This window comes from Pleurodeles waltl, unplaced genomic scaffold, assembly GCF_031143425.1.
Source record: "Pleurodeles waltl isolate 20211129_DDA unplaced genomic scaffold, aPleWal1.hap1.20221129 scaffold_67, whole genome shotgun sequence".
In the NCBI taxonomy this organism is placed as follows: Eukaryota; Metazoa; Chordata; class Amphibia; order Caudata; family Salamandridae; genus Pleurodeles; species Pleurodeles waltl.
The window spans coordinates 2,175,583-2,247,671 of record NW_027150384.1 but is presented as its reverse complement, the minus strand read 5'-3'; the positions used below and the strand labels follow the sequence as shown (position 1 = coordinate 2,247,671).

The following is a 72,089-nucleotide window of genomic DNA, read 5'->3' as shown; positions in this document are numbered from 1 at the left end:
AGCATGGTTATGTTGGCAAGAGGGAATCATGTATGCATTGAAAAGGATGGAGATGTGCAATGAACTTTAAGGCAACCCGTAGGAGAGTTCACAGGCTTCCGAGGAATAAAGTGCCAGGCTGACAGCTTGTGTTCTATCTGTTAAGAAGGAGCAGTGTCAGCAGATAACGGGTCTTGGATGCCATCTCATGCGGGTGCCTGATGAGGATGGGGTGTAAAATGCTGCAGAGAAGTCCAGGAGAATGAGGCCTGCCATCTACCCCCTTTCAAGGATCGTCTGGCTGTTGTCTGTGTAGATGATGAGTGTTGTTTCTGTACAGTGGTTGGGCCTTAATTTGGACTACGTGACATTGAGGAGACAGTAATTGCTGTAGTGGTCAGTGAGATTTTGTATAAGTCCTTTCCCTGGTATGGTATGAGGCAGAGGGGTCTATAGTTGGAAAGCATGGCTGGGTCAATGGGTGGTTTCTTGAGCAGGGGAATAATGGTGTTATTTTTCCAGGTGTCCGGAAATGTGACTGAATCCATGGAGAAGCTGAGGATGGGTGTTAGTGCTTCGCTGTTTGGTAGGAGTCCTTTGGTGAAGATGTGGTGAGGGCAATGGACAGATGGGGCCACAGAGTGGATGATCTTCACTGGAGCAGTGATTTTGACAGTGTTGATGACGAGCCATAAGGTCAGAATTTATTCTTTGTCCATGCTGGGAAATAAAGTTGCGATGGTGACGGTGTCCGGATGAGGGCTGCATTGCTGTATATGGAGATGAATTTGAAAAATTCTGAGAGTTGGTTCCATGGGTCTTGTTAGGGGGCGATGTTATTGGAGACGATGGAAAGAGCAGTGGAATCTTTGATGGTGGCAAAGATTTCTTTGCTGTTGTTAGGGCTGGCATCAATGCAATCTGCAAGAGCTGTGTGCTTGGTCTTTCATATCTGCTGGTGGTGGCATCTTAGATCCGATTTGTCTTTATCTGTGGTGTCTTGACTTGCTCTCCAATTGCACCTAAGTTGCTTGCGGTGGCGTTTCAACAGCCTGAGTTCCTGTGAGCACCAAGTGGCCTGTGAGTTGCACTTGAGAGGAGTTAGAGTGTGACACGTGCAGTGATCCAGCTGTTGAGGTTCTTGATAGCTTTCAGCACATTGCGGGTGTGCTCAGGCAGATGAGTGAGAGGACGGAAGCCCACTCCTCTTCTGTGATGCTTTTCCAGCTGTGGCTGGTAGTTCTGATGGTGGTAGGTCTGCCCTGGTCCGGGATGGGTATGCTGAAACTCACGAGGTTGTTTTTTTTGTCCAGATCATGGTTGCTGGCTTGATGACGGCGATGTTGCTGATCAAGGAGAACATTGGTTCCAATAGGTGTCTAGTGGTGTGGGTCGGTTTGGTAACATGCTGGGTGAGGCCAAGGTTTCTGAGGTTTCCTAGAAGAGTCAGAGGGCTTGGGAGGGTGCGATCTTTTACGTGAAAGTTAAGGTTTCCTGAGAGGATGACGATGCTGACATTGTTAATTAGGGGGTACCACATAGTTGTGATGTTGCTGGTGATATTGGTGGTCTTTATACAAGGATTAGGCCCAAGGAGATGTGGACTGTGATGCATATCTTGAGCATGAGGTGTTTCATGTAGCTGGTTGGGATGTCAGCAGAAGGTCCATACACAGTGGAAGGAAGATCACAAGATATGGCTTCCACCAGGCCCAGTGCTCTCCCCTCTACAGCTGGGCAATCCCTTCTCTGCACACAGCTTTAGGAGATGATCAACCCACAAGCTTTCCTACCATGATATCGCTTTCCCTTGAAAGCTAATTTGCTGATGGAGGTTCTGCAGTACTAAACCCTCTGGAGACCGATTTGCATGAGCTTCACCTGTCACCTGGCAAATGAGTTGGCCCCTTAATAAGTGAAAACTGATTCCAGAGCAAGACCAAAGCCTTGAGTGTGAGGAAGTATTTGTGTTCCTCTGGCAGGATGAACATATGGGCTTGTTGCACCTGGCCCTTTTAGCAGGGTAATCACCAATCTTTTTGCCACCTTCCTCCTAATTTTTCTGACCAGTTTTTGTTGGCTTTAGGACTCTGGGCACCTTACCACTGCTAATCAGTGCTAAAATGCATAGGCTCTCTGTGTAAATTGTATTGTTGATTGGTTTATTTCTTATTGGCATTTTTGATTTACTAGTAAGTCCCTAGTAAAGTGCACTAGAGGTGCCCAGGGCCTGTAAATCAAATGCTACTAGTGGGCCTGCAGCACTGGTTGTGCCACCCACATTAGTAGCCCTGTAAACATGACTCAGACCTGCCACTGTAGTGTCTGTGTGTGCAGTTTTAAACTGCTAATTTTTTTGGTACATGTAAGGCACCGCTAAGGTAGGCCCTAAATAGCCCCATGGGCAGGGTGCAGTGTATTTAAAAGGTAGGGCATGTACTGGTGTGTTTTGCATATCCTAACAGTGAAATACTGCCAAATTCGGGTTTCACTGTTGCAAGGTCTATCTCCCTCATAGGTTTTATATGGGGGCTGCCTTTAAATAACTTTACAGCTCAGATTCCCTTTGAGGGCAGATAGAAATATGGAGTTTGGGGTCTCTGAATTCACAATTAAAAATACATTGTTTAGTGAAGTTGGTTTTTAGATTGTGAGTTTGAAAATGCCACTTTTAGAAAGTAGGCATTTTTCTTGCTTAAACTGCACTGTGACTCTGCCTGTTTGTGGGTTCCTCGTCTGGGTCAGTTTGACAGTTGGGCTGTTCACACCTCTCCTGTAAACAGTGACACAAAGGGGTTGGGGTTGTAGCCTGCATATCTTGATGAGCCATCTGAGCTAGAGTGGAGGGAGGAGTGGTTGCTTGCACCTGAAAGGACTGTGCCTGCCCTCACACAATGCAGTCTCCGACCCCCTGGTGTGTGTCTGGGGCCAGGTCCGGACAAAGAAGGACCTTGCAAACACTTGAGACCTTGCTTTGAAGTTTGCTAACCTCAAAGGCAGAAAGGGCTATAAGAAGAAGACCCAAAATCCCAGACTTTTAGAATCTTTCTGGAAACAAGAGGGACCTCTGCCAAGGAGAAGATCTGAAGAGCTGGAGGAGGAGTACTGTCCCTTTGCTGTGTTGCTTTGCTGGACTGGCCTGCAGTGGCTGCTTCTGCCTGAAAAGAGTACAAAGGGTGAACTTTGCTGTGTGTCCTGCTTGAGAAAGTTCTCCAAGGGCATGGAATAGAGCTTGCCTCCTGTTGGAAGTCTCAGGGACACCAAAGACTTCAGTTTCCTCGACCTGCAGCACTGGGAACTGTGGGCCTGATTTTAACCTTGGCGGACGGCGGAGGCCGTCCGCCAAGGTTCTGCCGCCAAATGACCGCACCGCGGTCACAAGACCGCGGCGGCCATTCTAACATTTCCTCTGGGCCGGCGGACGCTCTCCAAAAGAGCGCCCGCCGGCCCAGAGGAAATGCCCCTGCAACGAGGACGCCGGCTCAGAATTGAGCCGGCGTAGTTGCAGGGGTGCGACGGGTGCAGTTTGCACCCGTCGCGTATTTCAGTGTCTGCATGGCAGACACTGAAATACTTTGCGGGGCCCTCTTACGGGGACCCCTGCAGTGCCCATGCCATGGGCATGGGCACTGCAGGGGCACCCAGGGGCCCCGCGGCACCCCCTACCGCCATCCTGTTCCTGGCGGGAGACCCGCCAGGAACAGGATGGCGGTAGGGGGTGTCAGAATCCCCATGGCTGCAGAGCGCGCTCCGCAGCCATGGAGGATTCCCCCGAGCAGCGGAAAGTCGGCGGGAGACCGCCGACTTTCCGCTTCTGACAGCGGCTGAACCGCCGCGGTCAGAATGCTCGTGGGAGCACCGCCAGCCTGTTGGCGGTGCTCCCGTGGTCGGTGGCCCTGGCGGCCACCGGCCGCCAGGGTCATAATGACCCCCTGTGTGTTTTGTGCTGTTCATGAAGAGAAATCCCTGCAAAGCCGGCAACGATTCCGCTTTCCTGCACAGTGACCTGCCCCGCAACGAACCGTGACCCTGGTCTCACCGATGCTGTCATCAGACGACTTCACTGAGCCTCTGCTTGCACCGCAACCTGTGGGCCCGCACTCCGGCATCATCTGCTCACACCGCAGCCTGGGCCTCCCCGATGATGACGCTCCTGCTGACACTGGCGCCGCTGCCTGCACTGTGCCCTGTGGACACTGTTCATGAAGAGCACAAAGCACTGTCCTGTCCCGCACCGCAGCCCCGGTCCACCAACGCCAGCACCATCAGCTCCAGTGTTGTCACTAGGCATCCCTGCCTGCACCGTGGCCTGTGGACACTGCTCGTGAAGGTCACGAAGCACCGTCCCGCACTGCTGTCTTGGGCCTACCGACGACAGCGCTTCAGCAACCACACCACCGCTGCCTGCACCGTGACCTGTGGGCACCGCACGTCGCATCGTCCCACTTCGCACCACAGCCTCGATGCCATCCACGCCAGCGCTCCAGACTTCATAAGCCCGGAGTTCAATCTGCAATTCGTGTGACTTCAAGGGCTGGACGATTCTGGAACCAACAGCACGACGTCTGCGACGCCACTCTCCGGAGCTCACCGTGAGGATCACGACGCCCTACAAATCCAAGGTACTGTTTGCTGGTCTTCCTGACACCATAGCTGGCCCGCGAAGCTGCGGCCGGCCTGAACTGTTGGTTTTATTGATTACGACACCGTGATAGCCCCAGGTGGAGCTATTAATTTCAAGGAACTGTATTTTGGAGTAAATCTCATATTTTTATTACTGTATGTTGGATTGTTATTGTATTTTGTCTCGTTTTAAATAGATAAATATTGGCTATTTTTCTAAAACTGGTGTGGTGTCCTTTTGTAGTGTTTTCACTGTGTTACTGTGTGTTATGTGCAAATGTTTTACTCATTGCTTCTGAGATAAGCCTGACTGCTCGTGCCAAGCTACCAAGGGGGTGAGCAGGGGTTATCTGAGCGGGTATCTCCCTTATCCTGACTAGAGTGAGGGTCCCTACTTGGGCAGGGTGCAGACCGACTGCCAACTAGAGACCCCATTTCTAACAGGGCTGTTTCCAGGAGCGTGATTAACTTCAAGGGGCCTCCCCTGTCACAGGCAGATCTTACCTGAGGGGCAGTGTGAAACTGTTTACTGTAAGGCAGACAGGAGCTGCTGCAGACGTGGGTAGGATTACTGTCCCGTGGAAGACAGGACAGAAGAAGGACTGCATCTGCTGTTGAGATACGTGAGGGGACCTGGAGGGCTAAATCCACTCTCACGTATACCCACGACTTGCACTAGGCACTTTCCTTTACCTGTGTCCTTCTTTTTTGTTCATTGGTTGGGACGGTTGTATCTTATGAGGACCTATAACAAGGCATCTGTTGGGAAAGAAAAGTTCCCTGCATAGTTAAAGATGTGTAACCCTGCCCTGAGTGCCCACTTCTATAATGCTGTAGAGGGTAAGATGGAACTGTGCCTATTGGGCCCTGGTGGACTCGCTGCTAATGGTGCTGCAGCACCACAGACACTTTTAACTAATAACTAGAGAGTCAAAGGGGACATCTTGAGTACAGGTTACTAGTACGTATTCCCTGGATGCAGCCACCAGTGAATTAGGAATAGACCTGAGCACGTTACAAGGTAGAGGGTGAGACAGAGATTTACCTGACAAGTACTGGAGCCCTGACCTCAAGGGGAGTGTGTTTTTTCGTATAAGTATGGTTATTATTTTGCATGTGTAGAATTAGACATACAATACTTCTTCTTATTATAATCATTAGTATTGGACTGGACATGGAGTTATTGTTCCAACAGTCTGCACTTTGAGTTATGACTCGTGTTCACTTACCTGTTTTTACACTGCTGCTCCTGAGGGAGCTTGTGACTGCTCGTCCACAGATACCACTGAGAGTCCAGTGCAAAAGAGACACTTGGCCCAGTTTCTCAGGACCCATAGTAGGTCGGACACCGGGACATCAGAAGTAAAAGGCCTCAGCCACCATTGTTGGACCCAGGAGCCCCTGTGTGCCTGTGACCTTCTGACAATATCTAAGAATGCACTCGTTTTCAACACCAAGAATACGACCCCATGTAATAACTTTAATATTTCTAATGAGTGTCCTCGGGTTATTTATTTATTATGAGAAGATCAATTGGCAGGAACTAGTATGTTGTTCCACTTTAATGTTTGAAGGGAGTGTGAGGGACATTAATTCTGATGTACTAGGACAGATACAAACGGGTTCTAACTAGTTATTGATAGTAGTTGCTACTGGTTTGAGTGGAGCCATCATTTGATATCACACACGAGTATAGAAGGGTTTAATAACTTTCATAGGAGAATGCTGTATGTGGACTCACCACTTGGGGTGTACAATATGGCTTTGGCAAATTTTACCCTTTCTTTCTCTTGTTTTGTGTTATTTGTTGAAAAAGAGGTTCTTGAGACGGCACACCCCTATATGTCCAAATTGGCGCCTATGTTGAATGCCAATAGTATTAACCCATGAGCGTGCACACTATATTTTGGATAGATTCCAATAATCCATTTAACATGAGTATCTATTATAACTAACTGGGCATGTTACCATATTCTACAATGGCCTCTATTTTACATTAGATACGAGGGCTGTAGGGTGGATTCCTTCCCTTTTGCTATTGTTATCAGTTGGAGGGGTTTTGTTTTTTTTAAACAGCGTTTCCTTATATATCCAGGATGGTGCTCACACTGAACGTTGAGAGTAGAAACCGAGCAATGTACACACTTTATTCTTCATATATCAATTTGATAGTTGTGGGGCCTGAACCCCAATAATCACCCGAATGCCCATATTTCAAACACCCCAATTTTCACCCAATTAATTTGGCTCCAGAATCTCCAATAGATCTAGCCGTTAGAGACTACGCTCCTCATGGAGAATATACATTTCAGCCGAATAAAACAAAATAAACAAGGAAGCATTATTAACGAGTTCTAAGTAAAAAATGAGGCAAAAATAGATTTATTACATAATTATTAGTAAATACAGTACAGGGAAAACTGCATGAATTGCCTTGAAGGCCCAATTGCACTAATACAGAGTCATACAACTTAACACCACTTAGACAAATCTAAGGAAAATCCCAAGTCAAACACATAAAGAGGGCTGAGACCAGCCCCATAAGAAAATCTAAGTCAAAATGACATCAAAAATGAAAAATCTCCCCAGCAGCAACAGTCCTAGAGACAACTACAAAAATGTCCACCCAGGATCCAAAAGCCCACGAGTTTCTCTGCACAAATCACACATTCATTACTAGATTCTGTACATTCAGCTTGGGATGGTCATGGTTTGGCCACTCTGTCAAATCAGGAGCAGCTGCGCTGTATTTTAACCCTTTAGGATTCACCCATTTCTTAAGGTAAGAGGAATCTTCCACCTGCTCTCTCAGCACCTGCACTCCGGGAATGTTCAGCACAGAATGAAACATTCCTTAAACAATGGGTCATACCATTAGCAGCCTTCACCGGACTTCCAGCCAAAGCCCTTGGATATGACACTTTGGGTACATGATGGAAACTTCATTCACAACACACACTTCCTAACACAACTGTTCGTCTTTGAGTCCGTGACGTCATTCTTCGGATGCTCTGCGGAAACGAGAGGAAAGATGGTTTGCAGCAGGACTCTGATCCGGAGGAGGGGTGAACAGGAGCAAGATGAGCTGACACCAGGAACGTCATCCATATTAACATAAATGGAAGAACGTCTCACGCGAAAATGTGGATAACTTCTTCACGCTATTAATTATACTTCAAAGTGACTCAGTAAATGTGTTTTAAGTGCATCATTAATTCATCAATTAGGACTCTATGCTCACTAAAACCATCAAATTTCAAATGCAATCTTTACCCAATTTTACACATTTGCACATTACAAAAAAGCTACTACAACCCCCTGATTATTTTTTTTATTAATCACTTAACCCCATTTGACCTATTTAAAACTGCTGCAAGTCTCTGTATGTACACATTGCTGCTATCGTTGTGAACCGGGGTCCACCCCATAATATTGATATTGAATTGGGGATAATCGCTAGGGTGGATCTCCTGCTGACAGTGTTTTGGCACTGCAGGAGGATGCTGGGAGGGAAAGTATTATTTTTCTCATGTGTACGTACTGCTAATGTCCTTTTAACATCATTGAGCCTTGTACTGCCAGTGATATTTCTAAATGTGATTTAGGCTCGGATTTACATGATGTTCATGTTGTGTTAACTAATGTGTGTGCTTAATACAAACTTTATTTGCATACACCTTGTGTGAAGTCTCTCTTGTGACACACAGCGTAATTGTTGTGTGGTAGTGCTGTGCCAATGCTTTACCCACTGCCCCTGTGATAAGCCTGGCTGCTGGGTGCCAAGGATCCCAAGTGTGAGCGCAGGTTATGCAGTGAGTGTAAACATCCAGCCCTGATGGGAGTGGAAGGTTCTGCCTGGCTGGTGCTCGTCTCAGCCACTCAGAATGTGCCCCCCTAACAGTCATCTTTGTCTGTTCCTATCAAAGTGTCAGATCCATGGGTTTTAAACAGCGTGCAAGGTTATGTTATAGAACTCTACTCTGTACCTTTTCAAACAGTGTTTCCTACTCTTCTAAAATTTTCTAAAGAAATGTCCAGTCTGATTTCCCTGGAAATAAAATTGCTACTTCTCAAACAAGCAATACAGGTTACATCTCACAACCCATCTTGGTTTTTCAGTTCTCTCTTCTTAGTTCAAAAGAAGAACAAGAAATGAGACCTGTGATCAACCTCAAATAATTCAACCAGTTTGAAATTTACCGTCATTTCAAGATGGAAATTGTTGTTCATCTCAGGGATTCTTTACTACAGCACAACTGGATGGTCCAACCGAACCTTCAGGACTTATCGTTCGGTGCCCATTCATCCAGATCACAGGAAATTTCTTCAATTCCAATGCAATCAATGAATCAATCAGAAATTTGTAGAGCGCTTACTCAGCTGTAAGGGTCTCAAGATGCTGTGGGGGGTCGGTCCTCCATGCGTCAGTCAAAGAGCCAGGTATTAAGGTCCTTCCTAAATTGGGGTAACGATCCTGACTGCCTGAGGTGAAGAGGTAAAGTGTTCCAGCTCTTTGCCGCAAGGTAGGTGAAGGATCTTCCTCCAGCCGAGGTCGTCCATATGTGCAGTACGGTGGCTAGTGCCTGTTGAATTGAGCGGAGCGGTCTGGCGGGGGAGTAGAAGGTGATGTGATGGTTGGGGTAGGTGGGTCCTAGGTCATGGAGAGTCTTGTATGCGTGGATGAGGAGTTTGAAGTTGATCCTTTTCTCGACGGGGAGCCAGTGGAGGACTCTCAGGTGTCTGGTGATGTGTTCGGGCACAGGACGTTCAGGATGAGTCTGGCGGAGGCGTTCTGGGTGTGCTGTAGTTTCTTCAAATTTTTCTAGGTGATGCCTGCGTAGAGGGCGTTGACACAGTCGAGCCTGCTGGTGACCAGGGCGTGGGTTACGGTCTAGCAGCAGTCATTTGTGATCCATTTGAAGATCTTACGGAGAAGTTTGAGTGAGTATAAACAGGAGGATGCGACAGAATTGACCTAGCGGGTCATGGTGAGAAATGAATCCAGGATGGAGCTGAGGTTGTGTGCGTGGTTTGTTGGGGTGGGAGGGGGTGCCAAGTGTTACAGGCCACCAGCAGTCATCCCAGGCCGATGGTCCCTGGATGAGGATCTCAGTCTTCTCTGAGTTGAGCTCGAGGCAGCTCTCCTTCATCCAGGTGGCGAAGTTCATACCATTGTGGAAGTTCTTGGCAGTTGTAGGGTTTTCGGTCAGAAAGAGGATCACCTGGGTTTCGTCAGCATAGTAGATGATGTTCAGTGCATGGTTGATGATGGACATGAGTGGGGCCCTTTAGATGTTGAAAAGTGTGGGTCTCAGGAAAGAGCCCTGGGACACTCTGCAGCTGATCTCTGTAGGTTCCAACAGGTATGACAGGAGGCTGACTCTCTGTGTTCTGCCAGTCAGGAAGGAGCGTATCCACTGTAGGGCCTTGCCGCGGATGCCAGCTGCGTGGAGTCTGGAGCAGAGGGTGAGATGGGAGACCATGTCGAAGGCAGCCGACACGTCCAGAAGGATGAGGGCTACTGTTTGGCCAAGGTCGAGGAGTGAGCGGATGTCATCTGTGGCGGCGAGGAGGGCGGTCTATGTGGTGTGGTTGCTCCTGAAGCCTGATTCGGAGACGTCCAGGATGTTGTTGTCCTCAATGTGTTTGTGGACCTGTGCATTGATGGGCTTTTCAATGACTTTGGCTAGGAAAGGCAGCAGAGAGATGGGGCGGTAGTTCTTGAGATCCAGGGGGTCAGCCTTGTGTTTCTTCAGGAGCGGGCGGATTTCGGCGTGCTTCCAGTCCTCAGGGTAGCTGTCTCCATGGAGCAGGTGAGAGTGTGGCAGAGCTGTGGTACGATGGAGGTGTTGGCTTTGTTGAAAATGTGGTGGGGACAGGGATCAGTAGGTGCTCCGGAGTAGATGCTGCTCATGATGGAGCGGGTCTCGTTCGTGGTGAGGGTGATCCAGCAGTGCAGGATCTGTAAAGGTTCGGATGAGCTGAGCTGGAGGGTTGTTAGTGGGCTCGGAGGTTCTTGGGGTTTCAAGCTATCGTAGATGTCCTTGATTTTTTGATGGAAGACGGTGTCTAGTCTGTTGCAGAGGTTCTGAGGTGGAGGAATGTTTTCAGCTTCTGAATGAGGTTTGGCGACCTCTTTAACCACGGTGAAGAGCTCTTTGCTATTGTGTTCAATGGTGGCAATACAGTCCTGCAGGGTGGCGTTCCTAGTGGATCTGATGAGGTGGTGGTGACATTTCATGGTGGATTTGAAGGCTGCGAGGTCCTCCGGGAACTTGCTGTTTCCTTTTTTCTAGCAGGTGCGCCTGGAGTCCTGGAGTGTGGGGGAGAACCATCTGGCCTTCTTGAGGTTGTGTTTACCTGAGGTCATTCGGAGCAGCACTAGGTTGTTGGCACATTCGGAGATCCATTGGTTGAAGTTCCGTGCAGAGATGTCTGTGGCGAGGGGAGGTGGTGACTTGCTGAGGGTTTTGGTGAGCTGCTCCTTGGTGATCTGGTTCCATTTCCTATGTGGGAAGCGGAGGGTGCAGAGGTGGACAGTAGGTGTGGTGATGTAGAAATGAATGCAGTCGTGATCGGTCCAGTGTAGCGTTGAGGTGCTGATGATGGTGATGTTGTGGCTGGCAGAGAAAATCTGGTCTGCTGTGTGTCCGGCAATGTGTTTTTGGCGAGGTGACCAGTTTCTTGAGGCTGATAGTGGCGAGGTTCTCCAGCAGGGAAATGGTGTTCACGTCATTACAGTTGTCGATGTGATAATTGGGGTCGCTGAGGAGAAAGTAGTTTGTGGAGGTGTGGGTGTGGGGAGCTATTATGTTGACGATGGAGTTGCTGAAGGCTGGGTGGGGGCCAGTTGGCCTGTAGATGAGGGTGCCGCGGAAGGTGGACTTAAGGGTGACATGGATCTGGAAATGGAGGTGCTCCATGAGGGGGGAGTTTTATTCTGCTTTGGTTGTCAGGTGGCACGTGAATTTGTGTACGATGGCCAGGCCACCACCTGGCCAAGAGGGCCAGTCTTTGCAGAGAAGTTTGTAGTCACTGGGGATGGGGATGTGTAGGAGGTTGGCCTGGTTTGTAGTGAGTACCAAGGGGTACTTACACCTTGCACCAGGTCCAGGTATCCCTTATTAGTGTAGAGGGGTGTCTAGCAGCTTAGGCTGATAGAAAATGGTAGCTTAGCAGAGCAGCTTAGGCTGAACTAGGAGACATGTGAAGCTCCTACTATACCACTGGTGTCATATGCACAATATCATAAGAAAACACAATACACAGATATACTAAAAATAAAGGTACTTTATTTTTATGACAAAATGCCAAAGTATCTCAGTGAGTACCCTCAGTATGAGGATAGCAAATATACACAAGATATATGTACACAATACCAAAATATGCAGTAATAGCAATAGAAAACAGTGCAAACAATGTATAGTCACAATAGAATGCAATGGGAGCACATAGGGATAGGGGCAACACAAACCATATACTCTAGAAGTGGAATGCGAACCACGAATGGACCCCAAACCTATGTGACCTTGTAGAGGGTCGCTGGGACTGTAAGAAAACAGTGAGGATTAGAAAAATAGCCCACCCCAAGACCCTGAAAAGTGGGTGCAAAGTGCACCTAAGTTCCCCAGAGAGCACAGAAGTAGTGATAGGGGAATTCTGCAAGAAAGACCAACACCAGCAATGCAACAACGATGGATTTCCAGACGAGAGTACCTGTGGAACAAGGGGACCAAGTCCAAGAGTCACGATCAAGTCGGGAGTGGGCAGATGCCCAGGAAATGCCAGCTGTGGGTGCAAAGAAGCTGCCACCGGATGGTAGAAGCTGAGGATTCTGCAAGAACGAAGAGGGATAGAAACTTCCCCTTTGGAGGATGGATGTCCCACGTCGTGACAAAGCTTGCAGAGGTGTTTTCGTGCAGAAAGACCACAAACAAGCCTTGCTAGCTGCAAGGGTCGCGGTAAGGGTTTTTGGATGCTGTTGTGGCCCAGGAGGGACCAGGATGTCGCCAATTGCATGAGGAGACAGAGGGGGCGTCCAGCAAGACAAAGAGCCCACTCAGAAGCAAGCAGCACCCGCAGAAGTGCTGGAACAGGCACTACGAAGTAGAGTGAACCGAAGCTCACCCGAAGTCACAAAGGAAGGTCCCACGACGCCGGAGGACAACTCAGGAGGTCGTGCACTGCAGGTTAGAGTGCCGGGGACCCAGGCTTGGCTGTGCACAAAGGAAATCCGGGAAGAGTGCACAGGAGCCGGAGCAGCTGCAAAACACGCGGTTCCCAGCAATGCAGTCTAGCGTAGGGAGGCAAGGACTTACCTTCACCAAACTTGGACTGAAGAGTCACTGGACTGTGGGAGTCACTTGGACAGAGTTGCTGAGTTCGGGGGACCTCACTCGTCGTGCTGAGAGGAGACCCAGAGGACCGGTGAAGCAGTTCTTTGGTGCCTGCGGTTGCAGGGGGAAGATTCCGTCGACCCACGGGAGATTTCTTCGGAGCTTCTAGTGCAGAGAGGAGGCAGACTACCCCCACAGCATGCACCACCAGGAAAACAGTTGAGAAGGCGGCAGGATCAGCGTTACAAGGTCGCAGTAGTCGTCTTTGCTACTTTGTTGCAGTTTTGCAGGCTTCCAGCGCGGTCAGCAGTCGATTCCTTGGCAGAAGGTGAAGAGAGAGATGCAGAGGAACTCTGATGAGCTCTTGCATTCGTTATCTAAAGAATTCCCCAAAGCAGAGACCCTAAATAGCCAGAAAAGGAGGTTTGGCTACTTAGGAGAGAGGATAGGCTAGCAACACCTGGAGGAGCCTATCAGAAGGAGTCTCTGACGTCACCTGCTGGCCCTGGCCACTCAGAGCAGTCCAGTGTGCCCGCAGCACCTCTGTTTCCAAGATGGCAGAGGTCTGGAGCACACTGGAGGAGCTCTGGGCACCTCCCAGGGGAGGTGCAGGTCAGGGGAGTGGTCACTCCCCTTTCCTTTGTCCAGTTTCGCGCCAGAGCAGGGCTGGGGGATCCCTGAAGCGGTGTAGACTGGCTTATGCAGAAATGGGCACCATCTGTGCCCAAGAAAGCATTTCCAGAGGCTGGGGGAGGCTACTCCTCCCCAGCCCTAACACCTTTTTCCAAAGGGAGAGGGTGTAACACCCTTTCTCTGAGGAAGTCCTTTGTTCTGCCTTCCTGGGCCAAGCCTGGGTGGACCCCAGGAGGGCAGAAACCTGTCTGAGGGGTTGGCAGCAGCAGCTGCAGTGAAACCCCGGGAAAGGTAGTTTGGCAGTACCCGGGTCTGTGCTAGAGACCCGTGGGATCATGGGATTGTCTCACCAGTGCCAGGATGGCATTGGGGGGGGCAATTCCATGATCTTAGACATGTTACATGGCCATATTCGGAGTTACCATTGTGAAGCTATACATAGGTAGTGACCTATGTATAGTGCACACGTGTAATGGTGTCCCCTCACTCACAAAGTCCGGGGAATTTGCCCTGAACAATGTGGGGGCACCTTGGCTAGTGCCAGGGTGCCCACACACTGAGTAACTTAGCACCCAACCTTTACCAGGTAAAGGTTAGACATATAGGTGACTTATAAGTTACTTAAGTGCAGTGTAAAATGGCTGTGAAATAACGTGGACGTTATTTCACTCAGGCTGCAGTGGCAGGCCTGTGTAAGAATTGTCAGAGCTCCCTATGGGTGGCAAAAGAAATGCTGCAGCCCATAGGGATCTCCTGGAACCCCAATACCCTGGGTACCTCAGTACCATATACTAGGGAATTATAAGGGTGTTCCAGTATGCCAATGTAAATTGGTGAAATTGGTCACTAGCCTGTTAGTGACAATTTGGAAAGAAATGAGAGAGCATAACCACTGAGGTTCTGATTAGCAGAGCCTCAGTGAGACAGTTAGTCACTACACAGGTAACACATTCAGGCACACTTATGAGCACTGGGGCCCTGCCTGGCAGGGTCCCAGTGACACATACAACTAAAACAACATATATACAGTGAAATATGGGGGTAACATACCAGGCAAGATGGTACTTTCCTACAGTATGGCGATGTCCGGTGCTTACGCTGGGTTTGTCCATGTTTCAGTGAGAATAGCGCTGTCCAGGTGGATGGAGTCTAGCAGGTCCCAGAGTTCTACGGTGTGTTTCTGGAGGGAGTGTATGTTGAGGAGGATGCAGTTGAGGCCTTGTGGGTGGGTGTTCGATGATCCTGTGGTGAAAGGGTCTGCCGATTGGTGTAGGGTGAGGGTGCGGTGGCAGTTGAAGCAGGAGAAAGGTCCCTGGGTGTCTCTCGGTGATGCGAGATGGCAGGTGGTGGATTGTCCTGTGTTCATTGCATGGAGGATCTTTGTGTTGTAATGATAGATGGTCGGAAGACCGGGGTCTGTGGCGCTGGGCGCGATCCAGGCACGGGGTAAGCATGGACGGGCGCAGACGGGCTTGCCTTTTGCTCGGCTGCCATTAACAAGGCAAGGGAGGCAGGAGGGTCCGGTCAGATGGGAGACAGAAGGGCAGGAAAGTGTTTTGCAGAGTGGGGGACGGAGCTGCAAGGGCAGCAGGGACGGAGCATGGGAGAAAGGGAAAGACGCAAAAAGTAAAAAATAGGGAAAAATGAGAAAGAAAAAGAGACAGGAACAAATATAGATGACAAAAAGCAAAAGGCACACTCAGACAGATGGCCACTAGCCCAAAAGGGATGAGGCATAGGCGGTTGCCTGCAGTTGGAGGTGAGCATCGAACTGAAAGTCAGGTACACTCTCATTCCTATTCTCAGTAGCAGCAACAGGTGGAGCTGTGCAGAGGGGAGTGAGCAGACACTGACCAGGAGGTCTGAGGAATCACCCTCTCACTGTGCAGGAGCCACCATTATAAAGGGGAGAGAGGCGGGAGGGTCCAGTCAGCTGGGAGGGGTGAGTTCAGGAAATTGCTTCACAGGGAGTGGGGGCCCAAAGGCCACGGACAGCAGCAGCAGGAAGAGAACACGGGGAGAGGGAAAGGAGCAAAAAGTAAAAAATTGAGAAAAAACAGAAAAACAAGACAGAAAAAGACACAGAAAGAAAATATAGATGACAGAAAGCAAAAGACACACCCAGACAGATGGCCACTAGGACACCAGGGATGAGGCACAGGTGGGTGCCTGTGGGTGGAGGTGGACCTCGAACTAAGAGTAAGGCAGGCTCTCATTCTGATTCGCAGCAGCAACAGTGGAGCTGCGCAGAGGGGACAAACATAATTTTTCCTCTCTCCCTTTTGGTCTTTCCTCAGCCTCGTGGTGTTTTACCAAACTGATGAAACTGGTTGTTACTTTCCTCAGAGCTCAAAGCATCAGATTGATTATCTACCCAGACAACATTCTCCTAATGGGTCAGTGTATTCATACACTTCAATCCCAAATCCAAATTAGGTGCTCTCTTCTTTTAGGTCTTGGATTTCTCATCAATGCAGAAAAGTCCATGCTAATTCCGTCAAATCAGATACAATTTTGGGGTTCCTTAATACACTCCTCCACCACCACTCTTCATCTTGCCTCTCCAAAAATGAAGACCATCAAATCAGAAATCCATCAAACTCTTTGCAAGTCCTCCATCTCTCTCAGAACTCTGGTGAGATTCAGAACAATTTCCCAGGTCCGCTTCATTATTGGGCCCTTCAAAGTTTAAAGATTTGCCACTTACACAGGGGCCTTGAGTACTCCGATTCCATCAGCTGAGATCCAGAGTCTCATTTGAAACTTAAATGGTGGATAGCCCATTTATATCCCTGGAATGGCAGGACATGTTTTGCGTCAGCCCAACATGTTGTATTAGAATCAAATGCAAGCCTGACAGGTTGGGGCAACCGTTATGAACAAATCTGGACTGGAGGTACATGGTCACGCAAGGACTCCAAATTGCACATCAGTTGTTTAGAGATGCTTGCAGGCTCCTTTGCAATCAAAAGAGCAAGATCTATTGTTCCATTATTTTCGCATGGACAACATATCTGCAGTTCGGTATATCAATCTTTAGGTGGCACAAAGTCCAAATTGCTAGCAGAACTAGCAAACCTTTATGGGAATTCTGTCTCCTCAACAGAAGTTCAGTACACCTAGAATACTTACCCAGAGATCTAAATTATGTGGCAAACTGACACTCCCAGTACCTTCAAAATTCAAGTGATTGGAAACTTCATCCTTTGGTGTTCAAGTCTTTACTTTGCAAATGGAGCCTATCCATAGAGATCTTTTCACCTCCAGATTGAACCACCAACTTCCTAAATTCTTCAGTTGGCGCTGAGATCCCTTAGCATTGGCTTCAGATGATTTTCTACAGGACTGGTCTCATTCAGTAAACTACGCCTTTCCTACTTTTTTCATGTGTTAGAAATGGGGACTGTAGTTGACAGAGGTATGCACCTTGTCCAAATAGTGACCACAATCCTAGTCAGGATAAGTCACAACATAAACTAAATTATCCCGTGCTCACCCTCCTGTAACTTGGCACAAGGCAGGCAGGCTTAACTAAGAAGGCAATGTGTAAAATATTGCTGAAAAAGCTCAAACTAAGACCACAAAAAGTACTCCACACCAGTTTAGGGAAATAGATCATATTTTCTGGATAAATTAAGACCAAAACGACAATAATCCAATATGCACAAGGCAAGATATCACTTTTTAAAATTTTAAATGATTCTCAATCCGTAAGAATCAGTGGTTGTATCCTTTTAACACTCAGTACCTGGGACGTGTCAAAAATAACGAAGCAGAGGGCCTGCGGACGAGAAGATGTATTGACAAGTAAAAGATTGCGTCAATTTTTCCAGCACAGCAAAGGTGGGGCATTGTTTCATTCCATGCTACAAGGCAACGTGCCGGTTTCCAGGAGAGCAGCCTTGGTTCCTCACTGCGATTCAGAGATATTTTGACACCCAGTGATGATGCGTTGAAAACCCAGAACGCATTGAACAGAGGCAACAGACTCTGCATCAGTCCATCAGGCGATGCAGTGATTTTTCAGCCGAAGAGCTGGCGCTGCGTCGATTCGGAAGGCGTTGCGTGAAATTTTGCAGGTGTTGCGTCCGTTTTCCAATGCGCTGGATTTTCTTCTCTTTGGGGAAGTCTTTGATACCCCTGAGACATCAGCTCAATCCAAGCCCTTGGAGAGCACTTGAGGAGGAAGGCAGAGTCCTTCCAGCAGAGTCAGGGGTCATCAGGTCAAAAAGCAGACCAGTAGTCCTTCATGCAAAGCAGTCCAGATGAGTCTTTTGTGCAGCCAGGCAGTCCCTCTGACAGAGTGCACTTGTAGGTCCAGAAGTGTCTGATTTAGTGGGGTCACAGACCAAGTATATATACCTAAAAGTGTCTTTGAGTGGAGGAAACTTCAAAGATTAGTTTAGAAGTTTCAACCCAGCCTTGTCTGCCAGGAGCCCTTTGGGGGTTATCATTCCTTTGTATGAGGGCAGACCTCTGGCCTTTGAAGTGTAAGAGAGAGCCCCTCCACTCTTCCTGCCCAGGGGAACCCATCTGTAAGCAGCTGAATGCAGATGCAGCTGAGTGTCCTGTGTTTATGTCTGTCTGGGTGGTATGCACAAGGGGAGCTGCCAACCATCACAGACCAGACATGGATTGGAAACAGGCTGTAAGGCACCGATGGCAATGAGGGCAGAGAAATGCCCACTTTCTAAAAGTGGCATTTCTAAAATTGTAATGTAAAATGCAACTTCACCAGTAAGTAGGATTTATCCCTACCATTCCAAGTGTATCAGATATGACGAGGCTACTCCTCTTAGATCAGAAATGACCACTTAAATGCATATAAGGGAATTTCTAATGCTGGCATATGAAAGGAGCAGGCATGACCATAGCGAAAAATGACTTTGGGAGTTTTTCACTATCAGGACATGTAAAACGTATAGGTACTTGTCCTGCCTTTTACTTACATAGCACCCTGCCCGCTGGGTAACTGGGGCCTACCTTAAGGGTGACATATTTATGAAAAGGGGAATTTACGGCCTGGCAAGTAGTTTTAAGTGGCAAATCAAAGTGGCAGTGACACTGCACACAAAGGCCTGGCAATGGCAGACCTGAGAGATGGTTAAGGGGCTACTTAGGTGGGTGGTGCAATCAGAGCTGCAGGCCCAGTAGTAGCATTTAATTTACTTGCCCTGGGCACATCTAGTGCACTTCACTAGGGATGTATAGGTAAATTAAATATGTCAACTGAATATGAGCCAATGTTACCAGGTTTTAGGCAGAGAGCACATGCACTTTAGCACTGGTTAGCAGTGGCAAAGTGCCCAGAGTCCTAAAGCCAACAAAAACTAGGTCAGAAAAAGAGGAGGAAGGCAAAACGTAAAGGGTGACATTCAGAGAGGGCCATTTAGCAACACAATGATAAATAGGATACTCGCTCAAGTCAGATATCAACAAGCCACCCTTTTCCTTGTGGCTCCCTTTTGGCAGTCTCAAGTTTGGTTCTCTTTGCTTCTGGAGCTGACCATAGACTTCCCAGTTCTTCTCCCGTCTTCTCCCAACCTCCTTCTATTCCTTCTGGCAGTCCTCACAATCTGGTGTTGGACACTTCCCTCTGGCTTTCAGCTTGGACACAAGCAGGTTTGCTGAATCTGAACCCTGCATTCCTCCAGAGGCTTCACAATACATTAACAAATCATGGGCCCCAGGAACGACGAAGGCTTACAAGTCAGCTTGGTCTTACTAGGACGCTGGTGTGTGGGATAATGTATCAATCCTCTTTCAGCGGATATAGCGTATGTTGTTACCTTTTTCGTAGCTGAGGTCTGCAGTGGAAAAACATACAGTACCATCAATCATCACAGATCGGCTATTTCTATCAACCATCTTTCATCAGTGGGCAACCAGTAGGAGAACACCCACTGCTCTGTCGCCTATTAAAGGGAGTAACATTTTGTAATCTTCCTACTCCAAAATACGATACTTTTAGGGTTGTGAATGTTGTTTTGAAATGTTTCTGTCATGGCCAGATAATGATGCCCTCTCTCTCAAAATCTTACAATGTTGTTGTGTCTTATTTCTATGAAACGTTTGTCAGATGTTAGAGCACTGGATATTACTTCTCTACAGTTTTCTCCTACATATTTACTTCTCACAATCCACAAACGTACAAAAACAAACCTCACTTCTGTATTTCCTGATAAGCCTAATCTCTCTGTGGCACAATGTTTGTAAGAATATGAACAGCATGCAGACAATCTCAGAACATCCTCTGACTCCCGGCTGCCCCTTTCCTCCCCGACGCTTGCTCGCTGGGTTATGTGGGTCATGTCCCTTGCGGGTATTGATGCTTCCATTTCTGGTGCCCACACTGCGAGGGGACCTATGGCTTCCAAAGCTTTTTGGGCGGGCTCCCGTTTACAGGGTATACTGCGATCGGCTGATTGGTCTAATGATTCTGTTTTCCACACTTTCTGCTGTAAACCGGTTCATACTGCATCTTCAGTAGTAATTAATATGCTTTAAAGAAGCCTAATAGGAGCCTCCAGTCTTGTCATAAAATGTAGATTTTCCTAGTAATTTATGAGAGAAAGTCTTCATTTTATTAAAGACACAGAGACAAGTATTATCTCACCGCAACTCAAACTTAACTCGTTCTCTGTTTCCCACCCTAACAGCGGGTCCTGCACAACCACAGTTGTCTATCTGAGGATCTGTCATCTGATCCTGGAGCTTCGGGCCTTTTTCTTCTTCAGCTTCAGTCTCGCCTGGACTCCAAGATTCTCCTTCATCCAGCTTGTTGGGACCTACGTTTATAAACTTTTGCCAAAGTGTATTCACGTTTTCTTGAACCATTGCTTTCAATTTTACCTTTGTTTAATATTTCTATTCAACCTCTCGCACAAGAAAAGAGGATTGTTCACAGTCAAGCTAGATGCTACACTTTGGGCTTGAATGCTATTGGTCCTTATGGTGACTGTGTTTTTTCATCCAATTGGCTACTCTTCTCGTTGCCTGATGGGATTAGTAGTTTATTCTGTTATCTTGACTGCTGCTGTGAAACCAAAGCAAGATTAGTAAGCATAATACTCGCCTCCTTGTCTTTAATAAAATTAAGACTTTCGGTCATAAGTTACTAAGAAAATCTACATTCGTAAGTAGTCCTGGAGACTTCACAATGTGTGCATTTGTAAGCAGTCCTGGAGACTACACAATGTGTGTGAATTTGTAAGCAGTGCCAGAGACTACACGCTGTGTGTGTATTTGTAATCAGTCCTAGAGACTACACAATGTGTGTGTATTTGTAATCAGTGCTGTCCCCAGAAACCCCTGCTCACAGGGAGGGGAGAGTGGCAAATTTAAATCATGGAGGACATTCCAGTTAACCAGTAACAAGTGGTTTCTTCTAGATTCATTTGCTGCAGTAGGAGATTCTTCACTTTTTATGAAGTATATTCTATGTGATTCCTGTTGCAGTGGAACTGGCTAATTGTGTCTCTAGTGATTTTTCTAGAACCATAAAATGTTGCTTAATCATTTAGGTAAGTGTCCTAGTGATCTTATGCTGCTCAGGATCCAGTAGAAACCACTTGCAACTGATGAACTGGGACTTCCAAGGAATGAAGGAAGGAGCTTGTATGACGTAAGACCAGTGCGTGCACATTATATTTAGATGCATTTATTAGAAATCCCTCCATCTCTCTTCGCTCTGCAGGTGTAACAGGCTCCATTTCTTTACCTCTATATCTCTTTTCTGAGCCTGTCTCTCACTGTCTCACACTCTCTTAACTCACTCCCAGTGACTGTATCTCTCACTCTCTCTTAACTCATTCCCAATGGCCCAGTCTCTCACCCTGTCATACTCTCCTAAGTCACTTTTGGGGCATATTTATACTCGATTTGCACCAAATTTGTGTCTTTTTTTCACTCAAATTCAGTGCAAAACTAACTCCATATTTATATTTTGACGTAAGACCTGTCTAAGGTAAAAATAATGGAGTTTGCCCCATTTTGTAGATGCGTGAACCTACCTTGCGTTAATGAGATGCGAGGTAGGCGGTACCATCTAAAAAATGGTGCAAACCCCATACCCCCATTTTTATCCCCGTGCTAAAATGACGTACGGGTGGGAAGAGGGGCTAATTAATGGTTCAAAGCTTGCTTTGCACCATTATTTAATGCCTGGGTCAGACCAGGCGTTAGGGGACCTGTGGACCCATTTCCATGGTTAAACACCATGGAATGTGTCCACAGGTGTCCTCCTCAAGCCCCAGGAACACCCCCACCCACACCAGAGGGACACCGGAGGATGGGGGACCCCATCCCAGGTAAGTAGGGTGAGTAAAGCTAGGTATTTTTCTTTTTTTATTAAAGTGCCATTGGGGGCCCAACTTGGGGTCCCCTGCATGGCACAGAGGGCAATGGCCATGCCCAGGGGACCCTGGCCCCCTCTGCTGGACGTTGGGGTGGTGTGCATGACTCCTCTCTTTTCTAAGACAGGAGTCATGTAGTATGGATGGTTTTCCATCAGAAAATTACGCTAGGCTGGTTAGAGGCATTTTTTTTGCCTCTAACAGGCCTAACGTTATTTTTGGGTGCAAAACTCCCTTCTCCTGTATACCGCCACCCCCACCCGGCTAACGTCATTTTTTTATGCTAGCCCACCCTTTGCACCGACATGCACCATTCCATAAACATGGCGCCCGGCTGGTGCTCAGGAATGGGTCAAGCCGGTGCAAAACCTTTTGATGCAAAACGGCATTAGTGCTATTTTGCATCAAAAAGTATAAATATACCCTTCAGTGCCTGAGTTTCTCAGTTTCTCACACTCTCTTAACTCACTCTCAGTGCTTGAGTCTCTCACCCTCTCTTAACTCACTCCTAGTACCTAAGTCTCTCAGTCTCTCACACCCTCTTAACTCACTCTCAGTGCTTGAGTCTCTCACCTTCTCACACTTTCATAACTCACTCCGGTGTCTAAGTCTCTCACTCTAACTCACTCCCAGTGCCTGACTTTCCCTGATGGTCCCTCAGTTGTTGTCACTTTTGCTTTAGGATTCTATGCTCAGAGTCTGGACATTTCCTGTCTGTGTTTGTGTAAAGACTGGTGCCTGCCTGTGTCAGTGCCTGCAGCATGTGCAGTGCCTGTGAGTGATGGAAGCAGCTGTCCTGCTGTCTGACTGTAAAGGGACAGAGCCCGATGTCAGTCTGTCCTTGAAGCAGCTGAATGTATAAAGACATTGTAAATAGAAATGATGTTATATGTGGGTCCTGTGGAGTCCTAGAGCGCATTAGAAGAATAAAAGGAGCAGCTGTTGTGAGTTAGAGCAGAAAAGAAAAATGTGTTTCCGCCCGGTCTCGAACCGGGGACCTTTCGCGTGTTAGGCGAACGTGATAACCACTACACTACGGAAACCCACATGGAACACAGCGAGGCAGCTTCAGCTCTGAGAAGTGGCTGGAAGGAAATGCAGTGCGGTATATCCAGTGTACTGAATTCTGCACACCCAGGAGGGCTCTCAGTACATACAACTGAATGCTGCACAGATAGGCCTCTGACTGATCACTCAGCAGTGACTGATGCACAGATGGGTCTCAGGGAAGGGATCTCTCACTGATCACTCAGCAGTGCACAGATAGGTCTCAGGGAAGGGATCTCTCACTGATCACTCAGCAGTGACTGATGCACAGATAGGTCTCAGGGAAGGGATCTATCACTGATCACTCAGCAGTGCACAGATAGGTCTCAGGGAAGGGATCTCTCACTGATCACTCAGAAGTGACTGATTTACAGATACGAGGTCTCAGGGAAGGGATCTCTCACTGATCACTCAGCAGTGACTGATGCACAGATAAGAGGTCTCATGGAAGGGATCTCTCACTGATCACTCAGCAGTGACTGATGCACATATAGGTCTCAGGGAAGGGATCTCTCACTGATCACTCAGCAGTGACTGATGCACAGATAAGAGGTCTCAGGGAAGGGATCTCTCACTGATCACTCAGCAGTGACTGATGCACAGATATGAGGTCTCAGGGAAGGGATCTCTCACTGATCACTCAGCAGTGACTGATGCACAGATAAGAGGTCTCAGGAAGGGATCTCTCACTGAGCTCCATCACTAACCAGTGTCTGCACTGCTGAGAGGTCTTCGCTCTGCACACTCACAAGTAGATTCTGTATAAACCATTTGTGACTGGTGAACTGGATTGTGCAGGGATCAAGGCTTCCTGTCGGGCGTGAGAACAATGCAATCCTGTATCACGAAGTCCCACAGTAGAGACATCAGTCTTCCCCTCACAGCTGTGACATGCTCACTGCTTCACTCTCACACGTCTCTGTGCCAGTCTCACACTCCCTCACACTCTCCACGGGGGTCTCACTCTGACGCCCACGGCAGTCACTCGGGTCTCTTCTCTCACTTGCACTGTTGGGACATCCCAGCCGCGTTTCCAGCATCAGATTGTTTCCTGTGAGGGTGAAAGGTCGCACAGTCGAGTCAAGGTGGCTTTTTAAATCCATCTGGGGCTGAAGCCCCCCGGTTTGTTCTTTCTCTGCGCGGATTCCCACACAATGTATGTGATGTGTTGCGATGACGTCACCATTGCGTCACATGTAAGTGCTCCAACGTCTAGTGATGGGGTTAATATGCAAATGAGTGGTTGTAAGACTTGAGAACCGCCCGACCTCCCACAAGAGAGGCCACGTGTGGAATGAGATCGGTGGGGCGCCAGCAGCTGTTAAAGTGGGATTCTAGGCGCTGGCTTTAGTGAGGCTGACTCTGGCTGTGTGTGTTGTGATTGGATGACAGCTCAGGTGCACCCAGGGGTAGGAGGTGGACCCCAGATATGAATAACACAGGAGCACCATGTCTGCTTACATAGGTACAGAAAGAGGGGAGGGGGGGCCCACATCAGTCAGTCGGTAGCCCGGATAGCTCAGTCGGTAGAGCATCAGACTTTTAATCTGAGGGTCTAGGGTTCAAGTCCCTATTCGGGCGGTGCAATTTTTTTTTTTTTTTTTAAACATTTACCTGTTATTAAATAGTATTAAAATGATCAATGATGTTTCCTGCTTTTCACTCTTTCATCTCTCGCTAACATTTAATCTGTTATCACTCCGGTTTCTTAAACCCAGCAGCGCCCCCTGCTGACATTATAGCAGTTTTCAGTGACGTTTCATAGTCAGACACTGGTTTGTGCCACGTGGCCCTTCCTTGCCTCCACTAACCACGGTGAGAGAGTGAGTCTGGTGCAGCCACAAGCACAGCACCAGATTACCCCCCACAGACGCCCTCAGAGTTACTCACAAACCACAGACCGCTTCCCCAGGAGACACAAGCACAGCACCAGATTACCCCCCACAGACGCCCTCAGAGTTACTCACAAACCACAGACCGCTTCCCCAGGAGACACAAGCACAGCACCAGATTACCCCCCACAGACGCCCCCCAGAGTTACTCACAAACCACAGACCGCTTCCCCAGGAGACACAAGCACAGCTCCAGATTACCCCCCCACAGACCCCTCAGAGTTACTCACAAACCACAGACCGCTTCCCCAGGAGACACAAGCACAGCACCAGATTACCCCCCACAGACGCCCTCAGAGTTACTCACAAACCACAGACCGCTTCCCCGGGAGACACAAGCACAGCTCCAGATTACCCCCCCACAGACCCCTCAGAGTTACTCACAAACCACAGACCGCTTCCCCGGGAGACACAAGCACAGCACCAGATTACCCCCCACAGGCGCCCTCAGAGTTACTCACAAACCACAGACCGCTTCCCCAGGAGACACAAGCACAGCACCAGATTACCCCCCACAGACGCCCTCAGAGTTACTCACAAACCACAGACCGCTTCCCCAGGAGACACAAGCACAGCACCAGATTACCCCCCACAGACCCCTCAGAGTTACTCACAAACCACAGACCGCTTCCCCAGGAGACACAAGCACAGCACCAGATTACCCCCCACAGACGCCCTCAGAGTTACTCACAAACCACAGACCGCTTCCCCAGGAGACACAAGCACAGCACCAGATTACCCCCCACAGACGCCCTCAGAGTTACTCACAAACCACAGACCGCTTCCCCAGGAGACACAAGCACAGCACCAGATTACCCCCCACAGACCCCTCAGAGTTACTCACAAACCACAGACCGCTTCCCCAGGAGACACAAGCACAGCACCAGATTACCCCCCACAGACGCCCTCAGAGTTACTCACAAACCACAGACCGCTTCCCCAGGAGACACAAGCACAGCACCAGATTACCCCCCACAGACGCCCTCAGAGTTACTCACAAACCACAGACCGCTTCCCCAGGAGACACAAGCACAGCACCAGATTACCCCACAGACGCCCTCAGAGTTACTCACAAACCACAGACCGCTTCCCCAGGAGACACAAGCACAGCACCAGATTACCCCCCACAGACGCCCTCAGAGTTACTCACAAACCACAGACCGCTTCCCCAGGAGACACAAGCACAGCACCAGATTACCCCCCACAGACGCCCTCAGAGTTACTCACAAACCACAGACCGCTTCCCCAGGAGACACAAGCACAGCACCAGATTACCCCCCACAGACCCCTCAGAGTTACTCACAAACCACAGACCGCTTCCCCGGGCCGCACAGATGCGGCTCTGAGCCCAGATGCAAGCAGTGGGTCCAGATGGGAGGGGGTGCAGCTCTGTGGTGTCAGGCTGTGTGTGTGGCGCTGTGGGGCTGAGCAGCAGACCCTGCCACAGCAGATGGGGCTCTGCAGCGCTTTCTCCACAGTGAGGCAACCCCGCTCGCTGCGCTGTTTGTGCAACTTTATGGTAAAACTGTCCCAAAGAATCACCAACCTCGGTGCAAGAAGAGGTGCAGGTCACCCTGGGAGCTCTGTGGCCTTGTAGACACACTCGGCTTGTGGCCTCCTCTCTCCATCGAGTCACGTGCCTGGATGACGTGTAACACCTTATAATGCTCGGTTTGGGGGACTTTATCCCATGTATGCAATGTGGGGGTCACTCGTGTAAGTGACAATTGAAAAAGTTGCTTCACAATCCTTTGTTATCACTAACATAGGTAGATTGGGCAGTGAAATAGCACAGTGTTATATGGCTGCCACTGACACCTCTTGTGATCTGCAGCTTATGATCTGCAGCTCGAGAGTTTAAATCCTGGGAAGGGTAACTCAGCTTTCCATCCTTTCAAACCTAGTACACTGAGCGTTTAAATTATAGAAACACCCGTTATTTACAGTGCTTAGAAACAGCAGGCAGAGCTGCAAAAATGAACATCTTTATTAGTGCTTGGTAATCAGTGAATCAGTGCTTAATTTGTAAATATGTAAGTGCCAGGAGACCTCTGGAGGCCACTGAACAGCCTCAGGCGTCTGTGCCTTTCTAAGGGTCCTCTCTGGCATTTTTCAGGGGGACAATAAATATGACAGACATTGGTGACATTGGGTGCACGTCAGTGCTTAATTTGAGCCGGTGGCTCCCGGTGGAGGGTCAGACAAGCATTTTTAGGGACTGGGACTTATTTTATCGCATCGGATATTTCTTAAGAGCACAAGAGAGAAAAGCACATTAAGAGGAAAGAAGGAGGAAGAGAAAGATGGAAAAGCTGTCACAGAGGGAGAAAGCAGGAACCTGCAAGAGTGAGATCAAGGAGCAGGGAGTGTCTGGTAGTGGATGAAAGAGGCATGAAGAGGGTTGAAGATTGCACACCTTGGTTTTCAGTGCACTGACATTCAATAGTGCCGGCTGCAGTCTTCTGAGCAGAGCTTTGGGCACCAGCGCTGATTATTTTACAGATTAAGTACTGGTGCACTAGCACACATACGCACACACGTGCACTCACACACACGCACACACACACACACATGCGCACACATGCACACACACACACACGCGCACACACACACACCCACGCACACACACACACACATGCACACACACGCACACACATGCACACACACATGCGCACACATGTGCGCACACACACACATGCACACACACCCACGCACACACACACACACTTACAATTTCTGTAGTTTTACCATATTTTTCGATTCTGTGCTTTGAATAATACTGAGTACTGTATTGCAGCGGTACTCAACATTTTGACTTTTGTGGACCCCAATGAATCATGACTGGAAAGACCAAGCTGCTGCGTCCCTCCTGTCTTCTTGTTTTTCCCTCGTTTTCAGCCTGCTCCTTGCCTTTTTTGAGCGCCTTCTTCTTGCTTTTCCCACATTTTCACTGCTTTCTCCTTCCGTCGCCCGTTTTTTGAGTGCCTTCCCCTTGCTCTTCTCTTATTTTCACAGCTTTCTCCCTTCTTTTCCCCATTTTTTTGACTGCCTTTTCCTTGCTTTTCTCACATTTTCACTGCTTTCTCCTTCCATCACCCCGTTTTTTGTGTGCCTTCCCCTTGCTCTTCCCTCATTTTCACTGCTTTCTCCTTTCCTTTTCCCCCTGTTGTTTTGTGTGTCTTCTCCTTGCTTTTCCCTCGTTTTCACTGCCTTCTCCTTGTTTTTTCCCCTGTTGTTTGAGTGCCTTCTCCTTTCTCTTCCATCATTTTCACTGCTTTCTCCTTGCTTTTCTGCCCGTTTTTTGAGTGCCTTCTTCTTGTTTTTCCTTTATCGCCAATTGGTGTCTGCAGCCCATTCCTGGGTTACATAACTAGGTGTAGTTAGCCATTAGACTTTGTTTATTCCTCCTAGACAGTTACTTAATAGATGGATTAGGTGTGCTTGGATGGACCACCAACTGGATGAGGGGGGCAGAGCGGGGCATAGCCCCACTTGCTATTGAATAGGCTGTGCTGTGCCTTCACACAAAGGACTTGCCACCACTGCATTGTTCATGCAGCCAGCTTGGAGCCAGAGCAGAGGAGGCAGGAGACTTCAAGATCTTCAAAAGGAAACCTGCAGATGCTTCTCCTTCTTCAAAGTGGGCACCAGATACAAATATTGGACCCTCAGACCCAACTCTTCAGATGCTTGTGAACGTGTGGATGCTACAGAAGAAGGACTGCGGTGCTGCTTTGCTGCCAGGACTGCCACTTTGCTGCCCTGCTACGCTGCTGCCTGATGCTGCTTGCTGAGAAGGAAGACTGGACCTGCACCCTTCATCTCAGGCTTAAGTGACTCCAAAGGTCAGCTGACACCTGTTTTGAGCTACAGTGACATCACAAGCTCCAAAGGCTACCTGCAAGTGCCCAGCTGACCTACTGCCTGGACCTCCAAGTAGACCTGCCTGAGCTTTGCTGGCCTCTGCAGGAGTGAATTCATGATGCCCAGGAGGTGCTCCTCAGGTCCTGGAACCTCGAAATGGCCCTAGTTGAGCTCCGCTTCAAAGAAAAGGAGAAATTCTGAAGATCTGGACTCTTCATAAACACAAACCCGTGCCACCTGCCACTGTGAAGTTCCAGTGAACCCGACTCTTCATGCCACTGCAACCGCCAGCAACGCCTGACAACTCGTGATGACCACCACCACGAAGCTCCAGCAAAGACTGTCCGTGACACCTGACAGAGTCATCGCGCTACAATGGCGACCATGCGCAACGCCCCTTTCACTGCAAATGGAATTATTTGCACTGCACCTTGAAGGTGACTCCTTCAGCTGGGTTAACCTGGCCTATCTATCCAGCCAACGCGCTCCATCGCGGTAAGCCTGAACTTGTGATTTGCACCTGGTTTTGCACGACCAGATAACTGCAAGTGGTAGTTTGCGCTTTTGGGCACTTTACTAACCTGAAATCTTTAAAATTGCATGTCTCCGGGGCTACTGATCAGACTTTTGATGTTTTGGTATCAAATAATTTAGTAAAAGTTTACTCTACTTTGCTAAATTGGTGTGAGACTTATCTGGTGTTGTGTTTTCACTTTATTATTGTTTGAAATGTTGCATAAATACTTTGAGCGTTGCCTTTAAATAAGCCTGACTGTTTATGTGCCAAGCTACCAGAGGGTTAAGCATAGATTAATTTGGGGTTTGCTTGTATTTCATCCTGGCAGAGATTGTGGGTGCTGCTTGGTTAGGGTTTCAGCCCATCCCCCAACCAGGAAACCAATTTCCAACAGATTCCATCTTCATTTTTAGTCCCCAATTTCAAATTCCTTCACATTTACAAAACATTTTAACATTTTCAATTTTACATCCAACATTCTTATTTCTATATACTTTACTATTCTGCTAACATGAATTCATTTTCCAAGCAGTTGTGGATCCCCTGAGTGGGTGTTGAGGACACCCAGGGGTCCGGTACCCCTGGAAAAGAACAGCTAGTGTCTTGAGTACAATTAATATGTCTAACACCTGACACTGACAGCACTTACAAATGGCAGAAGCGAGGGTTGAAGCACTGTATAAAAAAGTGATTCTTATTACTATTAATTATAAAATAAACTAAGGGGCGCATTCAACATGTTCTCAACGACCCCAACTAATCCATCACTAGTGTACATTTATTAATGCACTTAAACATCATGTTCAGAACCACTTGATCACTCACCTATGCAGATTTGAAAATTGTTATTAAGCATGTGTTTTATTTGTGCCCAAGGTTTCTGTCTGATGTACAACACAAACAGTTCTATGTATTTGATCCTCAGGTTTGTACCAATAATCTACAAACATTACCATGGTATCCTCCTCCTGAAAAGCAGACCCAAAAGTGTTAACCAGTTACTAAACACTAAACATAGGATGCTCCACTGTATCTGCATTCATCTGCATACTGATGGGTCTTCCTGGGGAGGAGGTTGGGAAGGGCTCACACTTACACATCAAAGGGTAGTGGTCTGAGCCACACAAATGGGGCTGATTACCTCCCGCTGATTGTCTGGAGCCGGTGCTGGGTGAAACGGGGACCTGTGCATTTTAGAGAAACCTTCTGAAGTCACCCCCGACAGCAAAGGCACATTTTGGTATAAGTTCTGGGTCTCTAAACCCCCCAAATCAGTACACTTCTGGACCTAAGACAGAACCCTGCTGGAGTGAAGGCTGCTATGCTGAAGGATTGTCACTTTGCTGTGCCTGACAGTTTCAGGGCACTGCCGTCCTGCTTTGCTGAGCTGCCATGATGCTTGCTGACCTCTGCCCTGCAGAAAAAGGACACAGAACTGCTTCCAGAGTGACCCAAGGACTTGCTGACTTGCCCCCAGTTCTACCAAAGGTCTCCAGGACATCAAAGACCTCAGAGCAACTTCATTTCAGCCTACAGCCCTCTTTTCCAGGACTTCAGAGTAGCCTCATTGCTGCCAACCGTTAGCGTTACAAGGACTTCAGAGCGGCTTCATTCCAGCCTACCACCCGCTTTGCCAGGACTTTGGAGCAGCATTGTTGAAGCCCGCCGCCTGCTTTTGCAAGGACTTTGAGGTGGACTCCTCTTAGCCTGTTGCTCGTGTTGCCAGGTAACCGAGACACGCTGCATGCGCTTGCACTTCCCCGGCTGGCAAGCTGCGCTCGGATGCAAACGTGCTTCCTGCCACAGTGCCAGCCACCTTGATACCGCCTTATCTTTAACCCACAGTTGCAGTGGTGCATTCTCTGACAGCGGAGGCCAGAGTGGCCTTAGAGCTTCTTCTGCCCTCCCTGCAGTAAAGAGCCAAACACCTTTTAAGTTTGAAATCAACAGTCGGGCTGGTACGGCCGACAAGTCCTTGCTGCGCTTTTTACAGAGGAATACACATACTCTTCTAAAATACCATAAAGGCTCTAAAACAAGCCCTGTACAAAGTGTGCTTATACTTGACAGCTTTTTAAAGTGAATGTTCATTGTATTTTAGTTTTTTTGGTCTTGATCTACTCAGATAAATAATCTCTATTTTTCATATACTGGTGTGGAGTCTTTTTCTGGTGCTTCACTGTGGTTGCTACAGGTGTGTTGCACAAATACTTTACACATTGCCTTCTAAGTTAAGCCGCCTGCTCTGTGCCAAGTTACCAGAGAGTCAGCACAGGTTAATTTAGTTTGTTTATCTGACTTAAGATGGCTAGGATTATGGTCTCTACTTGGACAGGGGTACTTCCCTCCACCAACTAGAGACCCAATAGTAGTCTGTTAGAAATTGCGTCTCTAGTTTGCAGAGGTGTGCACCCTGTCCAAGTAGGGACCACAATCCTAGTCAGGGTAAGTCACACACAACCTAAATTATCCTGCGCTCACCCTCCGGTATCTTTGCACAGAGCAGTCAAGCTTAACTTAGAAGGCAATGTGTAAAGTATTTGTGAAATAACTCATAGAGTAGCACAGTGAAAATACTACAAAAAGTACTCCACAGCAGTTTAGAAAAATAGGTAATATTTATCTGAATAAAATAAGACCAAAATGACAAAAATCCAATATGCACATGACAAGATATCATTTTTTAAAGGTTTAACTGAGTCCTTTTAACACACAGTACCTGGGATACATAAAAAATAGCGACTCAGAGTAGCAGCAGAGGAGGAGATTCGTTGACAAGTAAAGCGATGTGTGAATTTTTATGGCACAGCAAAGGTGATACATTTTGTCTTTCCATGTTGCAGGGCGCTGCGTCGGATTCCAGGAGCGCACCCTCGGTTCCTCACTGCAATGCAGGGATATACGATGTGTGGAAAACTCAGAACGCGTTGCGCAGCGGCAAGAGGCGCTGTGTCGATCTGGCAGGCGATGTGGTGATTTTTTAGTCTTGAGGCAAGCAATGCGTTGATCCGGCAGTCATTGTGTCAGATTTTGCAGGTGTTGTGTTAATTTTCCAACGCACTGGATTTTCTCTTCTTTGGTGAAGTCTTTGCTAGCCCTGAGACCTCAGAACAGGAGGCAAGCTCAATCCAAGCCCTTGTGGAGCACTGGAGGAGGAAGGCAGAGTCCTTCCAGCAGAGTCAGGGGTCAGCAGGCAGCAGGGTAACAAGCAGGTCAGCAGTCCTTCCTGCAAAGCAGTCCAGATGAGTCCTTTGGGCAGCCAGGCAGTCCCTCTGATAGAGTCTATTTGTAGGTCCAGAAGTGTCTGAGTTGGTGGGGTCACAGACTCAGTATATATCTTTAGCGCTGGTAACTGGTCAGCAGTGGTAAAGTGCAGAGAGTCCTAAAACCATCAAAAAGGAGATCAGAAAAATGGAGGAAGGCAGGCACAAAGGTTGGGGAAGACCACCCTAAGGCTGTCAGGTCTAACATGGTCTGACTACAATCATTCTGATCCGGGTGTCTACTATACTGCGGAGTCTCTCAAGGGAACTCCCTAACACCATGGACGGTTTGCAGACAAGGACAATTGAGGAGACTGACCAGGATTGTACAGATGAGGATTTGCACAGCGGAGGGTGTAGAAGGAAGTCTGTTTTCTAGGTGTTCAGTTGGAGGTGATGGAGTGAGATGCAGGACTGAAGACCACTAATGGTTTTTGATAGGTTTGCTTTATCCTCTGGAGAGGAGACTTTCACGCATAGCTGAGTGTCATCCACATGCAGGTGAGATTTCTTCAAGAGGGAGCATAGAGGCTCCATGTGCAGGATTATTAGTGTGGGGAGAGGAAGGAACCTTGGAGAACTCCTTGACATAGAGAAGAGGGATGGAGTGAAAGTTAGAAACCAGTTGTGAGTTAAAGTATGAGATAGGGCTTGAACCAGCTTAGAACCATGACTCTGGTTCCCATTTGATCTTCTAGAATTCTTAGACGGGAGGAGTGACTGACTGCATCAAATGCTGAGGAGAGGTTCAGGAGTCTGATAAGAGAAGATTCTCCACTATCCAAGATGCACACTGCATTATCCACTAAGAAGCATCATTCCTAAAAAGAGAGGTGACCTGGCTGTTTTGAGGAAGACAGGCATGATTCCTTGGCTGAGGGAGGAATTGATTACTTTGATAAGTAGAGATGGGGGGTGAAGCTGTGTTATTGACCGTAGAGGCTGGGATGGGGTCAACAAACAGTGACGATTCACTGAACAGTTGGAAGCTGGACCACTTTTCTGTAAATCTGCAAGATATGTTATCCTGCAGGAGAATAGGAATATCCTTTTGAAGAGAGAACTGGATTTTATTTATTTTGTCCATGAAGAAATAGAAGACATTGTCACATCTTTCTTGGTTACCTTGGAGAGGGCAGATGGTTGGTGGACTTCTTGACAATGTCAAAGAACACCCCAGGGTTATTTTTACCCACCCTGATTTCTCTTCTGAAGAATTCAGTTTTTGCCTCAAAAACGTGGCGTTTGTATTCTTTACACTTGATTTGAAGTATTCCAGTGTTTGCTTTGATGACAGGTGTGTTCTATGACTCCGATCGTCTCATCCCCTTCATAAGTTCTTTGGAGAACCACTGTGATGCCCTGTTCTTACCCTCATTACCACAGCAGTCTCTGCTCTGATTGGTGGCTGCTTGGATTACAACAAAGCATCATACAACGGCCTTGCTAAGGCTGTGCTAGCGTGCATCCAGTATATAAGCAACATGGCTATTGTAGGAAGCTGGCCTGGTGTGTGGAGAGCATCTATGGTGTTATCACCCTATACCAGGTATCTCCTATAAGTGAGATATAGTCAGTGTCTTGGAAGACAGGTTCTGTCTTCCTGGGCTTGAGCTGCTCAAGCAGCAGGAGGGCACAAACCCGTCTGAAGGATGGCAGCAGCGCGGGCTGCCTGGGAAAACCCTGCAAACTGTTAGGAGCAAAGCTGGGGGTCCTCTAAGGAGCCCCAGAGTGCATGGAATCATACAACCAATACTGGCAACAGTACTAGGGTATGGTTCCAACATGTTTGATACCAAACATGCCTAGGTTCGGGTTACCATTATGTAGCTGGACATAGGTAGTGACCTATGTCCAGTACACGGCTAAAATTGATTCCCCATACTCATGAAGTCCAGGAAAAAAGGAGCTGGAGTTCGTGGGGGCACTTCTGCTCATGCAAGGGTGCCCTCACACACAGGTACTTGCACCCGGCCCTCTGGGCCAGGAGGGCCTGCCATAGGGGTGACTTACAGTGACCTGGTGCAGTGAAATGTAGTGAAAGGGTGCATGCACCTTATCACGCAGGCTGCAATGGCAGGCCTGCATCACTTTTTGCATGGGCTCCCATGAGTGGAATAATACATGCTGCAGCCCCTGGGGAACCCCTGGTGCCTCAATGCCTTGGGTACCTAGGTACTACATACTAGGGACTTACATGGGGGCATAAGTATTCCAATTGTAGGGTGTAAAAAGTCAGGGAAAGCCAAATTTAGAGGGAGAGAGCACAGTCACTGGGGTCCTGGTTAGCAGGATCCCAGTGAACACAGTCAAAACACACTGACAGCAGGCAAAAAGTGGGGGTAACCATGTCAAAAGAGGGTACTTTCCTACATACCCCCCCCCCCCCAAATGAAGAACAATGAGGCTAACCTTGTCCAAGTGAGTCTTCAATCTCAAAGTGGAAATATCTGGAGAGTCCATCTGCATTACTCCCAGGTCTATGTTCCACTGTATAGTCCATTCCCTCTTAGGATATAGACCACCTCAAAGTTTGGGATTTTCACCCATTATCTGTTTTAACCATAGAAGGGGATTGTGGTCAGCTTGAACTAGGAAGTGAGTGCCAAAAAAGTATGGCCTCAGCTTCTTCAAAGCCCACACCACAGCAAAGACCTCCCTTTCTATGGCTGACCAACGCTTTCCCTGGGGGTCAACCGTCTGCTTATAAAAGCTACAGGTTGATCCTGGCCCTCTGGATTAAGTTGTGGCAGCACTGCCCTAATTCCTACCTCAGAAGCATCTGTCTGTACTATAAACTGCTTGGAGTATTCAGGGCTTCTTAAAATAGGAGCAGAGCACATGGCCTGTTTAAGGTCATCAAAAGCATTCTGGCATCTAGCTGTCCAGAAAATTTTCTTAGGCATTCTTTTGCAAGTGAGGTCATTTAAAGGGGCTACAATAGAGCTATAATCCTTAATGAACCCCCAGTAGTACCCAGTGAGGCCTAGAAAGGCTCTTACCTTGGTCTGTGAAGTAGGGCAGTCCAATCCAGAATAGTCTGGATTTTTCCCTGTAGTGGCTATACCACCTTTCCCTGCCCTATCTGGCACTTAGAGGCATTGATAGTGAGACCTGCCCTTTGCAGAGCCTCTAAAACATTCCCTAGGAGGACCAGGTGATCCTCCCAAGTGGAGCTAAAGACAGCTATGTCGTCCAGATAACCTACACCGAAGCTTTCCAGCCCTTGGAGGACTTTATTCACCAGCCTCTTGAATGTGGCAGGTGCATTTTTCAACCCAAGGGCATCACAGTAAGTGATAGTGGCCACTAGGGGTGGAAAATTTTGTTTTTGGCTTAGCATACTTTGATAACCTGATCTGCCAGTAGCCAGAAGTCAGTTCAAAGGTGCTCAGATACTTGGCAGATGCCAGTGTATCTATAAACTCATCTGCCCTAGGGATAGGATGAGCATATTTCTTGGTAACACTGTTAAGACCCCTGTAGTTTACACAAAACCTCATTTCTCTTTTTCCATCTTGGGAGTGAGGATTTGGGACTAGCACTGAGGGCTCAACGACTCCTAGGTATAGCATTTTCTGAACTTCAGATATGATGCATTCCCTCACATGGTCAGGTTGCCTGTAAATTTTGCTTTTAACAGGCAAACTGTCCCCTGTGTCAATGGTGTGTTCACACCATGTGGCCTGACCAGGGGTTAGGGAGAACAGTTCTGAAAACTGTCGTAGGAGGTTTCTGCAGTCCTCCTTTTGGGACTCAGAGAGGGAGTCAGCCAGAACTACCCCATCAACTGAGCCATCAGTTACAGCGCAGTGTGGGAGAAGAAGTCAGGGAGAGGGTCACTCTCCTCTTCCTCAACAGTTGCCATGAACAGAGTCATATCTGACCTGTCATAATAGGGTTTAAGGTGGTTCACATGAAGCACCCTGTGGGGGTTTCTGGGAGTGCCAAGGTCTACCAAGTGGGTAACCTCACCCTTTTTTCCCACAATGGTGTGGGGACCACTCCACTTGTCCTGGAATGCCCAGGAAGCCATAGGTTCCAGAACCCACACTTTCTGCCCTGGCTGGTAGATAGTTAGGACAGCCTTTTGGTCATGCCATTGTTTCTGTAACTCTTGGCTGACCTGAAGGATTTTACTAGCCCTCTTCATGTACTCAGCCATCCTTTGTCTGTGGCCAAGCACATAATTCACACTGTCTAGTTTAGGAGGCTTGAGAAGTTGCTCCCAGCCTTCTCTAACAAGAGCAAGGGGACCCCAAACAGGGTGCCCAAACAGAAGTTCAAATGGGCTGTAGCCCATGGGCTGTGGCATCTCCCTATAGGCGAAGTGGAGGCATGGTAACAGGACAACCCATCTCCTCCTAAGTTTTTCAGAGAGTCCCATTATCATACCCTTTAGAATTTTGTTAAACCTCTCTACTAAGCAGTATGTCTGTGGGTGGTAAGGAATGGTGAACTTGTAAGTCACACCACATTCCTTCCACATGGCTTTCAGATAAGCAGACATGAGGTTTGCACCTCTGTCTGATACCACCTCTTGAGGAAAGCCCACTCTTGAAAAAGATACCAAAAAGGGCTTTGTCCACTGCAGGAGCTGTAGTGGTGCTAAGCGGAATGGTCTCTGGGTACCTGGTGGCATGGTCCACTACCACCAGGAAACATCTGTTGCCAGAGGTTGTTGAAGAGTCCAGGGGGGGGACAATATCCACCCCAATCCTCTCAAAGGGAACCCCAACCACAGAAAGTGGAATTAAGGGGGCCGTCGGGGTGCCAACTGGCTTGCCAGGTGACACAGGAGTGACAAAATGCATTTGTGTCTTCAGACATGTGGGGCCAGTGAAAGTTTGGGACAAGCCTGTCCAAACCATTTCTTTGCCCCAAGTGACCTGCCAGGGGAATGTCTTGGGCCAAGGTCAACATGAACTCCCTAAACTTCAGAGGGATCACAAATCTCCTGGCGGCACCAGGTTTGGGATCCCTTGATTATGAATAAAGGAGACTGTTTTCCCAGTACACCTTATGGGTGCCACTGACATCTGTTGTGCTGCAGCTTGCTGCCTTAAGCTCTCTGGTATAGAACACATTTGTTGTTCCTTATTGAGCTCCTTCCTGGTGGGCCAGCTGCACCCAAGAGCTCAGCTGTGTCAGCTTGCAGCTCTTCTGGTGTAGGTTCCACCCAAGGAGTGGATTCTTCTCCCTCGGGAGTAGAATCCTCACTGGAGACTGGAGCACTAGGTACCTTTTTATCCTTTCTGCTCTTGGGTTTAGGAAGCTCCTGGGCCATTGTTCTCGGCTCCAGTGTTCTTTGTTTGTTTTGCTTTTTGGCCTGTGCTCTTGTGAGGGCAAAGATATGCCCTGGGATGCTCAGCATTGCTGCATGGGCTTCCAACTCCATCTCAGCCCAAGCTGAGGTCTCCAAGTCATTCCCTAATAGAGACTCTACAGGTAGGTCTGAGGAAACCAAAACTTTTTCTTAGGACCAGTACCCCCCCCAGCTGAAATAATAACTGCCATGGGGTGGAACAAGGTGTTATTATGAGCATCAGTCACTTTATATGTGTGACCAAGTAGGTGTTGCTCAGGAGACACTAGTTTATCAGTCACCGCAGTGACACTGGCACCTGTGTCCCTGTAGTCCTCAGCCTCAACACCATTAATTAGGGGATGCTGCCTGTACTTACCCATGTTGAGGGGACAGGCAGCAAGGGTGGCAAAGTCAATGCCCTCATCAGAGACCAGGCTAGCCTCAGTGGTCTCTCTAACTAGCCCAGACCCCACTACAGTTCCTAAGGTGAGCCCCGCTATACTCTTGGACTGACTACTGTTAGTAGTCCCACCACTACTGCTATTGCTAGGGGCACTAGGAGAAGAAGTGGGCTTAGAAGTGGCTTGGTGCTTTTCTTACGGCACAAGCTGTCCTATGCCCTATGGCCTTTGTTTATGCAAACATAGCACTGAGGCTTTTGAAGTTGGAAGATCAGGAACAGGATTTGTTCCCACCCCAGAGGAGTTTTGTGGGCCTTATGAAGACTCTTTGGCCCATATTTATACTTTTTAGCGCCACATTTGCGCCTCTTTTTTACACAAAATTGGCACAAACTTACAAAATACAATTGCATTTTGTAAGTTTGTGCCGATTTTGTGTAAAAAAGCAACGCAAATGCGGTGCTAAAAAAGTATAAATATGGGCCTTTGTGTTTATCCTTGTCCCCACCCTTCTCTTGAGACTTACCTGCTTCCTTCTTTTTGTGGTCACCCGCTGTGTGAGCGTTCCTACTCACCCTGGTGCAGACCCATTTGTCAGCCTTCTTTCCCAATTCTTGGGGAGAAGTCAGACCAGAGTCCACCAGGTCTTCTCTGCTCCACCAGCCTCGCGCTCGCCGCCGTCCGTCGCATCCGCCGCTCCACGGCGGGTGGGAGGTCCTTCTCCTACCTGGCGGCCAAGACTTGGAACACCCTCCCCACCATCCTCAGGACCACCCAGGACCACTCCGCATTCCGGAGACTTCTCAAGACCTGGCTCTTCGAGCGGCAGTAACCCCTTCCCCCTAGCGTCTTGAGACCCGCACGGGTGAGTAGCGCGCTTTATAAATGTTAATGATTTGATTGGATTTGATGCAGCTGGCCAGATACACAATTATTCGACATGTGCTCCTTAGAATTAGGTTATACAAGCCCTGATAGTCAGTAACTTTTCTCCCATGCAACCAGCTTTCCCAGAGCAGTTCACAAAATCAACCCAATCTTGGGAGGACTATTTCTTGGTCTCTCTGAACTTGATTCAATACTGTTCAGTAGTCAGACCAAACCCATCTAACTGCAGATTTCACAACTGTGTAATTGTCTACATCCTCTTCTCTTGCAATGGGGAGTCTATCCCTACCCTTGTCAGAGAAGGAGAGCCACAATACAGCTGCCTACTGCCTCTGATGGACCCTCTGTACCTTACAGGCCCTCTCCAGAGCAGTGAACCACTTATAGATTCCATCACCCACATTGTAAGGTGGGACTATCTTGTTCAGGTTCCTATAGTGAAAAGAGTCCTCCCTGACCCTGTTGTCCCTGAAACTAAAATTACTGCCACCATGGGGCACTAGCCCCAACTCCTGCCTTTCTCTCTCCACTGCCAAGGCCTCCCTATCTACGGCCAGCTGTTGCTGCGCCAGCCTCAGCTTGGCCTCCTCCAGTCTCAGTTGCCTGAGCTCCCTGTCTAGGGAGTCTTCACCTGAAGTTGAGCAGTGGGTCCCCTCAGAGACAGAGGAGATATGAGAATAGGCAGAAGAGGATCTATTTCTATTTTTGGAAACCCTCTCAACCAACCCTTTAGGGACAAAGGTGAACCTACTAGTGTGACCCCCTTTCCACTACCAGTAGTGCTCCTAACAAGACTGTGAGAGTTTCTAGGTTCTCTCTGATCCTCCCTGGGTACTTCCTGACCTAGCTCAGTGTCTAAATCTACTCTCTCTAGCACTGAGAGGTCAGATTCTTCTTCTTCCTCCTCCTGCTCCTCCTGGCTACCAGAGTGGTCCTAGTCATCCTGGATGAGCAGGCCTAGAAGCAGACTCTTATTGGGATTTCTCCCAGTCTTCAGTTTTCTCTCAGCACACATCTCCCTTAACTCTTGGAAAGTTAAACCCTCACATTGAGAGTTCAGAGCCTGAGAGGTGAGCTCTACTGAAGACATGGTGTCTAGCTAGAGTGGCGTAGGAGTCCCTAACTACTCTAACTCTAGGCTCCCAAAGAAGTTTAGAGCAAGGCTATGCCAGACCCTAGCTTACCCAAAATTAGGAGACTAGGGGGGTCATTCTGACCCTGGCGGTCTTTGACCGCCAGGGCGGAGGACCGCGGGAGCACCGCCGACAGGCCGGCGGTGCTCCAATGGGGATTCCGACCGCGGCGGTAAAGCCGCGGTCGGACCGGCACCACTGGCGGGGTCCCGCCAGTGTACCGCGGCCCCATTGAATCCTCCGCGGCGGCGCAGCTTGCTGCACCGCCGCGGGGATTCCGACCCCCACTACCGCCATCCAGATCCCGGCGGTCGGACCGCCGAGATCCGGATGGCGGTAGGGGGGGTCGCGGGGCCCCTGGGGGCCCCTGCAGTGCCCATGCCACTGGCATGGGCATTGCAGGGGCCCCCGTAAGAGGGCCCCTACATGTATTTCACTGTCTGCTGCGCAGACAGTGAAATACGCGACGGGTGCAACTGCACCCGTCGCACAGCTTCCACTCCGCCGGCTCGATTCCGAGCCGGCTTCATTGTGGAAGCCTCTTTCCCGCTGGGCTGGCTGGCGGTCTGAAGGCGACCGCCCGCCAGCCCAGCGGGAAAGTCAGAATTACCGCCGCGGTCTTTCGACCGCGGAACGGTAACCTGACGGCGGGACTTTGGCGGGCAGGCCTCCGCCGCCCGCCAAGGTCAGAATGAGGGCCTAGATCCCTAACACTAAGGGCCTTGTTACGACCTTGACGGAGGAGTTCCCTCTATCAAAAATGTGACAGATATCCCATCCGTCGTATTACGATCCTAATTGAATATAATTGGATCATAATATGACAAAAAAGATATCTGCCACATTTGTGATGGAGGAAACCCCTCCGTTAAGGTCGTAACAAGGTCCTAAGTGTGTAGTGTACCTAACAATTAGTAAATGGTGGAAAGTACTCAGTGACAGAGTGGTAAGGCAATAGTGCTTATCCCACCACTGCACCACCAATGTAGGAAGCTGGCCTGGTGTGTGGTGAACCCCTATGCTGTTATGACCCTATACCAGGTCCAGGTATCCACTAATACTGAGGTGTAGTCAGTGTTTAGGAAGCCAGACTCTCTAGGTAGCTGTGGATGAGCAGATAAGGCTTATCTGGGAGACATGCAAAGCTTATGCAATACCACGTATAGTCACACAGTACTTACACACATGAAAGAACCACACAGTGTTACAAAAATAAAGGTACTTTATTTAGTGACACAAACACTAGAATATTTTATAGGCAATACTCTACTAGCAGGTGAATGAACACACTATTATTTACACCTTAGTGATCAGGAATGGGCATAGAAAGAAATAGAAAGCAGTGAAATCACAGTAAGCAATAGAGACCTTGGGGGAGACCAAACCATATTCTAAAAAAATGGAATGTGAAAGTCAGACCCCCACCCAGGTAAGTGGAATCTGTAGAGGGGAGCTGAAGGAATTAGGGACCCCAAAAAGTAAGTTCCAGAGTGCCCCCAGTGACCAGGAGACAAAAGGTAAGTACCTTGTTTTTCCAAACCCACAGATAAACTTTGTAAAAGGACTGTGTAAGACCCAAACAAGACTGAAAGAAACAGAAGATGGATCCAGACAGAAGAGGACCAAGTCCAGTTTCAGTTCCAGTTGGAGTGTCTGGTTGGGGCAGGAGCCACTACCCACCCTTATGGAGGTGCAGGACCAGGTCGACGGTGAAGACCAGGAGTCGGCTATGCAGCACAGAAGAAGAGGAAGAGTTCCAAGAGTGATGCAGTCAATGTCTCACGTCCGTAGAAGAGCTGCAGTCTGTCAGTGGTGTAAACAAACGATCAACAAGCCTTGGTGAAGGCAGGAGTTGCAGAAGAGAAGTAACAAAGCTGCTGTGGACCAGGAAGGTCCGAGGGGACTCAACCCAGGAAAGGGAGTCCCAGGTGACCCTCAGCATTGAGGAGAGCCAGAAGTCCAGGATGCAGCCCCCACAGGCAACTCCGAGGCAACAGGCACAGGATTCGCAGTGAGGCCCACTCAGTTCACCTGGAAAGGAGTCCAACATCGCTGGAGCAGCAGGCAGGAGACTACGCGTTGCACAGAAGGGTGCAGGAGGCAGGGGCTAAACAGAGCCTGATGATCCCTTGGATGAAGAGAAAACAAGCCTTAGTACCTGCAAGAGTCACATGCACAGGGGTACTGCCCTGCAAGGAAAGAGAAAGACACACCACCTCCAAAGTTGGACAGCTAGTAGAGGAGACCGAGGGGACCACTCAAGACTACCACCTGTGTTGCAGGATCCACACAGAGTTGCAGGAGAGAGGACCCACGCACCCAGTCGTCGTTACAGTTGGTATCTGCGGATGCAGGGGAGTGACTTCTTCACTTCAAGAGAGATTCCTCCTTGCTTCTTGGTGAAGACTGAAGACTTGCCACCCTCAGAGGATGCACAGCCGGGGAAATGTTGCAGTTGCTGTAAGGAGCCGGAGAAACAATGTTGAAGAGTGAAGATTGTAGGTTCCTGTGAATTGCAGTTCCAGTGACCAGAAGTCAAAGTAAACATTGCAGAGGAGTCCTGCTGGAATTTTGCACGTCACATCTGAGGACCCACCCAAGAGGGAGATCCTATATAGCCCTAAGAGGAGGATTGGTCACCTAGCAGGGTGACCACTTATCAGGAAGGAGCTGTGACGTCACCTGCCTGACCTGACCATTCAGATGCTCCCAGGGGCACTGCCAACCTTGGATTCAAGATGGTAGAATCAAGAGGCTACCTGGAGGAGCTCTCGGCACCACCCCTGGGGTGGTGATGGACAGTGGAGTGGCAACTCTCCTTTCAATTGTCCAGTTTCACGCCACAGCAGGGACCTGGGATCCCTCGACTGGTGCAAACCAGTTATGGAAGGAGGACACCAAATGTGCCCTTCAAAGCATACCAGTGGCTTGGGGAGGCTAACCCTCCCAAACCATGTAACACCTATTTTCAAAGGAAGAGGGTGTTGCCTCCCTCTCCCAAAGGAAATCCTTTATTCTGCCTTCCTGGGTTTGAGCTGCTCAAGCAGCAGCGCGGGCTGCCTGGGAAAACTCTGCAAACTGGTAGGAGCAAAGCTGGGCATCCACTAAGGAGCCTCAAGAGTGCATGGAATCATACAACCAATACTGGCAACAGTATCAGATTATGGTTCCAACATGTTTGATACCAAACATGCCTAGGTTCAGAGTTACCATTATGTAGCTGGATATAGGTAGCGACCTATGTCCAGTACACAGCTAAAATGGCTTCCCCACACTCACGAAGTCCTGGAAAAACAGAGCTGGAGTTCGTGGGGGCACCTCTGCTCATGCAGGGATGCCCTCATACACAGGTACTTGCACCCTGCCCTGCGGGCTAGGAGGGCCTGCCATAGGGGTGACTTACAGTGACCTGGTGCAGTGACCTGTAGTGAAAGGGTGCAGGCACATTTTGCATGGGCTCCCCTGAGTGGCATAATACATGCTACAGCCCATGGGGAACCCCTGGTGCCACTATGCCGTGGGTACCTACGTACCATATACTAGGGACTTACATGGGGGCAAAAGTATGCCAATTGTGGGGTGTACAAAGTCAGGGAAAGCCAAATCTAGAGGGAGAGAGCACAGCCACTGGGATCCTGGTTAGAAGGATCCCAGTGAACACAGTCAACACACGACAGCAGGCAAAAACTTGTGGTAACCATGCCAAAAAGAGGGTACTTTCCTACAGCTATCATATTACTATTGAAGGTCTATAAATTCTGCACTATCACATCTGAAGGCACCTTGGCTACCAATCATGGCCAAGTCTATTTTAGCATGGAGCAGGCCTTATTTCCATTAACCACAAACTTCTTAAGTACTCCTCAGCCTCACTGCATGCCCTTGTCAGTCATTTGGGGCACCAGAAGGGGCACATGTGTCAAACACCCTCAAACTAAAGTGAGCAACAGGTTACAATTCAAAGGAATGGGGGCAGATGTATTACTCTTTCAGGCAGCGCAACAAGCCACCTTGCTGCACGGCGTGAGAGGCCAGGAATGCGCAGTATTTAACATTATACCGCGCATTCCTATCCTTTCCTTCTGGTAGCACACTTTTTGCTGCCTAGCGTCAATGCAGGCACCCTCGCGTCATGTTGAAAGGGTATCTGCATTGCAGGATGGATTGTTTTGTGCAGGAAGAGACACCGTCCTGCAGAAAAACAATCCTGAGAGGCATTTTCCTCTTCTATGTGTGCTGCAGAACACAGGACACACAGAAAGGGGAAAAAACTTTGAGAAATAAAGATATTTCTCCTTGTTACGCCCCACCTGGGGAGGAGCAGCATTTTGACAAAATCCATGGGTGGATTCATACGAACACCCATGCTCCATCCATGGAACACCTCCCTGCTGCGCAGTAACGCAAGGCAGGGATTTGCGCGGCCTTGTGCTACTCTAGATTTATCAAGCCATGAAGGACCAAGGTGGCTTTGCACGGCATGATAAATCTTATTTAGGGTTTTATGTTTCTCTTGTGACCCCTTGCGAGGTGCAGGGGTGACGCAAAACCTTAATCAATATGGGCCCTTGTACTGCAAACAAATGAAGACATGCCCTGTGTCTTGGGATGCACATTTCCAGCATAACATTTTTTTATTGTTTCGCACTTTTAGTTTTTTCTATTGTCATATTGCCAGGAAAAACCTGGCGAAAAGTGAAGGGTGAAAGGGGCTCGGAAAGAGGCGCATAATTGGAAAATTGGTGCTCATGCCACACATCAGGCCTCATAACTAGCGTAAGCATGTGTACGCCTGCAGCAATACTGCTGTACTGAGGAACCACCCCCTCCCCTGGTATTGGTCAGGGCCAGCTTTAGAGTTGGTGGTGCCTGGTGCAACAGTCCTTTTTAGCACCCCCTTCCCCACACTCCCATGACCTACTTCTCCATGAATTCCCTCCGTACCACTCTCCAACAGTGCCCCTCATCTCTCCATAGTCCCTCTGTGACATACATTTCATTTTTTAAGTCGAGCACGCAGGCGCTTTGACCTGTTGTAAGTATTGTGGGCTTTTAACCACTTCCACCTCACCCCCATCACTTAAACTCGTTTGTGGGCTTGCCTTTCAAAAATCCCTTGATGTCATAGGTAATTGCTTTACATTTGTCCTGCCTTCAGGCGGTTTTTATTACCACTTTGCAGACTGACCCTGTTACATGGATAATTGCATGATTGCCAATATAATTCAGCATAGGTGAACTTTTTTTTCTTTTATCTCTTCCTTTCTTGCTCCGTGGCAACCATGGCCTGAACAGCGCCAACAGCGCAAACTTCATCAGTGGTATTAGAGCGCTGGCCACATTGTTCACACTGTTACTTAATCAGAATCATTTCTTTTGGTTCTCTTCTTCACCCTCCATAGCTTTCCCAAAAACACATATAATTTATAAATGCTTTACTAAAAAACACAGAAATCTGCAATGCTATTCTCCCAGCACAGCAGGAGAGCCGATTCTACAATATTCACTGCACTCAGGAAAAGTCGCCCCATAATGCTTTGCAAGCATGCTTTTTCAAAACATATTTGCCCATAACTCAGCCTATGGTGGTCCTAGGACAATGGGACCACCACCAAAATGTTCAGCATGATGCACTTTCTGTTTAGGCCATCGCTGGGTCCCCACACTAGGTTAGTGGGGACCCCAAAATAATAACCTCTTCCTCCATGCAGTGGGTCATGGCTGGACCTTTTGTTTGACAGCTGAGAGTAGTTTGTGTTTTAACTGTCTTGTTTGTAATAACATCACATTAGGTCTGTTGTCTCTGAAAATGTATAATGCACTATGCCTTCTAGGGGCTAAATATATGGTTACACTGCAAAGCTATATGGTAACATGAACATGTTTCTTACAAATGCTGTTTTTCATTGAGGTGTTTTCTAGGGGCTGTTCTGAGCATTATAGTCCAATGCTAAATGTCTATTTCTGATAAAGATTTTTATTGGGTTAATATGATAATTGTATATGTTTTATTAATCTTTTCTTATTGTAATTATGACCATGATTCAGGCCAACTTAACATCCTTATTACACTATGACTGTTTGAACAATCTTGATATGTCTGGGTGAGCCTTCTAGTTTATTTAACCTCTGATGGTGGGATGCTGAAGGTGGTATTCTATTGGAATTAACATGGCCTATTTAAATTAGGATGGTAAGTGACAACATTTTCATTTTTGGCCGCAGAGAGAGGAAGAAGGTAAATGGAAGTGCTTTAGTTATATGCAGGGCCACCGGAATTAAGTGGCAGGAAAATACCAAATCATGAGCAGGATTGACCAATTTATGTGGCAAGAGAAGTCCGGGTATAAACTCACAACACCAATAGCTTTAACTCAAGCAAATGTGAGACGCATTGCATTGCAAATGCAGGTTTATAGTGCTACTCATAGCTCTCTCGCGCGCAGTTCTGTGATCTGCATGATACATGTTCTGTGCAGCAGGCACATTAATTCTATGTCAGGACCAGAGGCTCCTATCATGCTTTTCAATCTTTACTACTCAAAAAACAGCAGGCAATAAAAAAAATAGTAAACAGAGAAATCGCACTAACATGGGGCTTTGAACCACGCCCCTCGCATAATCCACCAATAGCAGTCCAACACAGTCTATAAACTAGAAAGGCACCATCTGGCTTCCTCTTTCTTTGCTGCTCTGCAGTCAGATAAGTGCCTCTCCCTTTCATTAATGTGTACGGCTTCAACATGTCTGTGTAACTGCGCCGACCCAGTATTCCACCGTGCAAGGTGCCGTTCTGTAGCACATGCCCTTTTATTCGTGTGAGTTTGTGGTGCATGTTGCGCCCGCCCCAACTCCTTCCACAAAGCTTCCCCTCGGTTAGCTGCCTTGCGCAATTACAGACGGGAAACTGTATATTCCCCTTTCGGAGCGGGTTTCGCCTCCTCAGAGGCATTAGCTTTCTGCCTTGTTAGGTGGTGCGGCCGGCAAGCCAGGCAGCTCTTTTCCTGACTTCCGGTACGCATTTGATGAAGTGCACTGTGAGACACGCGACATAGCCAAGTGCCTTTGGGAGGGGCAGTGGCATTTGTCAGCTGCCCTCTCCATACGTCGGTTGATGCCAACCCCAGGCTGCAATAACGGGGGTTTGTCGAGTGGTGCAATTAAGAGATCCTGCTCTTATTGGATCGTTCCCGTCTTGGAGCTTTTGGGAACCAGTTCCTGGTGCAGCTTCATTCTTGTTCTGACGCCCCTGACCAAGGAAGGCTGGGGCTGCAATAATTAAATTGGGTTTCCCAATAACTCTTTGGAACATTTTGAATATTGCTGTGTCTTACTTGGGAATACCTTGCTTCCCTTGGGGACTGGGACTGTGATATTTATTATCATGTTGGATTATGAACCTTATGATCAAGGGCTGGAGATGTATAGTCCTTACGAGGACAAAGATTACTACTTTGAGCCCTGTTTTGAACAGGTCATTGACTCTTCAGTGAAAAAATCACTAGACAAAGTTATCTCTTCAGCCCTACAACCTTTGTCCAAACGTCTTGAAGAATTAGCAGGACCTGCAGCGTCCTCTCTTCCTTCTGGAGATCTCTCTTCTCCGTTTATCCCTCCCTCTGAGCAACCTTGGCCCCATTCCAGCAAGTCGGCCAACATTTCCCTTACTTCTCTTCCTGAGCATACTTACGCGACTCCGTCTAACCCTCCTCAACCTATTCCTTTAACTTCCCCTCCCGCGGATTCTGGTTCCGACTCTTCTTCTTCTCATGAATCCCGTAAAGCTCGTAAGCACACTAAGAAGTGCAAACAATCTTCCCCTGCTGCTCCCCCTCCTTTCACTTATGAACCCTCTGATATGATTCACCCCAGATCATCTGACTGGGCCCGGCCCCTGCAGTGGAAGATTATATGCAGCTGCATATTAGGAAAAGGTTTGAGAAAGATGTCAGGTCCAGATTGAAGTCTGTGTGCCCTCACCATGATCTTTCCCCATAAAACCGTTGTCACCCCCCTGAAATTGACAAAACTATGGTGGCATTCCTTAAGAAATATAATAAAGATCTGACAAAAGGGATAGATAGAGCTCTGAGGGTTTGCCAGGACAAGCTCCTAGATATTTCAGGACCACTAGCTAAGATTCTAGAATTAGCTCTTCAAGCTCAGGAAACAGGGGCCGCTATCCACCCAGAGGTCCTGGCCGGATGGACTCAACAGGCCATTTGTTTTTTGGGGAATGCAAACTATGCTTTGGCAACCGAAAGAAGGAAATATGTCTTATGTCCCATTGACCCTCGATTGGTGGATTTAGCGTCTGCTGAAGCAGGACCCCTGGATAAGGGCAATTATTTGGAGATCGCTTCGTAAAGGATATTGGGAAGTTCGGGAACACTTTCATCTCTCCGGATAAGTCTCAGTCCTCTCTCAAATGAATTTTGAGAATTTTGGAAGGGCCGGTTGTTTTCAAGGATATCAGCATGGTCCTTCAACTGGGAACCTTCTCAAAATGCAGGAGTTATACCTGCAAACGCAACTCCTGAGGCTCCGGCAGAGGCTACAGAGCCATTGACAACACACCCCGGGTAGCAAACCTTTCTCTTCCTTATATTCCTTTAGGAGGCAGACTCAAACATTTTGTTTAAAATTGGGCCTCCTCTTTTTCAGATGTATGAGTACTGAATATAGTATAAGGTTACGCCATACAGCTAACTTCCACACCTCTACAACCTTCGCTTTCTCATCCTATCCTTTTTTCCCAACTAGACAAATCCTTTATTGATTGCAAAATTTGAGTTGGAGGAGCAGTTAGTATGAATATCTGACACTCCCATTTGGCCTCTCTTTGTCCCCGTGGGTGCTCACCACACTGTTGAAACCAGTGGTGGAACACCTACGCAGAAGGGGGTATCCGCTTGATTCTCTATTTAGACTGTAGGAAAATGGCTCCTTGTAGCAGTTACCCCCCCACTTTTTGCCTGATATTGATGCTGACTTGACTGAGAGTGTGCTGGGACCCTGCTAACCAAGCCCCAGCACCAGTGTTCTTTCACTAAAATTGTACCATTGTTTCCACAATTGGCACACCCCTTGCACACAGATAAGTCCCCTGTAAAAGGTACCAGTGGTACCAAGGGCTCTGTGACCAGGGAAGGTCCCTAAAGGCTGCAGCATGTGTTGTGCCACCCTAAGGGACCCCTCACCCAACACATGCACATTGCCATTGCAGATTGTGTGTGTTTCTTGGGGAGAAAAAGGCAAAGTCGACATGGCGGCCCCCTCAGGATGCCATGCACACAAAATACTGCCTGTGGATTCGGTAAGTCACCCCTCTAGCAGGCCTTAAAGCCCTAAGGCATGGTACACTATACCACAGGTGAGGGCATAGCTGGGTGAGCAATATGCCCCTACAGTGTCTAAGTCCATTCTTAGACATTGTAAGTACATTGTGGCCATATTAAGTATATGGTCTTGGAGTTTGTCAAAACGAACTCCACAGTTCCATAATGGCTACACTGAACACAGGGAAGTTTGGTATCAAACTTCTCAGAATAATAAACCCACACTGATGCCAGTGCTGGATTTATAAAACAAAATGAACACAGAGGGCATCTTAGAGATGCCCCCTGCATTTTACCCAATCCTTCAGTGCAGGACTGACTGGTCTGTGCCAGCCTGCCACTCCGAGACGAGTTTCTGACCCTATGGAGTGAGAGCCTTTGTGTTCTCTGAGGCCAGAAACAAAGCCTGCACTGGGTGAAGGTGCTTCACACCTCCCCCTGCAGGAAGTGTAATACCTAGCAGTGAGCCTCCAAGGCTCAGGCTTTGTGTTACAATGCCCCAGGGCACTCCAGCTAGTGGAGATGCCCGGACACAGACCCCACTTTTGGCAGCAAGTCCGGGGAGATAATGAGAAAAACAAGGAGTCACCCCCTCAGCCAGGTCCACCCCTAAGGTGACCAGAGCTGAAGTGACCCCCTCCTTGGAAAATCGTCCATCTTGCTTTGGAGGATTTAGCCCAATAGGATTAGGGATGTGCCCTCCTCCCCAAAGCGAGGAGGCACAAGGAGGGTGTAGCCACCCTCAGGGACAGTAGCCATTGTATGCTGCCGTTTAGCCCTAACACACCCCTAAATTTTGTATTTAGGGGTGACCCTGAACCCAGGAAATCAGATTCCTGATCACCTAACAAGAAGAAGGACTCCTGACCTAAAAACCCTGCAGAGACGAAGGAGACAACAATTGCTTTGGCCCCAGCCCTACCGGCCTGTCTCCACATTCAAAGAACCTGCAACAGCAACGCATCCAGTGGGCCCAGCGACCTCTGCCGACTCAGAGGACTGCCCTGCAACCCAAAGGACCAAGAAACTCCAGTGGACAGCAGCTCTGTCCAAAACAACCAAGAAGAAACCATCTTTAAAGGGACTCCCACCTCACTACTGAAGCTTGAGTCCCCAATACTCTGCACCCAATGCCCCTGGCCCTTGTCCAGAGAAACCAACACTGCAGTGAGGACCCCCAGGCGACTCCCATGGCATGTCCACCCTGAGATGATCTTCCTGCACCCCACGGCGACGCCTGCAGAGAGAATCCAGAGGATTCCCCTGACCGCGACTGCCCAGTAACAAAGAACCTGACGTCTGGAAGAAGCACTGCACCCTCAGCCCCCAGGCCCAAGAGGAATGAACTACCAGTGCAGGAGTGACCAGAAGACAGCCCTCATCTTTGCCCAGTTGGTGACTGGCCCGAGAAGCCCCCCTGTGCCCTGCCTGCATCGCCAAAGTGACCCCCAGGTCCTTCCATTGATTTTAACGCAAAACCCGACACCTTCTTTGCACACTGCACCCGGCCGCCCCTGTGGTGCTGAGGGTGTATTTTGTGTGCCTGTTTAGGACCTCCCCAAATGCTCTACAAAAAACCCCTGGTGTGCTCCCCGAGGACGCAGGTACTTACCTGCTAGCAGACTGGAACCGGAACACCCCTAGTCGCCATAGGCACCTATGATAGTTGGGCCCCTCTTTGATCTCTGCACCTGACCGGCCCTGCGTTGCTGGTGCTGAGTGTTTGAGGTTGACTTGAACTCTCAACAGTGGGCTGCCTATTCCCCGGAGACTGAACTTGTAAGTGCTTTACTTACCTAACAAACTAACCTTTACTTACCTCCCCCAGGAACTGTTGAATTTTTCAGTGTCCACTTTTAACATAGCTTATTGCCATTTTATGCCAAACTGTGTACATTACTGTTTTACTTCAAAGTTCTACATTTACCTATGCCAAGTACCTTACAATTTATGTACTTACTTGAATTCTGAATCTTGTGGTTCTAAAATAAATTAAGAAAGGAATATTTTTGTATATAAAAACCTATTGGCCTGGAGTTAAGTCTTTGAATGCATGTTCTCATTTATTGCCTGTGTGTGTACAACAAATGCTTAACACTACCGTCTGATAAGCCTACTGCTCAACCACACTACCGGAAATAGAGCACAAGTATTATCTATTATTGCCACTATTAACCTCTAAGGGGAAACCTTGGACTCTGTGCACACTATCTCTTACTTTGAGATAGTATATAGAGAGCCAACTTCCTACATAGACGATATGATTCTTTTGGCACAAGATCAGTCCCTGTTGTTAACTCATCTGTCATGGGCGGTTGCTCTTCTTCAGGAACTGGGGTTTGTGATCAGCCACAAGAAATCGTCCATGATTCTGTCACAGCAAATGTAGTTCTTAGGGTACCAAGTAGATTCAGTCAAAGCTCAATTGCTGCTTCCTTCCAAGAAAATGAAATCGATCAAGAGAGAACTGAGGGTGACATTATCGAATCAGACGGTCTCTTTGAGATCCCTAGCTCAGATTGTGGGCCTACTTTCTTCTTCGATGCAAGCAGTTTTTCTGGGGCCTCTGCATTACAGAGCCTTACAGAGACTGAAGATTTGCTACCTTCAACAGGGCCTTTCGTACGATCATCTGGTTCCGTTATCTCTCGATGCCTGAGAGGAACTCCAATGGTGGCTTTCTCATATGGAAGCCTGGAATGGCAGGGCCATTTTTGGAGTGTCACCAGAGATTGTGATAGGGTCTGATGCCAGTCGTTGGGGCTGGGGAGCGAGATGTGGACAGTTCTTGACAGGAGGTCGGTGGTCATCCGAAGGAGCTTCGCCTCCACATCAATTTCCTGGAACTATTAGCATGTTTGTTCGCCATCAGATCCCTCTCCCCTCTCAAGAGCAATTGTTGCATTCTCTTGAGGATGGAGAATGTGTCCACGGTGCAGTACATCAGCCACTTGGGAGGGACAAGGTCCCACCTAGAGGTGAATATTGCCAGAGAATTTTTGCATCTCTGCCTATCACAAAAGATCATGGTGATAGCGGAATTACTTCAGAGGAAAGGCAATCAAGTGGCGGACTGGAACTCCCGGTTCCTGAAAGATTCCAGCGACTGGAAGCTTCACCGTCTGTCTTTCAGAAGATCATGTATTTGCTGGGTCAGTGTCAAGTGGATCTGTTTGCATCTCGTCTAAATTTTCATATTCCGAAATTTTATAGCTGGAGAACAGATCCGTTGGCACTGGCAACGGATTAATTTTTACAGAATTGGTCAACTCAAATAAATTATGCCTTTCCTCCGTTTGCCATGATCCTAAGAGTAGCGGCGCTCACGCAACGCCAAGCAGCAGCTTTGATTCTCATCCCTCCTGTGTGGAAGAGTCAACTGTGGTTTCCATCTCATCTGGAGCTGTCTATTGCTCTATCTCTTCAACTTCCGGACTTCCCACAGCTCCTTCTGGACCCTGTGGGATCTCCTCATCCCCTTCTGCTAACAGGGCAGCTGACTCTTGTGGCTTGGAAGTTATCAGGAACAATACACAAGTGCAGTCTCTTTCGTCTTCAGCTGCCTCCTTTATACAACAAGCTTGGGCTCCATCCACCCGCAAAAGATACTCTTTGGCATGAAGAAAATGGGTGGGTTGGTGCCTTTAATGTGAAGTTGATCCTGTGGGATCCAAGATCAAAGACATTATAAACTTTTTGTCAGAATGCACAGAAACAGGCTTATGTTACAGGTCAGTAAATAATTTAGATCAGCTATTTCTGCAGGTCATGAATGGATAAATAATAAACCAGTAGGTCGACATCCTTTGGTATGTAAATTGCTTAAAGTTATCAGGGTGGCGAATCCACCCAAACCATGTTATTCACAACTGTGGAATGTACATATTGTGTTATCCTTTTTGAGCGATTGGCCTGACAATGTTAGGGTTTGTGCACAGCAAAGAGCATGTCCCCTCTCACTGCACTAGTGGGTTCTGTAATAGCTCCCTTTTAAACTTACTATTGAAAGCCTTTCTTGTTATCTCACCTTCCCCCCCCCGCAGGCTTCTGTGTATGTTGTTTAATGTGCTGTTTTGTTTACACATTGGGCCTTGCTTTTACCAAGGCTTCTTTAAAACACTCCTCTCTAGGCCATGTGTTAATTTAACTCATTTGCATAATAACTGAAACTCTGCACACCTTTCAAGAACATGTGCAGCATGTGAGGACCACACCCAGCTCTTCAAACCACACCCAGCTCTGCACACCTTTCAAGAACATGTGCAGCATGTGAGGATCACACCCAGCCCTGTCTATAAAAGGCAGCCCCCGAGCCTCGCCCAGTGCTTGTGCTCGTCTACCTCCCGCTTACCTGAGGACAGATCCCTCGGCGCTGGCACTCCTGCTCTCTACAGACTTTCATTGGCTTCAATGGGCGCAGCTGCTGGCTCTTCCTTCTTCCGGTTTCCGGTTCCTCCTTGCCTCAGCCTCTCTCCTACAAGCAACCTGCAAAAGAGAAAGAAGACAAGGTTAGACTGATCAGTATCTCTTGCCAGCAACAAGTAAGTGCAAAACTTTTATTACCTGAAAGAACTTTGACTACAATTTCTGGATTCGTGTATAGACAATTTGAAACAAGATACCTTCCACGAACATTGTGATTCAAACTCTTTGTTACAACAATACTTTGCGGAACTTTGTGAAGCAAACATTTTTTTTATGGAACTTTTAAGAATCGAACCGTAGAAACCATTAACAGCAAGGCAAACAGTAAATCAAGGACTTGCACAAATTACATGCTGTATTTTGACGTAAAAGTACAGTATTTGTTTTATAAAAGATTCTGGAAATATGGGAAAAGTGAGTCTGCTATTGGCAATTTAGGCTTTAGTTATATTAAGATGAATGTTTGATATTGATAATTCTGATAACGGTATTTGTTTAATGTTTTAGAAGCTTTAGAGTAATAGAAAGCACATCCCAGAGCAGTAACACATTCCAAACCTGGAAACTAGAGACCAGGATCCAAGAGGTACTTTTAGAAGAAAATTTCTAATAAATAAAGGGATAGTCAGGAACCCAGTTAGGAATAGGATGTACTTATCTGTTCTTTGTTTATGTTTCATTAGGCACCAGTTTCTACAGAAGTCAGAGAGGGCCGCAGATTTGTGCAGCACTTCAACAGTGGAAACGCAAGAACGCTGTTGTCTCTTTATTTTATTTTATCCACTTCCCCCCTTCCCTTGAGCTTCTGTTCTTAGTGCACTGTTTTAAAAACTAGTGTGCTGGAACAAGCAGTTTCAGGGTGGGGTCGGATTGTCTTCAACCTCCATCAGAACTGAACAAGGACTCAGGTGAGCTGGGCTTTGACAGACAATCATTTGGTAACGATGAAACAACTATCTGCAAAGTTGACCATGTTGTTGTGTTTAATCTCATGTCGCAGTGTTTCTGATGTGAGAGCTTTAGATTTAGCAGGTAGGTTATTCTCTCCTTCTGAAGTTTTGTTTCTTATTTCTAGACGTACAAATTTCATGTCTAATTCTGTTGATTATCCGGCTTTTCCTCATAACGAAAATCTTTGCGTGGTTAAATGTTTAAAGGTTTATGAGGAACGCACAGTTAGCTATAGAATGGATACTTGGACCTCTGCTTATTTCTATTCAATAACCTTTTTGACCGGTCTCAGCCGCCACTTTGGCCCGCTGGGTTCGGTGGGTAATGTCAGAAGCAGGTATCGATGTATCTTTATATGGTGCTCATTCCAACCGAGGTGCTATGGCGCCAGAAGCTTTTCTCTTGTGTTCTAGATCAGAAGACATTCAACAAGAATTTTAGATTCTATTAAGGACACAGAGGCTACGATTATCCCACACATTGGGTCAAATATACATATATATATATATATTATGGATGTTTATTGCTTGTATTGTATTATGATGTAGGTGTGTTTGCACTCCCTTGATTTTTTCTGTTGGAGTAGAATTGGATCTCATTTTTTCTTTTCTTACAGGAACTGATTCCAAACAGGTGTAAAGATTTGTGGATCTTCCGTGTTTTGTTGTTGGCAAGAGCTGGCGATAAGTCTTTTTGATGTTGAAGTTATCCAGAAGGATCATGTCCGGAACAGTTCATCTGAGAGTGGTATTGGACTTAGCAAAGAAAGAGGAAGTCAGATGGTGCCTTTCTAGTTTATAGACTGTGTTGGACTACTATTGGTGGGTTATGCGGGGGCGTGGTTCAAAGACTCATGGTAGTGTGTTTTCTGTGTTTACTGTTTTTTTATTGGCTGCTATTTTTTGAGTGGAAAAGATTGTGAAGCATAATCCTCGCCTACGTGTCCTTAATAGAATCTAAAATTCTTGTCGCAAAGCTAGAAAATGTTGTGTCCTCTGCACTACTTTATGGTGAGTTGAAATTGCCACTAAACAAAATTCCGACCCTCACCAGCAGGGACATTGATCACCAGAATTATGTTGCGATTTTGATAGTTTCATGAAAATTGCTGGACGCACAAGGAAGTTCACCTGCTTTTAAGGTATTTTTAAACAGAGCGCCCCCACCAAACTTAGCGCCAGGTGCAGCTGCACCGGTCGCACCACCCAAAAGCCAGCCCTGGTATTGGTAATGCCCCGTTCATATTACTCGTCATCCTACGAACCCACTAAAACATAGGCATCCTTATTTAACCAACTAGTTGTTTGCTTTGAGATTTAACTATCCAGGCAGTTAGAATTTGCCCCTTTTGTGGGTTATTCTTAGGGATGGGAGGATTTGCAAACAGTTTACATATGGAATAGGTGTAATTCACATGACAATGATGCCAAGTAAGCTTGTGGGGGTTGTCTCTGTCCAGGAGCCATGCTCTAGTACTGAATGTCACCTGAGGTACATGCTCAGTGCATCTCTCTGTGTATTTTTAAACTTAGAAGATGAGCATCTCTGGCACAAGTCACGTGGCAGCAGCAACATTCTAGGCTCTCAGATCCTCAAAATATTTCTCCGCCAAACGAGTTTCCTGAAAGCAAAAATTACACAAACTGGAAGCGCAATTTAAAAATACTCAGGATTACACTGTTGTGTACACTCGCCTCGTAGTTGAGGCGCAGGGCCGGGACGACAGACGCCAGAAATGAAACGCGCACACACACAGCTTGGTTGTATTCACTACCTGTTGGCGCCAAACCAACCGGTCACTTTTATTCCTTCCGAGTCCTGACGTCAGGACTCTACCATCTAGTCCATAATACCTAGGGTCACCGCTATTCTCGCCATAGTGGTGTGAGTCATCCCCCCTGGGCTGCTGGTATGATCCGGGGTCAAACATAACATTCCTCCTCAACTTAAAATGAAATGAAAACAAATAAACAAAACTCTATACCTCATGCAGAAAAGTCATTTCCGCCTAGCACTGTTTGGTTTCCAACTACCTCGTAATCTATCATTTAAACAAAATGCACAACTGTGACTTGGTACACAAATTCACCTAACAACTGCAGTTCAGCTATTCACAGGCATAGCCTTTGAGTTTCCTAGGGGTGGTGATGCGGGGTCGCAAATTATATCTGTCCCCACCTCTTTTCAGACAGACCTCTGGCACCCCAGCTTCAGGTATCTTTTCGGACTCTCTCATTCCGCCCTCTTTGTTCAACTCACCAGCTCCGGCCGCTTCCATTCCTTGGCGAGTCTCTGGGCTGCATTGGGCACCTACCGGAGGACAGAGGCCTCCATGTAATTCGGGTATCACGAACTCCTCCGGCTCTTCCTTGACATCATCCGTTATTGTTGTTTCTTTGAGTGCCTTCTCGTCATAGTTGTACTGTTTGAACCAGGAGATGTTCCTGGTGACGGTCTCCTCGTTTCTCTTGGCAGTTACTAGAGTTCCCTTTATTCTCACCACTGCCCATGGATAGGGCTCGAATGGAGTCTTGAACTTTCCTCCGGGATATCGATTCTTTATTAGCACTCTATCTCCCACTTGCATGTCTTTCACACAAGCTCGTCTTTTCTTTGACATCCTGTCATTTTTAGCTTGTCTGTTCCATAACTTAATTTCCACCTGATCATGAATTTTTGTGGGAATGCTGATCTGAGGTATGGTATCTCTCACATCCCTTCTTATACAAATGGAACTGGGAGACATTCCAGTGGTACTGTGTGGTGTCAAACGATACTCTGTCAGAAATTCAAAAATCGCACAGTCTAGATTCCTTCCTTGTGCTACTGCAATGCGTATCACTTTGTTGAGGGTTCGCATGAATCTCTCTGCTTCCCCATTGGCTTGAGGCCATCGAGGAGTGATCTTGCGGTGATGAATGGAGTGCGAAGCCAGGTATTTGGAAAAGTCATGGCTTGAAAACAGAGGACCATTGTCGGTCCTCAATTCTTGCATGATTCCATGGGTGGCCATTATTTTTTCCAGGCACGATATCACCTTTTCCGTGGTGGTAGACTCCAACAGCTCGATTTCCGGATATTTCGAAAAGTCATCAATGCCCACCACCATGTGTCGACCATCTGGTAAGCTGCCTAAATCTGCACTTGCCCTGTGCCAAGGGGTGGATGGAATCGGTTCTGTGATTTTGGGGGACGGAGGATCCGCCGGCCCCACCATTTGGCAAACGTGACACCTCTGTATTGTCTGTTCCACTCTGGAGTCCATATTTGGAAACCACACTTTACTTCGCAGTCTGGCTTTGGTTTTTACCATGCCTTGATGGGCAGCATGAGCCAGATCGATTGTGCGTTGTTGTAGTGCATCTGGGATGACAAGGCGACTGCCTCGCAAAAGATAGTCTTCCGAAGATACAGCCAGCTCGTGTCGAACGCGGAATAATGCCTGTAGTGCCACACTTGCATCCTCGGTTCTTAGTGCCAGATTTTGTTTCAGCAGGTGCCACTTCCCGTCCTGGACACATGACATGGCCAACTGCAACACTTCATCCCGTTGGGTTTCTTCCTGAATTTCTTTCAGCGACATTGGCAGTGGCTTTGACCTTTCTACCACTAAACGCACGTACTCCTCAATGTCTTCTGCTTCATCCTTTTCTTCTTCTGATGCCGGTCTGGCATGGCGTGACAAGTAATCAGCGGGGTTTTGGGTTCCCGGCCAATACACCACCGAGAATTGATATCCTTGGAGTTGTAAAATCCATTTCTCTATTCGTGGGGGCGGCTGAGATGCTGTCTTGTTAAACAAAGGGATGAGGGGTTTATGATCAGTGTGGACAAGGAACGGATGACCGTAGAGGTATAAGTGATAATGGCGACATCCCCAGCTCACTGCTAAGGCCTCTTTCTCTATGTGGGAGTATCTTTGTTCAGTCACCGTCAACGCTCTGCTGGCATACGCCCCCGGGGCCCACTCATCGTCCTTCCCTTTTTGGGACAACACAGCCCCAAGACCAAACGGGCTGGCATCTACTGACAGTTCTGTGTCTCTTGCCGGGTCAAAATACACTAACGTGGTTTCTGAGGAAAGTGCTTGTTTTGTAGCCTGAAACGCTGCCTCCTGTGTTTGATTCCATTCCCATGGGGTGTTTGCCTTCGTAAGTTCTCTTAGCGGGGCTGTGAGGGAGGCGAGGTTTTGCATGAATCTTCTGCAGTAGGTCACCATTCCCCAAAAACTTCGGACTCCCGTGACCGAGGTGGGAGCAGGCGCAGATCTTATGTCTGCTACTTTCTCAGGGTCAGGTTGGACACCCCGTTCTGAGAAAAGGTACCCAAAGAATGCAATGTCCTGTCTTAGAAACTCACACTTTTCTCAGTGTAGAGTTAGCCCATTCGCTTGTAGTCGTTGGAACACCGCCCGGAGTCTCTTCAGATGTATTTCTATTGTGGGGGCATGCACCAAAATGTCATCACTTACATTGATCACTCCTTCTAGTCTGGCTAGTCCCCCTCGTATGGTGTCCTGGAACACTTCCGCCGCACTGGCAGTTCCAAAACTTAGGCATTTGTATTGCCTCAGCCTCACATGTGTTGAGAACGTCGTTATTGCCAGAGACTCCGGGGCTAACATGATCTGATGATATCCTGCCCGCAAGTCCATTTTTGAAAACCATTTTGAGCCACTGACCTCAGTTACAATGTCATCTACTGTAGGCATGAGGTGGCGTTCCCTCCTGATGGCCACATTGGGTAGGCGCATGTCCACGCATAAGCGCACCTCTCCTGGCTGTTTCGGTTTCGTGGTGACCACAATGGGAGATACCCAGGGTGTGGGCCCCTCCACTTTTTCGATGATGTCAGCTTCTTCCAATTTCCTGAGTTCAGCCTCCACTTGCGGTCTAAGGTGAAACGCTATCCTTCGGTGTTTTAGGGCCACTGGCTCTATAGATTTGTCAATGTGCAGTCTCACTTGTCGCCCTTTCAGACAGCCAATCCCTCTGAACAGATCAGTGTATTCTTCCTGGAGGTTATCCAGCGTTCCTAGGTGTATGCTGAATGCAAAAGTTACCAACTTTAACTCTTCCGCTGTGCGGCAGCTGAGTAGCATCCCCGTTCCTATCTTAGCGACATATACTTTGGCTTGGACTGTGTATTCTTCGTGACTGATGTTTGTTGTGAATACCCCTGCCAGTGGAAGCGGCGTGGTTGATCCAAAAGCGAATACTTGCACGGCTGTGCGGCGAAGTGGGGGGGGTTGTTGCAGTTGCTTGAATGCCGATTGAGCTAAGATGTTGATTGAGGCCCCTGTGTTGATCAGCGCTGTCATCTGGTGGCCTGCTATTTTCACTTTGCATTTTGGGGCCCTTTTTATTGTCCAACTGCCGGGTTCTGTGGCGTGTATTACATATACTGTTCCCTCTGGTTCATCATCATCATCCATAACCGGAATTATGTCTGGTTGTTGAATGGTTTTCGCCGCATGACTCACTCTTTGTCTCTCTGTCTTCGATTTTGTCGCGGAACGACATACTTTCGCAAAGTGATTTGGTTTTTGACAGTTCGGGCATTGTTTTCCTAACACCGGGCATTTTCCTTGATGTGGGAATGTCCCTCCACACACATAGCATTGTCGATGGTTGGTCGCCAACCTTGGTTTGTCTTTTCTTTTTGTTGTGGGGCCCGAATTGAAAGTGTTTACTGGCTCTGTTTTGATCACTTGCGTGAGTGCTGACTCCATGTGTGCTGCTCTCACTTTGGATAGTTCTTTTGATCTGCCCATTGTTAACATATCAGCCATTGCCATGCCAGGGATTTGTAGAATGTGTTCCCTCAGTTTTGTAGAGTAGCATCCTTGGATAAATTGGGCTCTAATTTCATCCTCCGGATCTTGCAGTGTACATGTGCTGGCCAGTTCCCGTAGTCTTGCATAGTAGGTGTCTACCGATTCCTCAGCTTGCTGTCTGGCTTGGCGGAGGAGAAAACGTTCATAGTCTGGGTTCACCTTGGGTTCAAAATAAGCTGTGATTGCCCTTTTTAGGGTTTAGTAGTTGAACGGGGGTCCCTCCTGTTTTGCTGATTCTATGTATCATAGCTCCCCCCATGTGCAGGAGCATCGGTCTCTGCCTGTCTGGGTCTAGCGCCATTGCTGCAAAGTAATTTTCTAGGCGCTCCACCCATGATTTCCACTTAGCTGCCTGAGCTGATGGCGGCCCTTCCATTACAAAAGGCTCTAATGCTGGGAACGTGGCCATGATGCTGTATTTCCTTTTTTTTTTTTTTTTTTTGATTTGCTGGTTGCCTTGATTATATTATTGTGCTTGATGGTACCCTTGGTCTGGTGTTACTTTCTTTTTAGAGACCCCAGGAAGGGTGGGATTGTCCGTGATTGTGGTAGGTGCTCTGCATGTAAGGCACAATTACTTCTAAACACGTGCTTATTGGGGTCCCTTTTCTACCGGAGCACGGTGCCGTAATACTGGGTTCGTGCGGCCTGCTTTTGAGGTCCCTTCTTTTAACCAGACACGCCCCTGCACTCACCGTGTGAAATGCCGCCTCGTGGTGCCGGTTGTTTGCTTTGTGGTTTTGTCGGAGTGCGGACGCCACGTGGGTTCAGTGATTCCGCCTCCGTTCTTCGGCCAGCCGGCTCTGTGCCGCCTCGGAACTGTGCTGGGGTGTGTCTCTACGAGGCCGCACCCACGCGCGCTCGTCCGCTGAGGCGTCGCTTGATTTGCCCGGCTAACGCGGCTCCGTTGTTTTTCTCTTTTCACTGCGTTCGCACGGAGGGAAACTGGTGAGTTCTCCCCCTCGTCGCCAGTTTGTTGTGTACACGGTTTGTGGTGTACACCGACACGCGTACACTCGCCTCGCAGTTGAGGCGCAGGGCCGGGACGACAGATGCCAGAAATGAAACGCGCACACACACAGCTTGGTTGTATTCACTACCTGTTGGCGCCAAACCAACCGGTCACTTTTATTCCTTGACGTCAGGACTCTACCATCTAGTCCGTAATACCTAGGGTCACCGCTATTCTCGCCATAGCGGTGGGAGTCATCCCCCCTGGGCTACTGGTATGATCCGGGGTCAAACATAACAGATTACACCTCAAAAAGTCTCCCTCTGTGCACTGTTCAGCATCAGTCACACATCACCTCTTGCAGGGTCACCGCGGGCTCTAAGATGAACTCCAGACGCCCGCCCGGTTGTCCTCTAGGGCAGGATCTAAACAGCTGCTCACGTTTGTTGATTTAAAGATCTGTTAACATTCCTCACGCTCCTCTCCGCCTGTGAATTTAAACGGTCAGCAGCTCTTGAGATTGAAGGGCTTCTCCTCTCCGACCCTTCTGGGGGCTGATCTTGGAAGCTCCGCGGTTCCCCTCAGCGGCTCCGCGGTTCCCCTCAGCGGCTCCGCGGTTCCCTTCAGCGGCTCCGCGGTTCCCCTCAGCGGCTCCGCGGTTCCTCTCAGCGGCTCCGCGGTTCCTCTCAGCAGCTCCGCGGTTCCCTCTAACACCGACCCTGCGGTACCCTGGGGGTCCACGGGCTGCACAGATCGACGCGGCCACAGAATAAGAGGGTGGATCTCACTGAGTGAGGAGATATTTGTAGAGTTACCAGGTTGAACCAGGTTCATGTGTACTTCGTTATCAAAACAACATTGTTTTCCCACCAAGATAAAAAAAAATCCCAACCGTACATTTTAAAATAAACTTATTTAGGTGTTAAAAATATAAAAGACCAAATTTTAAAGTCATAAATAAAAGACGTGCGCCAGCCGGGAATCGAACCCGGGTCGCAAGAATGGGAATCTTGCATGATACCCCTACACTACTGGCGCGGATGGTCATTGAGTGGCACTTGCAGTTTGTCAGCTGTGGCAGGAAAGTGCCGCAACTTAGTGTTTTTTGGGTATAATTATTGACTTGTACATGGATTGAAGTCTCTTACACTCTACTAGGCGCTAGGAAACTACTCACAATTCATGTCTTTTTTAAGTGAAACAAGGAAGCAGATTATTTATTTATTTAATTAAGTGACTATGAAAGTGGATGAACTGAAGGAAGTTTAGAACAAACACCAACGTGGACATTGACGTAAACAAACATATAAGTAACAGGGGACAGTGCACTTATGGACACATTGAAGATGTACACCTCACGTAGCAAGACAAGGCGATGCTCTGCCTTTACAGTGTACATAAACTCCGTGCACCCGAATTTCAAATGTGGATCTTATAGAGGCGACAATAGAAAACAGCAACTGTACACACGTCCGAATATTACACCACCCATCACACGCTGCAGATGTAATCTGCTCCTGAAGTTACATCCTACATCTCACAATGATGACAAGGACCAGTCACAGCATAGCGCCTCTCTTCACACAAGAATTGACAACAGTACAAACAATACAGCCGACGATAAAACATGTGACTGACTACTAGCCAAAAATAATGTGTCCTCATTTCTCAGGCTAGTCCCGTGTCAGCCCCCTTCTCACTCCAGAGATTCACCCATCAGGGACCCAAACCAGGATTTCCATTTCAGCCATTAACAATAAAAAATATTGGTAAAGCCAGTAAGTGAAACCTATGAGACGAAACTATTGGCTTTGTCAATGTTTAGCTATGTTGTACACCAGAGCGGCTCCCTGCAGCGGGGTGTAGGAACCGTTCTAAGGCACCACGGGGGCCACACACACAGGAGGTGAGGAAGGGGAAAGACCGACGAGGATCACAACAACCAAATATACTACAATTACAAGACCACACAGTAAAGCACAACTCCTAATACATAATAATGTCAACCACTATTACATCACCTCCCCTTTGAATAAGTCAGTGCATGAGTTAAGCGTTAAATGTAATAGACATGCCTATATTGCATGTTGACCTTTCTCCATTATCAAGCGGGTGCAGGTTCGGGCTTCACCGAAAGGTTCACCTTGAGCTGGTGGTAAACTTTCATTGCAGAGGTGTGACCTCACCATGAGATGTGTGGAAGTCGCCCTGAGTGACACCTCTTATCTTCAGATAACTGACCATCACCCCTCAAAGAGGCTGAAATCTGGAGGCTGTTGGGTGAAGGAACACACACAGCTCGGGGCATGTCCCACCAACTACCATCCTCCAACCTCACACCTCTTCCTGAGGCTCTGACCACTCGTAAAGGGCAACTAAACTTGTCACCACTGAATTTGGTGTGTAGGCAACTAATCCTTTCCACATCACCAACACATGTGTGGGATTTAACAGTGGTTTTTCTATGATCATAATATTCAGGAACGGCCCGTCCTTTAGGGCGGAGGAACCACGCCCCACCACCTTTTGCCCCTCATGAATAGTGTCTGTCAGGCTGAACAAAGGTCAGCCTGACAGACACTCTTCATTTTCAGCTCAGACAGCCAGGAGCGAGACATGCGTGATTTGTGCAGACTCCTGGCTGCCTGAGCTGAACTTTGCTGGGCTGAGGAGGTCACAGCTCCTGGGGCGTGACCTCCTCGGCTCAGCAAAGGTGCCTCAAGGCCCTCCCCTGGGTGACAAGGAAAGCGTCACCCATTGACTTTGACCTGGACGCTTCAGGTTTAAGCCCTGAAGCGCCCAGGGCGAGTGTGAATCAGTGACACTTCGTCACAGAGTAAGGTGGGGTCAGCAGTCTTACTGACCCCATCCCACTCTGTGACAAGGGTGGGACTGCTGCCTTCCCCCATTACCCTCCTGGGACCTCGAAGCCAAAGGTAAGTTTGTGTGTGATCTTTTAAAATGAATGTTTGGTGCGTGTGTGCAGGTTTGAATCTTATGAGTGACAATGGATGTGCGTGCATGTGTGAAAGAATGAGTGTGTGTGATCTTTTAAAATGAATGTTTGGTGCGTGCGTGCGTGCGTGTTTGAATCTTATGAGTGTTGTTAATGGAGGTGCGTGTGTGTCTGTGTGTGAAAGAATGAGTGTGTGTGTGTGTGCTTCCTGCCCGCCCCCTCCCTCCTAAAGCTGCCCGCCGCCATTGATAATATTATGTTTCATTTGTAACTATTTTATTTGGACTCTTTTGCACATTACTTATCAAGGTTGATGGCACTTGCTTTTGCCGTCTTTCCCTTGAACCGAAGAGGACGTAGTTTGCTAATGGGGGCCTACCTACCTCTTAATAGTTCATATAGTGTTAAACCAGTCGTACTTTTTCCTTTGTGCCAGTCATACCAGTCATACCAGTAGGACCCTCGTGAGCCAATGCAGTAAGGCTTGGCTTGAGTGAAAGGGGTGCAACTAATTTGACATTTCTTACAATGACTTCATCTAACATAGTCAACTCTTTCTTTATCTTCCTATACAGTCGTACAGAATTTCATCTACTTGTTTCTCCTTCAGCCAGCCCTTAACAACTATATCAGAAACACTTGTCTACTCAAATCGTTAGCAATAGCAGTCGTCCACTGCATTTCACTCACAACCCTTGTTTCTCCTGGTTTATTTAACAAATTGGCTACAGCTACATCTTCATCCATAAACCTTGCTTCATCCTCAGTCAATGTTTCTACACAAGGCATAAGGGACAGATAATCAGCAGCAATGGTAGATTTGCCAAGAACATATTCAATATCTATTTCATATTCTTGTAATTTACTGACTAACTTTGTGATGCGGAGTGACATGCTTTCAGAATTGCACTTACTCAGTATGCTCACAAGCGCTTTGTGCTAATTTTCAATCAGAAATGGCCGTCACCACGGAAAAATCCTTTGAATTTCGCCACTGCCCACATGCATACCAAAAGTTATTTTTTAATAACAGAGCATTTCGTTTTAGGTGCCCCTACTTTGTGTGATGCAAATGCTATGAGGCGCTTGCTGTTGGGCACTTCCAGACTTAGTATTGCTTCAAGGCCAACATGGTTGGCATCCATAGTCACTATAGACAAAGAGTTTCATTGAATGAGTAAAGCGTTGGGGCATTTTGAAACTCTTTCTTAAGAGTTTGCATGCTTTTCTCCAATTTTTCATTCTAGATGAACTCTCTATCTTTCTTGATTAAAAGATGCACAGCTCCACCTTTTACGAATAGTTTGCTGCATAGACCCAGTTCATCCTGTAAGCTGAGGTGAGTCTATAATGGCAGCAATAAAGCTTGGTCTGGACTGAACTCCATCTGCACCAATAAAATGGCCTGAGTATTCCACTTTACCCATAAAGAAGTTACATTTCTCTCCTTTGAAGGTTAGACCAGTGTTTTGCATTCTTTTAAAGACCTCACTCAAGATTATCTGGTGGCTATCCAGATTCTCAGAAAAACACAATTATGTCAACCTAGAAGGCTCTAATACCATGTAATTCTTTGAATCACTTAATCAAGACCTTTTGGAACATTGCGGAATCTGAATTGGGTCCACAAGGCATGAAGCCAGTAGTCTTTGCGTTGAATTATCAGGCAATATGTAGTTGCGAAATAAAACACCTTAGCATTGCCCAAGGTTGCCACCGTTTCATGCACATGGGGTAACGCTTGGTTTTCTACCACTACTTGGCAGTTCAGTTAGCGCAGATCCACACAAAGTCTGATATCTGCATTTTTCTATTTTGAAATTACAAAAGGGGACAACCATGAAGAGGCTGATACGGGTTTGATTACTCCTTCACACAACCATTTGTGCAGCAATTCATCAACATCCTTTGTGCACAAAATTGAATGTTGAAGACTTTCTGTATAATAGGTGTGGCTCCCTGAGTTTGACAATATGTTGGTAACCTTTCAACATTCCTAATTTATCAGCAAAGGTGGATTCAAATTCTCGTAACATTTCATCCAAGTGTGTGTCTGGACTGTAAATACATAAAGTGCCTTGCCTAGGTTTATCATCATGTGAAGATTGTGCTGTTTAGAGCATCCAAGGATGCTCATGCCATGATTGACAACATGCATGTCTTTAATAGAGAGGGTTGCAAAAAAAAACTTCTAAATAGATTTGGTGCCCATCATAAGCTCCGGGTTTTATCTTACTGGGTTGAAACGTTCCCTTTTGCTGCAGACTGTTGAATGTCTCTTTAATGCGTGATCTGGTGTCAATTGATATTTACGCATTTTGTGCGTAGATCCTTATATTGCACCTTGGTTGGTCCTTTCCATCACTTTTATGCAGTATCATAACCATTAGTTTAAGGTCAATCAAATGTTCATCCATGTTGTCACTTTGAACTATCCTCAACCTGGATAGTAAGTACTCTTTCGGTTGTGTGCTCACCCATTTTCTTAAATAATAATCATTCAACAACCTCTATGCTAAAGTCATCCGGAGGTGTTTGAACAAACATGAAGCATTTAACAATAAGACTTTCTTTGAATGAACAGCACTAGTGGTGGCTTCCTTCTTTTTCCAGATGGAGTTTTACACAGATATGTGGCTTAACTAAAACACATTAATAACTTATTTTCTATACATAATTAGAAATGTATTTCAATTGCAATTATGTTATTTCAGTCTGTATATGAAGAATCATGCGTGGAAATGCAAAGAACATGTTGTTAATGCACAAAATATAAACCCAAAAAGCTTTTCCACGAGCAGAAGACCACCGGATGTGATGCACGAAGGAGACAATTTGATAGACAATTCCACAGATACAGAAGTGACCACTGTGTAGCATAACAATTACTCTGAAAGTACAGTGACTGAAATAATTCTACTGAGTCAATGCAATATGACCTGGAGTTGGGGCAAACTGAAGGAGGTTGACAGGGACCGTAAGAAGATGAGGGAGAGCTGGTTCCATTAATGGTGGACGGGGGAGATGGTGTACAAATTCCACACCCCATGTGGATGGGACGAAGTACAGCGCCTCGAGGAATAACTGTAAAAGCACTAGGCTCCGCCTCCTTGAGTTCTTTAAAGTTAATATCTAAAAATCAATTGACGTAATGATCCATAGGCAGGGGAGTGATGGGGGAATTGAGAAGCATATTTTGTTTAAGTTAGGGTGTCCAACCATTTGGTTGTTGTTTTGAAATTAACCATGGAGGGGTTGACAGGCACCTCTAGCATTGGGATGTGGGCATTTCTAAGTCCATCGCCAGAGTCTACAGGGTAGAGGGACAGTAGAGAGTTAAGTATAGTTTAGATTAGTAGTAGTGGTAGTGTAGTATAGTTTAGAGTAGTAGTACTAGCAGTAGTACTAGTAGTAGTATTATTAGTAGTATTGTAGTATATTTTAGAGTAGTAGTAGTAGTAGTATTATTAGTAGTAGTAATGTAGTATCGTTTGGAGTAGTATTAGCAGTAGTAGTAGTAGTGTAGTGTAGTTTAGATTAGTAGTATTAGTAGTGGTGGTGTAGTATAGTTTAGAGTAGTATTAGTATTAGTAGTAGTATAGTATAGTTTGGATTAGTAGTAATGGTAGTAGTAGTAGTGTAGTATAGTTTAGAGTAGTAGTAGTATTAGTAGTAGTAATAGTGTAGTATAGTTTAGAGTAGTAGTAGTAGTAGTGTAGTATAGTTTAGAGTAGTAGTAGTAGTAGTGTAGTATAGTTTAGAGTAGTAGTAGTGGTAGTAGTAGTGTAGTATAGTTTACAGTAGTAGTAGTGGTAGTAGTAGTGTAGTATAGTTTATAGTAGTAGTAGTAGTAATAGTGTAGTATAGTTTGGAGTAGCGGTAGTAGTAGTAGTAGTGTGGTATAGTTTAGAGTAGTACTATTTGTAGCAGTAGTAGTGTAGTATAGTTTAGAGTAGTAGTAGTAGTGTAGTATAGTTTAGAGTAGTAGTAGTAGTATTAGTAGTGTAGTATAGTTTAGAATTGCAGGGTTTAGACTGATACAATTAAAAATACTTTACTGAGTCTATTATACTTGAACACTGCTATGGAAGATTGGAAGTGGGTATAATGATACGCTACTCAGAGCCTGCCAGAGGAGGGGTGCATTCATGCTTTAGCATTTCCGTAGGATACACCCCTTCAGGAAAAGGATAGAAATGTGATTAACTGTGGTGACAGGTGAAGAGCTAGAAATGAAACCCCAATTGATGATATTGGGCATCTGTGTAGAACTGATAACACCCAAGCATTGGCAAAGACAATGCGAAATCGCTTATGTGAAATCTATTGGCTTTTTCAATATATTCTACGTGTTGCACAGCAGTTAAGCTGCTTCTAAATTCACCGTAATCTTTCGTAAGCTTGAAATCGAAAGGCATGGGGAGCAGCTGTGCGAACGGAGAGCCTTCCCATGAGGCCGCAGACAACTTGCAGGGCATGCGTTTTCCATCTGACATAGAAACCGCCATCTCAAGCCTTCCTCTCCTGTGCTTCTTACGGGGTGCATGCTGAGAAATAAAAAATGGGCAGTACAAGAACAACATGTAAACTAAGCAGCCATGCACCCCGAGCCCTGAAGAAGAAAAAAGACAGCCTTCAGATTCACTCTAGCAAGTAAATAAAAAAAATACAAAATGCCTGGGGAAGGAATCCGGGGGGGGAGGTTGTATACGTTTTTTAAAAGTACCATCAGAAGCATCAAGTTGTGCGAGTGGAAGGAGACTGACCAGCAGACTGGAAGCAGTACTTTGGCCAGTCTCCACGGCAGGATGACAGAGACGAGGTGGAGGCGTTCTCTAGCAAGGAGCCACGTGGGAGCCAGCCAATGGCAAGCAGAGCAATGTGGAACCACGTGGGAGCCAGCCCATGGTAAGCAGAGCAATGTGGAAACCAGGGAAGCCAGCCAACAGTAAGCAGAGCAATGTGGAACTACGTGGGAGCCAGCCAATGGTAAGCAGAGCAATGTGGAACCACGTGGGAGCCAGCCAATGGTAAGCAGAGCAATGTGGAACCACGTGGGAGCCAGCCAATGGCAAGCAGAGCAATGTGGAACCACGTGGGAGCCAGCCAATGGCAAGCAGAGCAATGTGGCTCTACATGGGAGTCAGTCAACGATAGGTAATATGACATAGCAGCCGTGGAGGAGTCAGCCAATGGTAAGTAAAGGTAAGTAATGGGCAGGCTCTAAGCCCTTTTAAGATTTTTTTAAAAATTCAAGTGATTTCACAAGCACAAGGCAAACACAGTGCAGGTGAAAGCAAACAGAACTGGCGAAGGTCTACATGAAGCTCTCCTGACACAGTGCTCCCCTCCTCTAACATGTGCAGCCCCTCTGGGACTCAAGTCCTGTTTTAATCAAGGCTTTGATGCATTGGACTCCCCAAAAGGCACGTTGTTATTACATGTCTCACAAGATATGACTCATTTAATCCAGGCCAAAAAATAAAAAAAGGTCCCTCGAATAATTATTGTTTGCAGATACTTTTCAAAACCCAAACCAACATGTGAAATCTCGGTCACTGTTTTACAATTTTAAAAATATTGAAAAAACTAATATGTCATCACTATAGTTGAAAGCATTCATGACAGGTTGTATGATACATAGAATGACATCTTGAAAAAGCTCTGCAGTTTATGACACACCAAAATTTAGGGGCATATTTAAAATTCCGTACTGCCACCTTGCGCCACATTAACCTAATTATTTTTTACATTAATGTGGCCCAATGTGGCCGAAATCCCAGAGCTAATTTACAGAGCGGTGCAATGCACGCATTGAGCCACTCTGTAACCCTTTGAGCTACATTATACCTGCGCCAGGCATGATGTGCAAAGGGGGCATTCCCCCATTTGGGGACCTAAAAAAATGGTGCAAGGAAATCTATGAGTGATTGCCAGCTGTGCCTCACCTAGGTATGCCACCTGGCCTGCAAATCCTGTGGGAATTATTTTTCACCTCCCACCTCTTGGCAGCTCCATAGTAGCAAAATATCTTGCATTTTTTTGTAAGAAAGGCAGCCCTGTTGTCATCAGAGGGTATATATCAAGTGCCATGACCTAGAAATAGAAGGCACTTCTTAGCACACACTGCTGTGCCACCCTATAAAAAATATTCTGTATACATCAACACCTGTCTGGATGGCCGAGTGGTCTAAGGCGCTGCGTTCAGGTCGCAGTCTCCTCTGGAGACGTGGGTTCGAATCCCACTTCTGACATCTTCTTTTAATGACCTCGTCTTTGTTCTAACAAAGCAAACTTTGCATTAACAAATACTAGCAACGTAAAACCACTGTCAGATTTTATAATCTCGATTGGCAAATTATATAATCTTATTGGACAAAAGTTGCTTTTACCGATTTGATGGTATATATTTGAAAACACGTACAGTGCTTCATTTGCCTCCAAGCAAACAATATTTCACGGTGAGATTTAGAATTTCCTTTCTTTAACTTCCTCGTGTTGATTGTTTTTTTTGTATTACAAATTTGGCGCCATTCGCAGGCACCCAGCCTGCTCCCTTCATAATCATGTCCCTGGCCAGCCACCAGATGGCGCTCGATGATAAACTACTTCACCGAAAGGTCACTCTCACTGCATAGTCTGGACTCAGTGACCGCAGGTGAGCCATCACTGGAACTGACACACCCTAGACATGCTGTGCAGGCCACAGGTCCTTAACAAAGAGGGGGAATACAAAACTGCCAAGGTTTCAGATTATGCGTGACATTTTCATAATTTCTGTGTAATTATGAGTGACATTTCAAGGAGTACGAGTGACACTTTCTCGCCAGAAAAATCAAGCGATGAAGCCCGTGTAAATATCGTAATATAGCGAGAATCCTATATCTCCTGGTGTATACCAGCGCCACCTTGTGGCCTTTGATAAATACTACTCGGAGCTTTCCTAGCAAAGTGAGAAACTGGAACTAGAAGGTTTTACCGCACTTCAGGGCACGGTTATTCTGCGTGACAATCTCAGACATTGTGGTAATGCGGGAAAATGCCTGAAAATGCGATATTCTAACACGAGATGCGTGGCACTTTGAAGGGCTGGGACTGATTAGTATAAATCACCTGAAATTATGTCACGTCGATGGACTTCACAGGGAGTGATTGCACGCTCCTATCACACACTCACTTTAAAGGGAATGAACCTATTTTACGTTCGTCGCTGAAATACAAATATTGCTAACTAAAATGTATGTATACAATGTATGTTTGTGACTAAGCCACGCACATATGTTAATCTTCTGTGAATGCAAACCAGTGTGTGTGTTTTTTAATGAATACACAATCCTACGGGTATATAATAATACTTGCATTTATCACTATTTAATAACTTGCACATTAAGAA

The 72,089-nt window shown here is 47.3% G+C and overlaps 4 non-coding genes across 4 annotated transcripts; 2 read left to right on the top strand and 2 right to left on the bottom strand.

The window, feature by feature from the left end:
- Nucleotides 1-22,895: 22,895 nt before the first annotated feature.
- Nucleotides 22,896-22,968, bottom strand: TRNAV-AAC (transfer RNA valine (anticodon AAC)). The gene has a single exon. It is a non-coding gene; the product is annotated as a tRNA-Val (tRNA).
- A 1,512-nt stretch (nt 22,969-24,480) lies between these two features.
- On the top strand, nt 24,481-24,553 carry TRNAK-UUU (transfer RNA lysine (anticodon UUU)). Its single transcript has one exon. It is a non-coding gene; the product is annotated as a tRNA-Lys (tRNA).
- A 38,154-nt stretch (nt 24,554-62,707) lies between these two features.
- Nucleotides 62,708-62,778, bottom strand: TRNAG-CCC (transfer RNA glycine (anticodon CCC)). The gene has a single exon. It is a non-coding gene; the product is annotated as a tRNA-Gly (tRNA).
- Nucleotides 62,779-70,867: 8,089 nt separating this feature from the next.
- TRNAL-CAG (transfer RNA leucine (anticodon CAG)) lies at nt 70,868-70,950 on the top strand. The gene has a single exon. It is a non-coding gene; the product is annotated as a tRNA-Leu (tRNA).
- Nucleotides 70,951-72,089: the final 1,139 nt, after the last annotated feature.